The 72,089-nt window shown below is 32.9% G+C and overlaps 2 protein-coding genes across 2 annotated transcripts; both read left to right on the top strand.

Moving 5' to 3' along the window:
* The first annotated feature begins 29,735 nt into the window (after positions 1 to 29,735).
* On the top strand, positions 29,736 to 30,432 carry LOC139860501 (uncharacterized). The gene is made up of 2 exons (XM_071849256.1): positions 29,736 to 29,873; positions 29,998 to 30,432. Exons 1-2 carry the CDS (start codon positions 29,736 to 29,738, stop codon positions 30,430 to 30,432), a joined length of 573 nt encoding a protein of 190 aa, XP_071705357.1.
* Positions 30,433 to 41,033: 10,601 nt separating this feature from the next.
* LOC139857193 (cytochrome P450 86A22-like) lies at positions 41,034 to 43,422 on the top strand. The gene has a single exon (XM_071845929.1). The coding sequence runs from the start codon at positions 41,499 to 41,501 to the stop codon at positions 43,089 to 43,091; it is 1,593 nt and encodes a 530-aa protein (XP_071702030.1). The 5' UTR covers positions 41,034 to 41,498; the 3' UTR covers positions 43,092 to 43,422.
* The last annotated feature ends 28,667 nt before the right edge of the window (positions 43,423 to 72,089 follow it).

Below are 72,089 nucleotides of genomic sequence, written 5' to 3'. Positions count from 1 at the left end.
AGGTTGATTCCAAAATATATATAGTTTGAGTTGTGATTAATACTGAGATACGTATACACTGGGTCGTGGATTGATTCAAGATAATATTTATCGATTTATTTCTGTACATCTAACTGTGGACAACTAGTTGTAGGCTACTAACGAGGACAGCTGACTTAATAAACTTAAAACATCAAAATATATTAAAAGTGTTGTAAATATATTTTGAACATACTTTGATATATATGTATATATTGTTATAGGTTCGTGAATCAACCAGTGGCCAAGTCTTACTTCCCGACGAAGTAAAAATCTGTGAAAGTGAGTTATAGTCCCACTTTTAAAATCTAATATTTTTGGGATGAGAATACATGCAGGTTTTATAAATGGTTTACAAAATAGACACAAGTACGTGAAACTACATTCTATGGTTGAATTATCGAAATCGAATATGCCCCTTTTTATTAAGTCTGGTAATCTAAGAATTAGGGAACAGACACCCTAATTGACACGAATCCTAAAGATAGATCTATTGGGCTTAACAAACCCCATCCAAAGTACCGGATGCTTTAGTACTTCGAAATTTATATCATATCCGAAGGGTTTCCCGGAATGATGGGGATATTCTTATATATGCATCTTGTTAATGTCGGTTACCAGGTGTTCACCATATGAATGATTTTTATCTCTATGTATGGGATGTGTATTGAAATATGAAATCTTGTGGTCTATTGTTACGATTTGATATATATATATGTTAAACCTATAACTCACTAACATTTTTGTTGACGTTTAAAGCATGTTTATTCTTAGGTGAATACTAAGAGCTTTCGCTGTTGCATACTAAAATAAGGACAAGATTTGGAGTCCATGTTTGTATGATATTGTGTAAAAACTGCATTCAAGAAACTGATTTCGATGTAACATATTTGTATTGTAAACCATTATGTAATGGTCGTGTGTAAACAGGATATTTTAGATTATCATTATTTGATAATCTACGTAAAGCTTTTTAAACTTTTATTTATGAAATAAAGGTTATGGTTTGTTTTAAAAATGAATGCAGTCTTTGAAAAACGTCTCATATAGATGTCAAAACCTCGTAACGAAATCAATTAATATGGAACGTTTTTAATCAATAAGAACGGGACATTTCAGTTGGTATCAGAGCGTTGGTCTTAGAGAACCAGAAAATTTGCATTAGTGTGTCTTATCGAGTTTGTTAGGATGCATTAGTGAGTCTGGACTTCGACCGTGTTTTCTTTAAAAATGATTGCTTAATATTTTTATTGGAAACTATATATTATTAACATGTATATATTATGTGATATATTAATCTCTTAACATGTTTGATATTGTGTGATAGATGTCTACCTCTAGCACAAATCCCATTGACTCACCTAATAATAACGAAGAGTCGAATATATATTGGACTGATTCACAAGTTCCCGAAGAAGAACCGGAAGAAGAATCAGAACCGGAAGAAGAATCAGAACCGAAAGAGGAGGAACCGGAGGAGGAAATAGAACCGGTGGGGAAAATAATAAAACGGTTAAGTAAAAGAAAATCCTCAACCAACCGACCAAGGTTAATTATGGTCAATGGTGTTTCCGCCAAGGAAGCAAAATATTGGGAGGATTACCAATTCTCCGATGAATCGGATTCCGACGAGAATTCCGATGATGTTATAGAAATTACCCCAACTAAATTTAAAAAGGCAAAAGAAAATAATAAGGGAAAGGGCATAAAAATAGAGAAATCTAATTCCAACCCCGATGAACTTTATATGTATCGTCAACCCCCGAAGCCCTTAAGTTTTAACAATGACCCGGGAACCTCTAAACCACCAGGTTTTTCTAAACCATTGTGGAAAATGACAGCTCGTATTAGGGGAACATCATATATCCCTAGAAACTTGGCAAAACGAACCAAAACCGAAGAAGAAGAAATAAGCGAGTCGGAATAAGATTGTTGTATTCGTGTGGTGTAATATATGTAATATAGTGTGCTTATGCTTTATGATATATGTAAAAATTGCTTGTATTAATAAGTATTTTTTTTATGAATCTAACTCTTGTCTATTTTACAGTATAAAAACACAAAATGGATAGACAACCCAATATTTTAAGAGACCTACCCGGAGACATGATTGATGAAATCTTGTCTAGAGTCGGTCAAAATTCTTCGGCACAACTATTTACGGCAAAATCAGTTTGTAAGACATTCGAAGAACGTTCCAAGAATGTCTTGGTTTATAAGAGACTTTCGTTTGAAAGATGGGGGATATCACATTGGGAAACCCATAAGTTACGATGTGTTTACTTTGATGCATATATTGCGGGGAACCCAAATGCTATTTTACGCAACGGGTTAAGAAATTATTTTGACTCAATGTATCCGAATATAGGACTTCATGATTTAGAAAAAGCGGCTAACATGAAACATAAAGAAGCATGCTATGCTTACGGGTTAGTAATGTTCGCTTCTCACCAAAGTGAGAAAAAGAACATCGGGCTACAACTATTAAACAAAACGTTCCCACAAGTGACGGAGTCAGTAATTGGGGTAAGAAATGAGGTTTTTAGGTTATTACGAGACTGTTGGTCATTACGTAACCCTCGTCCCTTTGACGACGTTACAACACGGTGTCTTATCAACGGCCATAACGGTTATGTTCCACAAGACCAAGGATGGGAAGTAGTCCTAGTAAAACCAGAATGCATGACTTGTTTCTAGACGTATGAATTACGTGTCTTTATTGCCTTTGCTGAACGACTTGTGTACTAGCTAGGATTATCTTCATAACTATATTGTATCAAAGTTATTGTGTGCTATATTTCATGCTTTATGTAAAATAAGCGGTATTGTAAGTTTGTAAAATATTGTATAAAAGTTTGAACGTGAAATATTATTATAATCAGTTTTTCATATAGAATTGTAGTAGTTGAATTGTATATTAGCTACAAAGTATGAACTTAACGGGTAGGTACTACCTGAATTTAAACTTATAAAACGCTAATATGAAGAAAAAGCTTTTATAAATGAGTTCATATTATGCTACGAAATACTATTAACTACTCTTAATATTCTGTATGATTAAATTGTTCCATTTGACTATTTTGAAGGAAATGGCACCGACTACTCGACACACCGTGAATATGAATGAAGAGGAATTCCGTACTTTTCTAGCTTCAAACATAGCCGCAGTACAGGCTGCGCTACATACCAACAATAACCTTGGATCTAGCAGTACAGGAAATCGTGTAGGATGCACCTACAAAGAATTCACTGCCTGCAAACCTTTGGAATTTGATGGAACCGAAGGACCGATCGGATTGAAACGGTGGACCGAGAAGGTCGAATCGGTGTTTGCCATAAGTAAGTGTACTGAAGAGGACAAAGTGAAGTACGTTACGCATACCTTCACAGGTTCTGCGTTAACATGGTGGAATACAGCAAGTGGGACAAGATGATGCTTACGCACTACCGTGGTCAGCATTCAAGCACTTGATGAACGAGAAGTACCGTCCCAGAACCGAGGTCAATAAGCTCAAGACAAAACTTAGAGGGTTACGAACCCAAGGATTTGATATTACCACGTACGAAAGACGATTCACAGAATTGTGCCTATTGTGTCCGGGAGCGTTCGAAGATGAGGAAGAGAAGATCGACGCGTTTGTGAAAGGATTACCGGAAAGAATCCAAGAAGATATAAGTTCACACGAGCCCGCCTCCATACAACAGGCATGTAGAATGGCTCACAAACTAGTGAACCAGATTGAGGAAAGAATTAAAGAACAGACGGCTGAAGAGGCCAATGTGAAGCAAGTCAAAAGAAAGTGGGAGGAAAACGGTGATAAGAATCACCAATATAACAACAATAGCAATTACAATAATAATCGCAACAATTATCCCAACAATCGCAACATCAATCGCAACTACAACAAACGGCCCAACAACAACAACAACAACAATAACAACAACAACAACAACAGCAACTACAACAATCATCCCAACAACAATAACAACCGCAACAACAACAATAATCAGAAGCAGCTATGCCAAAGGTGTGAAAAGTATCACTCGGGGTTCTGCACTAAATTTTTCAACAAGTGTAAAAGAAATGGTCATAGCGCGGCGAAGTGTGAGGTCTATGGACCAGGGGTTAACAGAACGAAAGGAACAAATGGTGTTGGAACGAGTAATGGCGGAGCAAGCAGTGTCGGAGCAAGTTATGCCAATGTAGTTTGTTATAAATGTGGAAAACCGGGCCACATTATTAGAAATTGCCCGAACCAGGAGAACACGAATGGACAAGGCCGCGGAAGAGTTTTCAATATTAATGCAGCAGAGGCACAGGAAGACCCGAAGCTTGTTACGGGTACGTTTCTTATTGACAATAAATCTGCTTACGTTTTATTTGATTCGGGTGCGGATAGAAGCTATATGAGTAGAGATTTTTGTGCTAAATTAAGTTGTCCATTGACGCCGTTGGATAGTAAATTTTTACTCGAATTAGCAAACGGTAAATTAATTTCAGCAGATAATATATGCCGGAATCGAGAAATTAAACTGGGTAGCGAAATATTTAAGATTGATTTGATACCAGTAGAGTTAGGGAGTTTTGATGTAATAGTTGGCATGGACTGGCTGAAGAAGGTGAAAGCAGAGATCGTATGTTATAAAAATGCAATTCGCATTGTATGAGAAGAAGGAGAACCCTTAATGGTGTACGGAGAAAAGGGCAACACGAAGCTACATCTTATTAGTAATTTAAAGGCACAAAAACTAATAAGAAAAGGTTGCTATGCTGTTCTAGCACACGTCGAGAAAGTACAAACTGAAGAAAAGAGCATCAATGATGGTCCCGTCGCAAAAGAATTTCCCGATGTATTTCCGAAAGAATTACCGGGATTACCCCCACATCGATCCGTTGAATTTCAAATAGATCTTGTACCAGGAGCTGCACCAATAGCTCGTGCTCCTTATAGACTCGCACCCAGCGAGATGAAAGAACTGCAAAGCCAACTGCAAGAACTATTAGAACGTAGTTTCATTCGACCAAGCACATCACCATGGGGAGCTCCTGTTTTGTTTGTCAAGAAGAAGGATGGTACATTTAGGTTGTGTATTGACTACATAGAGTTGAACAAACTTACCATCAAAAACCGTTATCCACTGCCGAGAATTGACGACTTATTTGATCAACTACAAGGCTCGTCGGTTTATTCGAAGATCGATTTACGTCCTGGATATCATCAAATGCGAGTAAAGGAGGATGATATTCCAAAAACTGCTTTTAGGACGCGTTACGGTCATTACGAGTTTATGGTCATGCCGTTTGGATTGACTAACGCACCAGCTGTGTTCATGGACCTTATGAACCGAGTGTGTGGGCCATATCTTGACAAGTTTGTCATTCTTTTCATCGATGACATACTTATTTACTCAAAGAATGATCAAGAGCACGAAGAACATTTGAGAAAAGTGCTAGAAGTATTGAGGAAAGAAAAACTGTATGCTAAGTTTTCAAAGTGTGCATTTTGGTTGGAAGAAGTTCAATTCCTCGGTCACATAGTGAACAAAGAAGGTATCCAGGTGGACCCGGCAAAGATCAAAACCGTTGAAAAGTGGGAAACCCCAAAAACTTCGAAGCATATACATTAATTTTTAGGATTGGCTGGTTACTACAGAAGATTCATCCAAGATTTCTCCAAAATAGCAAAACCCTTGACTGCATTAACGCATAAAGGGAAGAAATTTGAATGGAAGGATGAACAAGAGAAGGCGTTTCAATTATTGAAGAAAAAGCTAACTACGACACCTATATTGTCATTGCCTGAAGGGAATGATGATTTTGTGATTTATTGTGACGCATCAAAGTAAGGTCTCGGTTGTGTATTAATGCAACGGACGAAGGTGATTGCTTATGCGTCTAGACAATTGAAGATTCACGAGCAAAATTATACGACGCATGATTTGGAATTAGGCGCGGTTGTTTTTGCATTAATGACTTGGAGGCACTACTTATATGGGGTCAAAAGTATTATATATACCGACCACAAAAGTCTTCAACACATATTTAATCAGAAACAACTGAATATGAGGCAGCGTAGGTGGATTGAATTGTTGAATGATTACGACTTTGAGATTCGTTACCACCCGGGGAAGGCAAATGTAGTAGCCGACGCCTTGAGCAGAAAGGACAGAGAACCCATTCGAGTAAAATCTATGAATATAATGATTCACAATAACCTTACTACTCAAATAAAGGAGGCGCAACAAGGAGTTTTAAAAAAGGGAAATTTAAAGGATGAAATACCCAAAGGATTGGAGAAGCATCTTAATATTCGGGAAGACGGAACCCGGTATAGGGCTGAAAGTATTTGGGTACCAAAATTTGGAGATATGAGAGAAATGGTACTTAGAGAAGCTCATAAAACTAGATACTCAATACATCCTGGAATGGGGAAGATGTACAAGGATCTCAAGAAACATTTTTGGTGGCCGGGTATGAAAGCCGATGTTGCTAAATACGTAGGAGAATGTTTGACGTGTTCTAAGGTCAAAGCTAAGCATCAGAAACCATCAGGTCTACTTCAATAACCCGAAATCCCGGAATGGAAATGGGAAAACATTACCATGGATTTCATTAATAAATTGCCAAGGACTGCAAGTGGTTATGATACTATTTGGGTAATAGTTGATCGTCTCATCAAGTCAGCACACTTCCTGCCAATAAGAGAAGATGACAAGATGGAGAAGTTAGCACAACTGTATTTGAAGGAAGTCGTCTCCAGACATGGAATACCAATCTCTATTATCTCTGATAGGGATGGCAGATTTATTTCAAGATTCTGGCAGACATTACAGCAAGCATTGGGAACTCGTCTAGACATGAGTACTGCCTATCATCCACAAACTGATGGGCAGAGTGAAAGGACGATACAAACGCTTGAAGACATGCTACGAACTTGTGTTATTGATTTTGAAAACAGTTGGGATCGACATCTACCGTTAGCAGAATTTTCCTACAACAACAGCTACCATTCAAGCATTGAGATGGCGCCATTTGAAGCACTTTATGGTAGAAAGTGCAGGTCTCCGATTTGTTGGAGTGAAGTAGGGGATAGACAGATTACTGGTCCGGAGATAATACAAGAAACTACCGAGAAAATCATCCAAATTCAACAAAGATTGAAAACCGCCCAGAGTCGACAAAAGAGCTACGCTGACATTAAAAGAAAAGATATAGAATTTGAAATTGGAGAGATGGTCATGCTTAAAGTTGCACCTTGGAAAGGCGTTGTTCGATTTGGTAAACGAGGGAAATTAAATCCAAGGTATATTGGACCATTCAAGATTATAGATCGTGTCGGACCAGTAGCTTACCAACTGGAGCTACCTCAATAACTCGCGGCTGTACATAACACTTTTCACGTCTCAAATTTGAAGAAATGTTTTGCTAAAGAAGATCTCACTATTTCATTGGACGAAATCCAAATCAATGAAAAACTTCAATTCATTGAAGAACCCGTCAAAATAATGAATCGTGAGGTTAAGAGACTTAAACAAAACAAGATACCGATTGTTAAGGTTCGATGGAATGCTCGTAGAGGACCCGAGTTCACCTGGGAGCGTGAAGATCAGATGAAGAAGAAATACCCGCATTTATTTCCAGAAGATACGTCAACACCTCCAACTGCTTAAAATTTCGGGACGAAATTTATTTAACGGGTAGGTACTATAGTGACCCGAACTTTTCCATGTTTATATATATATTAAATGAAATTGTTATTTACATGATTAAGTGTTTCCAACATGTTAAGCAATCAAACTTGTTAAGACTTGATTAATTGAAATAGGTTTCATATAGACAATTGACCACCCAAGTTGACCGGTGATTCACGAAAGTTAAAACTTGTAAAAACTATACGATGACATATATATGGTTATATATATAGTTAACATGATTTTATTATAAGTATGTATCTCATTAGGTATTTTAACAATGAGTTATATACATAAAAATGAGACTATTAATTTAAGAAACTCGAAAACGATATATATAACGATTATCATTATAACAACGTCTTACTAGGTACATATGAATCATATTAAGATATTGATACACTTGGTTAATTATGTTAAATGATAAGTAAATATATTATTAAGTGTATTAACAATGAAATACATATGTAAAAATAAGACTACTAACTTAATGATTTCGAAACGAGACATATATGTAACGATTATCGTTGTAACGACATTTAACTGTATATATCATACTAAGATATATTATATATCATAATATCATGATAATATAACAATTTAACATCTCATTTGTTATAATAAACAATGGGTTAACAACATTCAACAAGATCGTTAACCTAAAGGTTTCAAAACAACATTTACATGTAACGACTAACGATGACTTAACGACTCAGTTAAAATGTATATACATGTAGTGTTTTAATATGTATTCATACACTTTTGAAAGACTTCAAGACACTTATGAAAATACTTCTACTTAACAAAAATGCTTACAATTACATCCTCGTTCAGTTTCATCAACAATTCTACTCGTATGCACCCGTATTCGTACTTGTACAATACACAGCTTTTAGATGTATGTACTATTGGTATATACACTCCAATGATCAGCTCTTAGCAGCCAATGTGAGTCACCTAACACATGTGGGAACCATCATTTGGCAACTAGCATGAAATATCTCATAAAATTACAAAAATATGAGTAATCATTCATGACTTATTTACATGAAAACAAAATTACATATCCTTTATATCTAATCCATACACCAACGACCAAAAACACCTAAAAACACTTTCATTCTTCAATTTTATTCATCTAATTGATCTCTCTCAAGTTCTATCTTCAAGTTCTAAGTGTTCTTCATAAATTCCAAAAGTTCTAGTTTCATAAAATCAAGAATACTTCCAAGATTGCAAGTTTACTTCCAAGTTTTCTAAATCCATTCCAAGTAATCATCCAAGATCAAGAAACCTTTGTTACTTACAGTAGGTTATCTTTCTAATACAAGGTAATAATCATATTCAAACTTTAATTCAATTTCTATAACTATAACAATCTTATTTCGAGTGGAAATCTTACTTGAAATTGTTTTCGTGTCATGATTCTGCTTCAAGAACTTTCAAGCCATCCAAGGATCCTTTGAAGCTAGATCTATTTTTCTCATTTCCAGTAGGTTTATCCAAGGAACTTGAGGTAGTAATGATGTTCATAACATCATTCGATTCATACATATAAAGCTATCTTATTCGAAGGTTTAAACTTGTAATCACTAGAACATAGTTTAGTTAATTCTAAACTTGTTCGCAAATAAAAGTTAATCCTTCTAACTTGACTTTTAAAATCAACTAAACACATGTTCTATATCTATATGATATGCTAACTTAATGATTTAAAACCTAAAAACACGAAAAACACCGTAAAATCGGATTTACGCCGTCGTAGTAACACCGCGGGCTGTTTTGGGTTAGTTAATTAAAAACTATGATAAACTTTGATTTAAAAGTTGTTATTCTGGGAAAATGATTTTTATTATGAAAATGAAACTATATCCAAAAATTATGGTTAAACTCAAAGTGGAAGTATGTTTTCTAAAATGGTCATCTAGACGTCGTTCATTCGACTGAAATGACTACCTTTACAAAAACGACTTGTAAATTATTTTTTTGACTATAAACCTATACTTTTTCTGTTTAGATCCATAAAATAGAGTTCAATATGAAACCATAGCAATTTGATTCACTCAAAACGGATTTAAAATGAAGAAGTTATGGGTAAAAAAAGATTGAATAATTTTTCTCATTTTAACTACGTGAAAATTGGTAACAAATATATTCCAACCATAACTTAATCAACTTGTATTGTATATTATGTAATCTTGAGATACCATAGACACGTATACAATGTTTTAACCTATCATGTCGACACATCTATATATATTTCGGAACAACCATAGACACTCTATATGTGAATGTTGGAGTTAGCTATACAGGGTTGAGGTTGATTCCAAAATATATATAGTTTGAGTTGTGATCAATACTGAGATACGTATACACGGGGTCGTGGATTGATTCAAGATAATATTTATCGATTTATTTATGTACATCTAACTGTGGACAACTAGTTGTAGGCTACTAACGAGGACAGCTGACTTAATAAACTTAAAACATCAAAATATACTAAAAGTGTTGTAAATATATTTTGAACATACTTTGATATATGTATATATTGTTATAGGTTCGTGAATCAACCAGTGGCCAAGTCTTACTTCCCGATGAAGTAAAAATCTGTGAAAGTTAGTTATAGTCCCACTTTTAAAATCTAATATTTTTGGGATGAGAATACATGCAGGTTTTATAAATGATTTACAAAATAGACACACGTACGTGAAACTACATTCTATGGTTGAATTATCGAAATCGAATATGCCCTTTTTATTAAGTCTGGTAATCTAAGAATTAGGGAACAGACACCCTAATTGACGCGAATCCTAAAGATAGATCTATTGGGCCTAACAAACCTCATCCAAAGTACCGGATGCTTTAGTACTTCGAAATTTATATCATATCCGAAGGGTGTCCCGGAATGATGGGGATATTCTTATATATGCATCTTGTTAATTGTCGGTTACCAGGTGTTCACCATATGAATGATTTTTATCTCTATGTATGGGATGTGTATTGAAATATGAAATCTTGTGGTCTATTGTTACGATTTGATATATATAGGTTAAACCTATAACTCACCAACATTTTTGTTGACGTTTAAAGCAAGTTTATTCTCCGGTGAATACTAAGAGCTTCCGCTGTTGCATACTAAAATAAGGACAAGATTTGGAGTCCATGTTTGTATGATATTGTGTAAAAACTGCATTCAAGAAACTGATTTCGATGTAACATATTTGTATCGTAAACCATTATGTAATGGTCGTGTGTAAACAGGATATTTTAGATTATCATTATTTGATAATCTACGTAAAGCTTTTTAAACCTTTATTTATGAAATAAAGGTTATGGTTTGTTTTAAAAATGAATGCAGTCTTTGAAAAACGTCTCATATAGAGGTCAAAACCTCGCAACGAAATCAATTAATATGGAACGTTTTTAATCAATAAGAACGGGACATTTCATGAAATGTCCCGTTCATATTGATTATAAACGTTCCATATTAATTGATTTCGTTGCGAGGTTTTGACCTCTATATGAGACGTTTTTCAAAGACTGCATTCATTTTTAAAACAACCATAACCTTTATTTTATCAATAAAGGTTTTAAAAACATTACGTAGATTATCAAATAATGATAATCTAAAATATACTGTTTACACACGACCATTACATAATGGTTTACAATAGAAATATATTACATCGACATATGTTTCTTGAATGCAGTTTTTACACAATATCATACAAACATGGACTCCAAATCTTGTCCTTATTTTAGTATGCAACAGCGGAAGCTCTTAGTATTCACCTGAGAATAAACATGCTTTAAAAGTCAACAAAAATGTTGGTGAGTTATAGGTTTAACCTATATATATCAAATCGTAACAATAGACCACAAGATTTCATATTTCAATACACATCCCATACATAGAGATAAAAATCATTCATATGGTGAACACCTGGTAACCGACATTAACAAGATGCATATATAAGAATATCCCCATCATTCCGGGACACCCTTCGGATATGATATAAATTTTGAAGTACTAAAGCATCCGGTACTTTGGATGGGGTTTGTTAGGCCCAATAGATCTATCTTTAGGATTCGCGTCAATTAGGGTGTCTGTTCCCTAATTCTTAGATTACCAGACTTAATAAAAAGGGGCATATTCGATTTCGATAATTCAATCATAGAATGTAGTTTCACGTACTTGTGTCTATTTTGTAAATCATTTATAAAACCTGCATGTATTCTCATCCCAAAAATATTAGATTTTAAAAGTGGGACTATAACTCACTTTCACAGATATTTCCTTCCTCGGAAATAAGACTTGGCCACGGATCGATTCACGAACCTATACAAATATGTACATATATATTAAAGTATGATCAAAATATAATTACAACCATTTTTATTATGTTTTAAAGATTTGAGTGTATTAAGTCAGCTGTCCTCGTTAGTAACCTACAACTAGTTGTCCACAGTTAGATGTACAGAAATAAATCGATATATATTATCTTGAATCAATCCACGACCTAGTGTATACACGCCTAGGGCTAAATCACAACTCAAAGTATATATATTTTTGGAATCAACCTCAACCCTGTATAGCTAACTCCAGCATTACTGCATATAGAGTGTCTATGGTTGTTCCAAATAATATATATACATGGGTCGATATGATATGTCAAAACATTTGCATACGTGTCTATGGTATCCCAAGATTACATAATATATTAGAATACATGTATAATACAATATAAGTTAGCTAGGATATGATTTGTATAGATTTGTTAAACATTTCCCGTAGCTAAAAAGATCAAAAATATCCAATCTTGTTTTACCCATAACTTCTTCATTTTAAATCCGTTTTGAGTGAATCAAATTGCTATGCTTTCATATTGAACTATAATTTAAGAATCCAAACAGAGAAAGTATAGGTTTATAGTTGGAAATTTAAGTTACATGTCAATTACTAAAGAGGTAGTCATTTCCGTCGAAAGAACGATATCTTGATGACCATTTTGAAAAACATACTATCACTTTGAGTTTAACCAAGATTTTTGGATATAGTTTCATGTTCATATGAAAAATCATTTTCCCAGAAGAACAACTTTTAAATCAAAGTTTATCATAGTTTTTAATTATCCAAACCAAAACAGCCCCCGGTTTCACTACGACGGCGTATATCCGATTTTATGGTGTTCATCGTGTTTCCAGGTTTTAAATCATTAAGTTAGAATATCATATAGATATAAAACATGTGTTTAGTTGATTTTAAAAGTCAAGTTAGAAGGATTAACTTTTGTTTGCGAACAAGTTTAGAATTAACTAAACTATGTTCTAGTGATTACAAGTTTAAACCTTCGAATAAGATAGCTTCATATGTATGAATTGAATGATGTTATGAACATCATTACTACCTCAAGTTTTCTGGATAAAACTACTGGAAATGAGAAAAATGGATCTAGCTTCAAAGGATCCTTGGATGGCTTGAAAGTTCTTGAAGCAGAATCATGACACGAAAACAGTTCAAGTAAGATTTTCACTCGAAATAAGATTGTTATAGTTGTAGAAATTGAATCAAAGTTTGAATATGAATATTACCTTGAATTAGAAAGATAACCTACTGTAAATAACAAAGGTTCCTTGATCTTAGATGATTACTTGGAATGGATTAGAAAGCTTGGAAGTAGACTTGCAAACTTGGAAGTATTCTTAATTTTTATGAAACTATACTTATGGAATTTATGAAGAACACTTAGAACTTGAAGATGTAACTTGAGAGAGATCAATTACATGAAGAAAATTTAAGAATGAAAGTGTTTGTAGGTATTTTTGGTCGTTGGTATATGGATTAGATATAAAGGATATGTAATTTTGTTTTCATGTAAATAAGTCATGAATGATTACTAATATTTTTGTAATTTTATGAGATATTTATTGCTAGTTGCCAAATGATGGTTCCCACATGTGTTAGGTGACTCACATGGGCTGCTAAAAGCTGATCATTGGAGTGTATATACCAATAGTACATACATCTAAAAGCTGTGTATTGTACGAGTACGAATACTGGTGCATACGAGTAGAATTGTTGATGAAACTGAACGAGGATGTAATTGTAAGCATTTTTGTTAAGTAGAAGTGCTTTGATATGTGTATTGAAGTCTTTCAAAAGTGTAAGAATACATATCAAAATACAACATGTATATACATTCTAATGGAGTCGTTAAGTCTTCGTTAGTCGTTACATGTAAGTGTTGTTTTGAAACCTTTAAGTTAACGATCTCAATTAATGTTGTTAACCCAATGTTTATTATATCAAATGAGATGTTAAATTATTATATTATCATGATATTATGATGTATGAATATCTCTTAATATGATATACATTAAAATATCGTTACAACGATAATCGTTACATATAAGTCTCGTTTCGTAATTCTTGAGTTAGTAGTCTTGTTTTTACATATGTAGTTCATTGTTAACACACTTAATGATATATTTAAATATCATTTTATCATGTTAAATATAGTGTATCAATATCTTAATATGATACATATATATTTAGTAGACGTTATCATAACGATAATCGTTATATATATCATTTCGAGTTTCTTAACTTAGTAATCTCATTTCTTATGTATATCACACATTGTTAATATACTTAGTGAGATACTTACTCATCATAATCTCATGTCAATCATATATATATGTCTATATATACCACAACATGTAGTTTTTACAATTTTGTAACGTTTGTGAATCGCCGGTCAACTTGGGTGATCAATTGTCTATATGAAACTTATTTCATTTAATCAAATCTTAACAAGTTTGATTGCTTAACACGTTGGAAACATTTAGTCATGTAAATATCAATCTCAATTAATATATATAAACATGAAAAAGTTCGGGTCACTACAGATCACAATGCACATGCTGCCAAACTCAGCTCTGATACCAACTTGTGACACCGCTATTTTTTTTTTTAAAACGTGGCGGAAGCATTATACTATTTAAATACGATATAAACATTAACTATTGCTAAGACAACCAGTGTCACGTGTCATTACAAAATACATGTTAATACGGAGAAGACGTAGTTACAATCTGTTTTCAAAAGAACACAGTTTAAACTATAAAAGATCACATCAGAGTTAATCCTGTCAAACATAACATCACCATGCCCATCTTCTCCCAAAAGCACTATCTACAAAAGCTAATAACCTGCAGGGAGGAGATGGAGGGGAATTAGCACGTAGCTAAGTGAGTACGACTAACTACAGGCCATAGCATACATAAGCGTTATACTAATCATGTCACAATAATCTAACACACAAACATCACCCAAGTGCCCTCTACAGAGACTCTGGCGGCTCGGCCAAACCATTAACCACCAGCTGATCGGACTGGGGCTTACCAGAAGTTCCTCTACCACCGTATGTATATACATAATCCACACGCGATGGACGCGTCATTCACATATATATACACCACGGCTGTCTAGGCTACCACAGAGGAACCCAACCCGCAGGTTGATCTCTCCTACCGAGGCTACCACACAATAGGGACGCACCGGGCTCCAGCAGACAAGCATCAACTAACATGCAGTCATCACAAGTACTAACTAACCACAACAATAAGTATATCTAACAAGCATGGCAATCATAATATAACATGCTTCTATATATTATATTCTCCAGTTAGTCCCACTCACCAAATACCAGCAAACGAGAAGGTATTCAGCTATCTAATCACTGAACCTTCTCTTTCTCCTTTTCTCCTGAGAAAAACATATCCACAAGTTAGTTTCTGTTCGTTAACATCAAATATCACAATATATAAATTTTTGTATCAAAAACTGTCCGCTAATTTTTTTTTTCTTAACACTCAAAATTTACATCCTGAACATCAAAATACAAACGGGCAGCATAACGGCTAAAAATCAACACTTAGGTAAAATATTCTGCCCTGGACACTCAGTCGGTCGACTGTAGACACAACCGGTCGACTGACCTTCCCTGTCGGTCGATTCATTTGGTATTACATCAATCGGCCGAAGGTAAATCTCAGTCGGTCGGTTCACTCAACAGTCGGTCGGTTATCTTCGTCAATCGGCCGGTTCAACCCTCAGTCCGTCGACTGACGACCGACAGTCGGCCGACTGTGTTCTTCTTCATCAGAAACTGAACAAAGGCTACGGACTTCACGATGAAATCCTCAAATCTCGATCTAGAGCTCGTTTTAAACACCAAAATCGACCACAACTTGTTCACTACATGCTATAGACTCAAAACCCACAACAATTTGATCATAACAACACTTAAATCACTTGTTTTGACACAAATTTACACTTTTATGAAAACTAACACAAAAACTCCATTTTCTTGAAGATTAAAGCATGAAAAGCTATGAATCTTACCTTGTTAGAATCAGTAAATCACAAAGAACACAAAAGATGTAAATGATTCGAGCTCTAAAACAAGGATTAGAAATTAGAGTTTGATAGGTGGAGAAGATGAAGAACGGGTGTGGTTTGGGAAGAGTCTGAAAAATGCAAGAAAGTGGACAGCACTAGCCATCTAAAGTGGGTTAAAATCCCACACTGTGCAACACACGGGTATTTATCAGTTATCTGATATCTTTCGTACAACATTTGGCAACCCAAACGAAGTCTAAATTAAATAAACAAACCTGTTCTGTGACCCTTGTCACAAACTGGTCCTAACCACATCATTAAATAATAATAACTATTAAATAAAAAATAAAAGCATATAGTAACACAATACTAACTTAAGGGCAATCTAGTAATCTTACATCTAGGCCCGATTGAGGATGTTACACATTAGCACTGCTCCATTTACCGAGAAAAATAGTATCATCCGCGTATTGGAGGTGTGATAGATGAATCTTATTACTCACGATTTCAACACCCTTGAAAGTCCCTTCTCGGTAGCCGCTTTAGAAAGAATATTTAACCCTTCACCCGCTAAAATAAAAAGAAAAGGCGACAAGGGATCCCCTTGCCTTATTCCCCTCCCAAGTGAGAATTCACTTGTCGGGGAGCCATTTACTAAGACCGAGACTGTCTCGGATTTTAAGCAAGAAAGTATCCACATCCTCCATTTAGATCCGAACCCCATACATTTCATGACCTCCAAAAGAAAATCCCAGTTTAGACAGTCAAACGCCTTCTCGAAATCGATCTTGAACAAGATACTCTTCATCTTCTTTGCCCTTAAGAAATCTATGCTTTCATTAACAACGAGAGCGCCGTCCAAAATAAACCTACCCTTAATAAAGGCGCTTTGTTCCGAACCCACAAGAGACGGGATTACCCTTCTTAGCCTATTCGAAAGAATCTTAGCAATTACTTTATAGTAGCTGCCAATTAAACTGATGGGTCGATAATCACCTAAGGTAAGCGGATCCGACTTCTTAGGTATAAGTGTAACAAAAGACGCGTTGCACCCCTTCGAGAATTCTCCCGTTTCCCAAAACCATTGTATGGCACTGATGAGATCCGCCTTAATTAACTCCCAATATTTTTTATAGAATCGCGTGTTGAAGCCATCGGGGCCCGGGGCCTTCGTGCTTCCACAATCGAAAACGGCAGATTTGATCTCGGCTTCATCGAAAGGTAATTCAAGAGTAAGGCTGCTGTCGGCTGTTAATGAAGGATAATTTAGGTCCTCCATACTTGGTCTCAAGGTGATCGGTTCTTTAAACATTTTTTTGTAGTGGTCAAAAATTGCAGCTTTAATATCCACAGGCGAATCATTCCATACCCCGTTTATTGTTAACCCTCGAATATTCCTATTATTGTTGTTCCTCCGAATAATATTATGAAAATATTTTGAGTTTTCATCACCATCCACACTCCACTTAACTCGTGTAATAGTGATTTTTGCTAAACGATTATCTGTTTTGTACTACTATTTTTCTTTTCTTTTCTTTACATTACATCACAAATTCACAATATATAAATGATAGTTGAGAGAAAATTAATAATCAATTTAATTTAATATTTATACAGAAAGGAGTCAAGAACCCATCAATAGCACTACACTATGTGCTTGTGCTAGTGCTCTACGCTCCGAAAATGCCGCACAACAGGCGTGTAGTCTTAGTACATTGATTTATTATTTTATATTTTTTCTGAATCATAGATTGTGTGAAGAAAAAATGACTTGTTAAATATCATGTTTTTAAGCAAGAAATAATTGTGTCGTTGGTCCCTCTATTTTACTCTAAAAAGCTAACAGCGTCCATCAAGTTTTTTTTTTGCTAACAGCATCCTTCCATTATCTCATTTAAGCATACTGAGTCCCTCCGTCAATCATCCGTTAAATATGTCTGTCAAATCATAACATGTGCATTGCATGTGAGGGTAAAATCGTCTTTTACTATCTTTATCTGAATCATTTATTATTTTTTTTAAATCTCATTTATCTTTCCTTTTTTCTTTTTCTTCTTTTAAATAAAATCTAATTCTAATTTGCCTTTCCTTTTCTTTATTATAATTAATAATTAATTAATAATTTGTTATAAAATATCTAGATTGGATGTTAATTTTATTATTATTATATTTCTTGCATAGTAATATTTTATGCTATAAATAGACATGTATGGTAGCAATTTAAGGTGTACCATTTTCTCTTGAAATATCAATATCAATATTTCTTCTCTCTTTTTTCTCTCTTTTTTCTCTCTTTGTTCTTATAACTATTAAAGGTAGTTATAAGCCTACTGAATTATAACACGTTATCAGCACGAAGAGCTTAGTGTAATCAAAGGATATCTCAAACGATCACGAGTCACTGATCAAGGTATGAAATTATTAATAATTTTCAGACTCGAATATATCAAACTTTGGACTACTAACATTTTTGAACTACTAATTTTTATTAAGTTCTTAGTGCATTTGTATTGTTCTGATCCGTTACAAGATGATGAACACATCAATCTTGCAAGGATTTAATATTTTTGGATTTTATGTGTTTGAGTATCTGACTTTTGTTAACAGAAAATAAAAGGGAACAAACACAACAATTAGGGGTATAGAAGTTTTATTGATAAATCCTCTCTTTAATTACATACGGATAAACAGAAAGTAATTAATGGCTTTTTAGACTTCTCTCTTGAGACTACATATATATGAAAAGTAATCTAGAGGTCTCCCTTTCTTTCATCTACCTTTTACATATTTATATTGCAAACATATATGAAGCGAAATTCTCCATAACCCCCTTATATTTGGATCATGGGCTAAGTGACCATCATGTGATCATGGGTGTATATAAATGATACACTACCCACGTTTTTTTTTTGTTGTTGAAAGAATACCTTTTGACACTCTCTTTTTGCTTTTGTCTCTCGGATTCGGTTAGGATTCAACCGGATCATGTTCTTATTATATGGTTGGCTCTGCCACCTAAATTATATATCGTCGACACTGTCGCCTAACTATCATTTATGTTTACTAACTTTTATTAACTTCACTAACATTTATATTTATGTTATTTAAGTTATATATGGCCGGTTATACCGCCTGAATTATATTTATGTAATCTAACTTTTATTAACTTCACTAACATTTATATTTATGTTATTTAAGTTATATATGGCCGGTTATACCGCCTGAATTATATTTTTGTAATTTAAATCTTATTAACTTCACTAACATTTATATTTATGTTATTTAAGTTATATATGGTCGGTTATACTGCCTGAATTATAACACTAAGACAATTATTTTGAAGCGAATGAACTAATTTTTTAGTTATTATGAGAAGAAAGAAAACATTTAAAATAAACTTCAACCCATCACATTTTTTAATTTTAAGTTTCCACATGTATACGTTTATTGTTACGGAGTATTTTATTATCTATTGTGAAAAAGATCAATTAAGTCATTGAAGGGTAATGTAGGAAATACAAAGTTGTTATGGAATTATGTGACATGTTCAATGTTTATTGTTATTGTTAAGCATATCTAAAGAGTATAATTGTTGATTGCGACATTAGGCCACGTATTACATGAAGCCAAATGCGTCACTAAATTAAAAGAGCATAACAGGTTTTTATTAATACACTAATAGGATGGCAAAAAGACCCGTACCCGATGGGGAAACCCGAAACCCGATATTTTTGGGCAGGGTCCGGGCCGGGTTTGCGGGTACGTTGGCCGGGTATGGGGATGAGTTTAAAATTTTATCCGGGTTCGGATTTGGGGATGGTTTTTAATATAAACCCGATTACCCGGACCGTATACCCGAAAAACCTGAATTCGTATACCCGACACATTTAAATTGACAAAAACAAATTTTGCTCATTATTCATAACCACTAGCCTACTACAATCTATCTTTTTTACTTGCCATTTTTACTTAACAAACACAATTTTGTAATTATCACTGTAACTTGTTTTCAAAAACATGTGTTTCGGCAGGGACATGTTAGCCCTGTATTGACATTTGTCAACCCATCCAGCGGTCCCCAGTAGCCCACTGGAGCCTGACGAAACACCATCACCCATTACCCCACAGCATGCCAGGCCCGAGAACGAACCTGCATTGTTATTGTTTTCAATCTTCGCATGCGTGGGACGAAGGGATCATTTGAGCCCGGTAAGAATGGTTTTTGATCCAATTATTTGAAAAATCCTCACCTAGTGGGAATCGAACCCTCACCTCCCCTAAGGGAGAGTGAGTCATTCACCAACTAGGCTATTGGCCCTTCTTAATTATCACCGTAACTTCTAATTAAGTATTCATTAAGTACTAATGTGTAGGTCACTGGTAGAAGTCTATGTATGCTCTTGACTCTTAGTAGTAGTATGTAACTACAGTATAATATTAACTACTACCCTAACAATTGACTTTGTTCAAATACGAGTTACTAATAACTAAATAGTAGTTTAGTAAAATATAAATGGATCAATTGTTCAAATATATCGAGATTTATTTTAAATGAAGACTCGGATACCCGTTCAAAATACGTTTGCCGGATAGTTAGTAAGTACATGGGACCTGAAAACCCGCAGGGAAACCCGAAACCCGATAGTTAGTAAATAAATGGGGACCCGCCGGGTACGGGACCGGGTTTGGGACTGGGTTTCTTAATCGGGTTTGGGACTGGGATTACCAATACCCGGCCCAAACCCGGCCCGATGCCATCCCTATTAAGGCACTTTGAGATTTTTACATGTGTTCGCAAACTCAATTGTTTAGGGCATAAATCACATTCGTATCCAATAAAATACAAAATTTAATGCTAAATTTGGTAATGGTTCTAGTAGTTCAAGTACCACTGTAACTCAACAAATGGTCTTCTACATCAACATTCAACGCCATATGTATTCACGCAGCGCATATGATAAAAAGCGCATATAATAAAAAGGCGCATATGATGAAAAGCACAGCGCATATGATTAAAAGGCACATATGATGAAAAGCACAGCGCATACGATGAAAAGCGCATATGATAAAAAACGCATATGATGAAAAGCGCAGCGCATATGATGAAAAGTGCATATGATGAAAAGCACAGCGCATATGATTAAAAGCGCATATGGTGAAAAAAATGTATGATGAAAAGCGCATATGGTGATTAATGAAAAAGCACATATGGTGAATAATGAAAAGGCACATATGGTGATTAATGAAAAGCACATATGGTGATTAATGAAAAGTATATTGTGAAAAGGAATCACAAATATTTCTTGAAAGAATTCAAGGTTATATATGGAACAATTCATACAATATGCGGACCATTTTGATATTTCATGGTTCTAATAGACGCATCTAGCGGATGGTCTCATGTTTATGTGTTATCAAGCCGTAATATGACATTTACAAAGTTTCTTGCACAAATTATTAAATTGAGAACACATTATCATGATTACACCATTAAAAGGATGAGACTTAATAATGCTGGTGAGTTAACATCTCAAGCATTTAATGATTATTATATGTCTACAGGGATTGTTGTTGAACATCTAGTTGCTCATGTGCATACACTAAATTGGTTTAGCTGAATCAATAGATAAACGCTTGCAGCTAATAACTAGACAATTGATAATGAGTACAAAACTCTCAATATTTATATGTGGACATGTAAATTTACATGATGCGACATTAATTCGCATTATACCATGTGGAAGTCATAAATATTTTCACTTACTACTTGATTTTGGCCAAGAGCCAAATATTTTCCACCTTAGAACATTGGTTGTGCAGTGTATGTTCCAATTGTATCACCACAACACAATAAAATGGTTTTTCAAAGAAAGATAGTAATATATTTTGGATATAAAACATCTTCAATCATAAGATATACTGAACCCATGATGGGTGATGTTTTTACAGCACGTTTTGCTGATTGTCATTTTAATAAAACATTGTTCCCTAGATTAGGGGGTGAAGTAAAAAAAAAAATGATGCTTCATGATGTGAACATCAATTAAGGTATATTGAACTCGCACAAAAGAATGTGAAACGAAAGTTCAAAATTAATGCATATGCAAGAACTTGCAAATTAATTACTTTATGCATTTACAGATATAAAAAAAAGTGACTAAATCATATATACCAGCGATAAATGCTCCAGCTCGAACTGAAATTCCAAAAGCTGGCAATAATGTCACTGTTGAGTCTTTGCCACGCATCAAACGTGGAAGATCAATTGGTTCCGAAGATAAAAATCCTCGAAAAAGAAAATCAGCTGATAATAAGGTAAAAGAAAGTGTTCAAGAAGAACCACAAATCAATATTCCTTCTGCAGAGGATATTGATAATTGTAAATACTAAAATTGCGATAAATTATGCAATATTATGGAACCGAAATAAAATTAAAATCTCTATGAGATATTTTCATAATGTTACAATGACATCATGAATAAAGATGATGATCTGGAACTAAAATCTGTCATTGAATATACAAAATGGACATGATTGAGCTCAATGGAAAGGAGCAATACGAGCTAAATTAGAATCGCTCGATAAAAGAAAAGTTTTCGGATCAATCGTTATCACTTTTAAAGATGTGAAACGTATGGGATACAAATGAATTTTTATCCGAAAAGAAATGTGCAAATGAAGTTACAAGGCAAAACTAGACTTGTAACTCAATATTTCCCACAAAGACCAAAAATGAATTAGGAGGAAAACTTATCCTCCTGTAATGGATACAATTACTTATTAGATACTTAATTAACCTGGTAGTTATTTAAATGCATCTCATGAATGTTGTTACTACTTATCTGTATGGATCACTTAATAGTGATATATATAAATATAACTAAAGGGTTAAGGTATCATAAGCATCTAATGTAAAACCCAAGGGAATATATTCCATTAAATCACAAAGATTTCTAGATGGGTTTATACAAACGGGACATATGTGGTATAACCAATTAAATGACTACTTGATAAAAAAAAAAGGGTATACATATAAACTTATTTTGCACGTATGTTTTATAAAAACAATGTTCGGATATGTGATCGTAGTTGTTTATGTCAATGTTCTTAACATCATATGAACAAATAAAGAGATCTATGAAACCATTCAACTTCTAAAGAATTATTTTGAAATGAATGATCTTGAAAAAACCAAGTATTACCTTAGATTGCAAATTGAGCATATGCCTAATGGTTTACTTGTACTTCAAACAACTTATACCGAAAAGATTTTAAAACATTTTTTTTTTAAAGACAAACTTATTGTTGTTAGATCACTCCATATTGACACTGATCTATTTCATCCCTGCGAAGATCATGAAAATCTTAACAGATCGGAAGTTCCATATTTTAGTGCAATTGAGGTTCTTATGTATCTTATAGATTGTACAAGACCTGACATTTCTCTTGCAGTTAATTTGTTGGCAAAATTCAGCTCAAATGACAATGAAGCGGGATCAAACACATATTTTGATACCCTTGAGAAACTGCTGATTTAAAATTATTTTATTCTAACGTTTCAAAACAAGATTTGGTTGATTATGTATATGCAGGTCATTCATCAAATCCTCTTAAAGATAAATCTCAAACTCGATATGTATTCCTAAATGGAGATACCACAAAATCATGGCGTTCTTAAAACAAACACTTGTTGCAACATCATCAAATCATGACAAAGTGATTGCATTATATGAAACTACTCGAAAATGTGTTTGGTTGAGATCAATGACACAAATCATTATTGATTCTTGTGGACTAGAACGCTATAAAAGACTAACAACTATCTTCACCAATAACTATATATGAAGATAATGCAGCTTGCATAATACAAATGAAAGAAAAGTATCAAAAGTGACAGAACAAAATATAAATGTTGATGAGGCGCCAAAACCATAGACGATCTTAACGGTCATAAGTTTGATGGAAAAGAATGGTATGTTGGTAAGGCTCGGAAAAGACTACAAGGGAATAGGAATTGAAACAAGGGTTTGAGCAAACCATGAAGGAGACTGTAAACAAATCACAGGGGCTAAACTTGTACATAAAAGATTTAGATGATATAGTTTCATATGAAAACCTCAGATTCTTCTCATATACTCAAGATCTCGTAAAAGACAACCAGATTAAAATGAGATACGTTCAATCAACAACTCTGCTGATCTTTATACCAAAGCACTGCCAACTGCTATTTTCAGAACACACGTTTATAATATTGACATGAGGCATGTTCAGAAGATGTAACAACTCAGGCGTTGCCTACTTGAGGGGGAGTCAACTCTATGCTGCACTCTTTTTCCCTTAGCTAAAGTTTTATCCCAATGGGTTTTCTTTAGCAAGGTTTTTAACGAGGCAGTACTAGTTATTCTCTAATAAAATTGTCATCCAAGGGAGAATGTTATAAAATATCTAGATTGGATGTTAATTTTATTATTATTATATTTCTTGCATAGTAATATTTTATGCTATAAATAGACATGTATGGTAGCAATTTAAGGTGTACCATTTTCTCTTGAAATATCAATATCAATATTTCTTCTCTCTTTTTTTTTCTCTTTTTTCTCTCTTTGTTCTTATAACTATTAAAGGTAGTTATAAGCCTACTGAATTATAACATAATTATAATTATAATTTATTTTTCTTGTTCACATTCTAATTTATCTTCCTTCTTCACCCTTTTTCAATTGTTTGCACTATACCTGCTCCACAATTATTCAAGATTTACAAAACCAACAATTATTCAAGATTTGGCAAGCTTCATGTAAATAAATAAAGAAATTTACAAAACTCACATAAACAAATTTATATCCATCAGCACCTGCAAAAACGTAACTTGATTCGAAACTCCGATGGTGGCTTCGTTAAGACCGCAACAACTCTCAGGTTAGATCTGAAATTCGAAACCTCTAGATGAAGATCTTGAAGATCCAGTGTGCCTTTGATTTAAAAAAAATCGATCTTGCATTTCTTGATTATTAGAACGGTTTCTCTTATTGAATTCTGATTAATCTTTTCCTCCTTAGTAATCGGCTTGTTTTTAGCTTCAGATCCACCATTACTGTGACATGCGTTTCTATTTCTGTTGTTAGATTTTTTTTGCTTTCTCTTTGGTTTGTTCAGGAACCTTATTAATAGCACCTTCTCTGTTTATCTTTTGATTTAAATCGATATTGGTATACTTGGCTTAGGTTTAATTTTTGTTTTAGCCAACTGATAAAACGATGATGAAATATATCAAACGAAACATCTAATTTAAATGTATGGATAGCTACTAGATTTGATTACCTTGAGTGCAAATCAGGTGAAAGTATGTATTTAACCTTCAATTATTTTGAGTGGTTAGATTTGAAACTCTTTATTGGTAAGTAATAAAGGGGAATAAACCTTTCTTCATCTCACTGGCTTCCATGTCTATTTGCTCCAGATTTATTCTCGAGAGATTTATTACGGAGTATTATAATCATCGGTTTTGTTTGTCGTCATTTGATCAGATCTCAAGTTTGTTTTGGAAGAAAAAGCTAAACATTTTGGAAGAATATTACAAATCAAAAATATAAATTATAATTGCGTCAATGGTCCTCATTCGAGAGAAAAAGACGATTTTACCCTCAGCACATGTCATGATTTGACGGACATTTTTAACGGATAGTTGACGGAGCGACTCAGTATGCTTAAATGGGATAATGGAAGGATGCTGTTAGCCAAAAAAAAAACTTAAGGGACGCTGTTAGTTTTTTGAAGTAAAATAAAGGGACCAACGGCACAATTATTTCTTTTAGCAATTTAGCATTAGTGGTTTCCATTTGCATATTACTGAGTTTCGAGGATTGATGGTATTAGTTAAACAACACTGAAATCTTTATATATTTTTTAGAAAACTTAAGCTTAGCCTGAAAAAATTTCGATCCTTAATTGATACGCATAATATAACATAAATGAAAATAAATGATAATCATCTTCTATATCTATTTGATTCTTCCTAATGTCGATATACATATACTAAACCAGGTCTTAATCGAATCTGCAATCTAGCTGTGAAGAATTCATAATGCTTTAGGTGAAATGACTTAATTACATTGCTTCAACAATATGTTCGATTGAATCTTAATTACTTAATTACTCAAATAAATTGAAAGTCAATTCATGGAAAATGAAGTTTGGCAAGTTTTATAGAGTTTGGATGCTATGTGGCCTACTTGAAATGCTATAATTCAGCTGGTGTTTAATGGGGATTGGGGTCTATATTTGTTGGGTTGCTAATGTGAGAAGATGTTTAGTTTTTCAATTTATTTGCATGTATGCTTTGTACTGTGTTTCGATTTGGTTGTTCTAGTGATGGTTGTAACATGTGGGCATGTATGTTGTGTATGTCCAGTGTGCAAGCCCAGTTTGAACTCTTCATGTAATCTTCAATTTTTCACAATTTCGTGAAAAATTTATATCAATTTATTTTCTTGTTTTTTGCCAAAAAAAAAAAAAACAAAAAAAAAAAAAAAAAAAAGTTATAAAATGGGTGAGTATATTTTTGTCTACAATGATGTTGACATTTTATTATGGCCCCCACTATACATTAATACATTAAATATAGTTAAGCAAAAGGGCAAACATACATGATCATGAACTATATATATACATAGATATATAAAAATGTGTGTAACCATTTAAAGGAGACATGCATATGCGGCACTTAAAACATTATTCTAAATAAACTACTACAGAGTACTATTTTGTAGTAATTATTTTAGAGAGTGTTTCTCTATTTGAAATACTCTAAGTTGTATACTTCGGTTTCTTGTCAAAGAAAAAATTAATCAAATTACGTAACAATAGTTAGTACTCTTAAATAAATTTGAAGCAAATATTATTAATCACGTGAAGATATGATAGACGATTGTTCCAAAATTTTGAATACTCAAGATTTGAACCATATAGTTAAACAAATGGATCTTTCATATAATAATACTCTGTAATAGAATATAATTTGATACTTTGTAACTATTTAGCTAATCTCATCGTTGATTTAGGCGTTGTATGACCCGAGTATCTATCGTTTATATACATCAATCGTTTATATACATCAATGGCGGTTGATGGTGATCGTTTGTAATGTCCTTCAAACTCTCAGCTAATATAGACAATGGAATGGTGGACCAATTACAAATGCGAGCTCAAGAAAGAGGTACCCTCCATATTTTGTATGCCTACTTGTTACCGCTAATATGTCACTAGTCTTGCACTCTCTTCACATTGGCTCACTCATCAACAATAATCTTACATCAAATATTTATATGCATTAGATGTCTGGCTTTCGGGACCAAGAAAAGCCCTATAGTGCCCTCAAGCAGGCCCCTAAGGCCTGGTTTCAGCGCTTTGCGGGTTACGCTGAGCAATCAAGTTTCATCCCTTTTCATTTATTGACATGGATATAACATGACTTATTTACTGCTCCATATTGAGATATTTGTTCTAACAACATCCTCTAGGTACTCTTCTAATGGGTCATTAAATCTCCTCATCATGAATATTCAACGTTGAACTATTTTTTGAGGTTTCTGTCTCCCGCGCCTCTACTAGAGTGCTTCTCTATCTCTACAGTAGTAGTATGCTATAGAGATTCTTGAGATATGTTACAGTGTAACCTTTGCAGGACTCGCATTGACATCGATTCGAACGCAATGCAACACTTCTCTCATGAGTCATGGTTAGTTCGGACGCAACGCAAGCTGCCATATCAGTGGCAGAGCTTGAACAAATGTTTTGGGGAGCGAAATTATCAAAGAGTATACGGGTAAATGAATAATGCTTCTCTTGTTCAGATTATCCTAAAAAGTTACTCAAATGTACACGGCATAATCACGTAATTCAATGACCAATTCCGACAACTTTTCATGGCACCTCAAAATCAAAATATGTTGCTATTAAGGTTTAAACCCAAGAATATATTTTTTAGTGTGTAAGAAATACTCCGTAATAGATAATGTAATAAATTCTACAAGGTTTCATCTTTTTGGCCATAATTTTTTTGCATACTTCAATTTAGTTGAAGCACAAACGTTCGTAAGTCAAAGGGCTACAAATTTTACTACTTCCTCAAATTTTAGGGGACGACGACCCCTCCTTACCCTCATAAAGATCCAACCTGGCCCCCATCGATCTGCTCATAGATCTACGCTTGTCTATTGTAGTGACACATCTAGGTAGAGAGTCGGGGGTTCCCGTGACACCACCAATTTAGATATTTTTTTTTTTTTTTTTTTTACAATATTCTCTTCAAAATGTACAAGGCACTACTAAAGTCAACTATAAGATATATATATTTGTGCATTTGTGATTTTTTTTTATGATAAACAACCACCAAATATGAATCCCTCTGAGTTGGGACTCTAGTTTCTCCACCGGTGTATGGCGTATTACTCAACAAAAATGTATTGTCATGGTCGGTACAGAGACAACTCACACCATCTAAATCCAATGCAAAGAGCGAATGTTACGTGGTGTCGTTAATGCGGTTGCTGAACCCTTTTAGTTATGTAATTGTTTACGTGGGCTTCTCCGTTGTTCACAACCACTCCCGTGTATTCTCACATATGAGCGTTTCTTATCTTTCGTTTAATCAAGTTCAGCACCAACAAAACGAAACACATTGATATTAACATCTATTGTGTAGAGACATTGTTATTATGTGTCGTGTTCGTGTTCTTTATGGTTTCCTCACGATAACAATATGCTAACATCTTCAGGAAGGATTTCCATCGACACTATTTGAAGAGTTTTGCTCCATTTTAACCGTACGATCCTCTTTCACTCGATATGCAGAGGATGTTAGTATAATTTTATTACTTTGCATTATTATTATTATTATTATTATTATTATTATTATTATTATTATTATTATTATTATTATTATTATTATTATTATTATTATTATTATTTCTACTTTTATGACTATTATGATTAATATTCTTTTAACATCATATATATATACTTATATATATATATATATATATATATATATATATATATATATATATATATTAAAAAAAAAAGACAATTTGGTATCTACTATTCGCTTTACTTTTAATAATTTGTATATGCCAAATGGGACTGGTTTTGCATTTATAACTTTAATCTCAAAGGTTTCTAATCCAACTTTGGTTAAAGATTATAGACCAATTTCTCTCATCGGGGTGTTCTACAAAATAGTTGTTAAAATATTAGCAACTAGATTATCTTCTGTTATTGTTAAAGTTATCAGTTTTGAGCAATCTACTTTCATTCATAATCGTCAAATATTAGATGGTCCCGTGATTCTTAGTGAAATTATCAATTGGTACAAGCAGAATGCTTAGAAGTTGATGATTCTAAAGGTTAACTTCGAAAAAGCATATGATTCTGTTAGTTAGCAATATCTAGATCATATGTTATGCAAATTGGGTTTTGGCATTGGGTGGAAAATTGGATATCAATGTGTTTATCTTGTTCACGCACTTCGGTATTGGTTAATGAAAGTCCGACTAAAGAATTTGATCTTAAAAGTGACTTCGTCAAGGTGATCCTTTGAGCTCTTTTTTTTTGTTTGATCATTATGGAAGGGCTTCATTTGAATATTAAAAAGGTGGTTGAATTAAATGTCATCAAAGGTGCTCATATTGGTGGGAATAGTACTCAAATCTCACATTTAGTTTATGCCGATGATGCTCTTATTGTTTTAGAGTGGGACCAAGTGAAGATGGATAATATTATTAGAATATTTAACATTTTTTTCACTTTGGTTTAAAGATAAACATTTCTAAATCAAACGTTTATGGAATTAATGTTAGTGAATATGATTTTCATGATATGGCTAGTCTATCAGGGTGCTCTCCGGGATCTATTCTTTCACTTATCTTGATATTCCTTTGGGTTCTAATATGAATTTGATTGCTAATTGGAATCCATTGATAAAAAAGTTCAAAAAAGGACTTTCAATGTGGCAAACCAGAATGTTATCTTATGGAGGGAGATTAACATTCATTAAATCGATTCTTGGAAGTATAGGTATCTATTACTTATCGAAAAAGACAATGTCATGGGTCAATTGGGATTCAATTTCTTCTTTAGATAAAGGGGATTTGAGCATTGGTAGTCTTGAAGCTTTCAACTTGGCTCTAATGTTTAAATGGATCTGGAGTTTCTACACTCAACTAAATTATCTTCGGAGAAAAGTGATTTTATCTATCTATGGTCCTACAGCTACTCTAGACAATGTTCGAGAATATACAAATGGGATTTGGATTAATTAGGTTAATGCATTCATCAACAGCCAACAAACAAATAAAATACCTTCTAATCCAAATGCATGTAAAGTCAATAATGGTCTCTTTACCCTTTTCTGGATTGACAATTGGTTAAATGGAGTACCGCTTATGCACCAATTCAATTGATTGTCTCACTTGGCAGAAGACGAGTATTGTATTGTGAAAGAGAAATTTTTAGACGGCAATTAGAAATGGTTTTGGAACAGAAGCTGTATTGGTGGTCGAAACGAGGAAAGTTTATCTAATTTGATGATATTGATATCACATATTCAGTTCACGGAATATGAAGATCCGTATACTTGGGCAATTGGTAACACAAATTAGTACAATTTATGCAATACAAGAAAGCTTATTGATAATTGTTCTCTCCTTACTGATAATTGCAAAACGAGATGGGTGAAAGAAATACCTATTAAGATTAACATACTGATGTGGAGAATTGCAAGAGGCAGACTTCCTAATCGATCAAACCTTGCTCGAAGAGGTATCGCTATCCAGAATTTAAGGTGCCCAATTTGTAACAGAGACGAAGAATCATCAAATTATTTATTCTTCACTTGTTAGTTAGCGCATGATCTATGGCGACGATTAAGAATCTGGTTTGATTTGGGTATATCTAATTTTAATAATTGGAATGAATGGACAGCCTGGTTTGATAATTGGGTTGGGCCCAAAACTTTACAGATACGGGCTTATTGCATTATAGCTGCTTATTTTTTGGTCATTTAGCGGTTTCGTAACGACGTTGTTTTTCAAGACGAGGGGATAAAGAAGGCCGTACTGTTTAATCTACTGTAATTCGTTCTATTTCGTATTTTTGCCTATTTAATAGAAGTAAAGATAAAGCTATTTGGTACAATTAGCTAAGAAAGCCGTTGTAGACTGTTTTGTTTGTTTATCTTTTGCCTTCTAGTATCTTACTAGAGGCGTAATATATTTTGCATTTGCCGTTAAAAAAAACAGAGCGGGTTTTAAAGATGTATGTAGTTACTCATGACATTTTTCTGGAACAACAACAAAATTTTATTAAAGAAAACCTAGCCAGAAGCTAGAACATGAACAATAAGAAAATTACAAAGGATGAGTAATCTAAGTGTTTCAGTTAAGAGCAAATTTACTTCAGGTTTTACTCATGACATGCATGATGATATATACAACACGTATAATATATATTTCGTATTATATTTTCAAGTGTCATTGTATTATGGAAAACTTGTGTAACAACACATAATCTGTGGCACATATATATTTAGTCATTATGAGACTAACAAAGTAGTTGAATTAGTGAAAATGCATATCGTGGGTGAGTGGGTTTGGGGCTGGGAGGTGGGGTTGGAAAGAAAATATATATTATCAAAATTTCTCTCTATATATATTTACTTATCATTTATTTATTATTTGTCATTGATATTTTTTAAATTCAATCTTAAAGAAGTTCACAAACTATAATTTTTTTTAGAACGAAAAACTTTTATTAAAAACAAAAATTAACGAATTTATCTATAAATCTTGAAGAGTTCACAATTTATAATTTGAAAAAGTAACAAATTTATGTATAAAGACTAATACATAAAACTAATTTTATTACGTATCAGCTTCGAAAGAGAGAAATTATTTTCTTATGAAGATTGAATCAATAATTTAGATTTATGATTGTTGTTAATCTTGTTGCATTTAAATTAAATTTCAAACTAATATGATTCCAACAACATCTGGTGGCATTTATTGCCAATTGATTTTCAGATTTTTTTAGTCCATTTCTTTTTTGATAAATACATTTTTATTATTTACATATCATAAAAGTATACAAACAAGACAAAATTGTGCCTGGAGTCCCTTTAGTTTGTTCAAAAAAGTTATCTAAGTCCAAAACTATTTTTTAGCATTCGGAGTCCTCGTAGTATACCAATGTTGTGTGGCTAGTCCATTCCGTTAAAAATGCGTGTTAGTTAACGGCTTGTGCATAACACGTGAGGGCTAAATGGTCATTCTATCTGTATTCCATATAATTGTTATATTCTCTGATTTTATAAAAACTCTTTGGCATAAAAGCTACCGAAATCATTTGTACGCTCCTTTTCTTCAAAACCAATTGATATTTACGTGATCTTGTTTTTGATCTTTTGGGGTCATTTAGTCATTTTGATATTTTTTCTTTTTTAAAATGCACTTGTTAATACAGTTTCGACCAATCTACATATTGGCCCAAATTGACCCGTACACAAAAGTATATATTTTTCCTGCTTCGTGTGCTCTAAAGTTGTTATGTTTCTTTTTTCTAAGAGAACTTATATTGTTTTATCTTTTAAGTCTATTGAGAACAACAATAAACAAATTGAAGCAAGGGAGGAACATAACTCCTACTCCTAGATTGATGTTAATTAGACGGGGTCAAGAAGATGTCACACTATTTGAAAACTATTTGAAGAACATTATGTTAATTGAAGTTGATACTCAACTGTAAAGGGTTTTGTTTCATTTAGAGGAGATCGATCAGAGTGTTCTAGAATACATGAAACGCAAGAGTTATGACTAATTTTAGTGAGTTGATTTTTAGAATGAATTATATAGAGAACACCCATACAATCGAATATAACAATTATATGAAATATGGATAGAGTGACCATTTAGTCCTTACATGCTATACACATGTTAATTAACATGGGTTTATAATGGATTGGACTCTCACGCAACGTTAGTATACTATGAGGACTCCCCTGAAAAAGTAGTTTTGGACTTGGGTTGCTTTTTAAACAAACCACAGGGACTTTTGTGATGCCCCGTACAAAATTAACGTGTACGGATCATCAACAACAGGTCAATTATAAGGTTACAATATTATATGCTGTTTTAAAACAAGTTTGCATTCATGGAAAGATAGCGTTTTACAAAAGATAGCATGCTTCTACGAATAGAAAGCGTTAACACAAGTACGTGACACGGAGGTCATTACAAAGTCATGGTTCAAATGTAACATAAGTTTTGAATGCAAAGTAAAAAGTTCCATGTTTGAGACATCTCTAAATAAGCAGCGGAAATCTAACACCGAGAGTCTAGTACAGCGGAAGCAACATACGTCTAAGCACCTGAGAAATAACATGCTTAAAAAGTCAACGCGAATGTTGGTGAGCTATAGTTTAATTGTAACAGTAATGTAATGTAGGCCACGAGATTTCGTATTCAAAACAGTATGAAAAGTATATGCTTAACCGTGGGCACTTGGTAACTAACTTAACGTATATATCACCCCCTAAAAGTACACTTGGCAAGTGCGTATGTTTACGAAGTATTAAACACCCGTTAAATGCTAGCGCGACTAGCCCGAGTGGGGATGTCAAACCCTATGGATCCATATCTAATATTCGCGTTCACCGGTTCAAAACCAATGACTAAACGTTACCGAGCTAAGGGGAAAGTTTATGCCGTTATATAACCCACACATATAAAAAGTTTAAGTACTCGTGCCTAGTAAGTAAAACATAAAAAGCGCATGTATTCTCAGTCCCAAAAATAGTTGTAGTAAAAAGGGAGCTATAACTCACAGTGAAAGTGCGGTAAAATCGGTACGAATAAGTAAGCGAGTAAGTCGGTCCGAAAGGTCGTCAACCTAAGTCAAAGGTTACTAATTCAGTAAATCGTCCCAAAAGGGTTTAAAAGTACGTAAGTTAAGTCTTAAGTATCATCATCATGAACATCATACGTACAAAGTAAAGTAAGTTTTCAATCAAGAATAGAGACCGAAACAAAGGCTGACTTCGTTCAGCTGCTACGACCTCTATACAAACTAAAATGACGTGAGACCAGTGGCCAAGGCTCCGTATATGAGTCCTCTAACGGCTGACCAATTTTCAGAACCTAACTCGTCTTCGTTTGACCGTGGCGACGGTTTAAGTGCGAGTAGGTCAGAAATTTCAGCACAACGTTACAAGGGCGTAGTGACTTTCGGAAGGCTATAAATCCTAAACCGTATATCGGATTGATAGTGCTCCAAATGAACATATATTTAGTAGCAATATCCTCCCAATATGTAAATTATTTAGTTGTAATTGTCCTATTTTAAGTTGTAATCGTTTATATTAAATAAGTGCGAAGACAAAAGGCGAAAACGACGATTTGAAGACGCAAATGACCAAAAAGCTCAAATGTACAAGATACAATCCAAGTGGTTCAATTTATTGATGAGAAACGTCTAAAAATGACAAGATTACAAGTTGCGGAACGCAAAGTACACGATATAAAATAATACGCATGGACGTTCGAAAATCCGGAACCGGGACATGAGTCAACTCTCAACGCTCGACGCAACGGACTAAATATTACAAGTCAACTATGCACATAAATATAATATAATATTTAAATAATTCTTAAAATTATTTATATATTATATTTATTTATATATTATGTCGGCAAAGCTAAGATCCAAATTGATGTGAGCTGGAAAATCAAACTCTACGACTCGCGGAGTTTGAAGGCCAAAAACTCCATGACTCGCGGAGTTTGAAAAATCAGAAATCCCTATAAAAGGTCATGCATTCTGCCGAGTTTAATAATAATAATAATACTCTGTAATAAATAATAAATAAATATAAAATATATATATATATATATATATATATATATATATATATATATATATATATATATATATATATAGTATAGGGTAGTTTTATATTAGATTAGTTCGGGTTATGTAAAGGTTATTTTACGAGTTTTTGAAGTCGAAATTCTGTCCGTGTAACACTACGCGATAAATACTCAATGTAAGTTATGTTCTCCTTTTTAAATTAATGTCTCGTAACTAAGTTATTATTATGCTTATTTAATACCGAAGTAATCATGATGCTGGGCTAAAAATATTAAAATTGGGTAATTGAGCTTTGTACCATAATTGGGGTTTGGATAAAAGAACGACACTTGTGGAAATTAGACTATGGGCTATTAATGGGTTTTATATTAACTAAACAATACCTTGTTAATTTAATATACAAACTTATAATTTGACGTATTTATATATAACCACATACGCTTGACTGGGTACGGTGGGCGGGATATCTATAAATACCAATAATTATTCATTTTACCGGACACGGAACTGGATTAATAGTTAATAGACTTGTTGAAACAGGGGTGAATTACATTCAAGGGTAATTGGTGTAATTGTTAACAAAGTAGTAAAACCTTGGTTTACACGCAGTCGATAACCTGGTGTATTCATTAAACAAAGTATTAAAACCTTGTTACAATTCGAATCCCCAATTAGTTGGAATATTTGACTTCGGGAATAAGAATAATTTGACGAAGGCTTTCGCTCTTTATATTTATGACTGATGGACTATTATGGACAAATCCGTATGGACATATTAAATAATCCAGGACAAAGAACAATTAACCCATGGGAATAAACTAAAATCAACACGTCAACCATCATGGTTACGGAAGTTTAAATAAGCATAATATATTTTATTTCATATTTCCTCGTACTTTTATTTATTGTCATTTTAATTATTGTTATTTATTTTCTATTGTTAGTTAAATATCTTCATTTACTTTACGCTTCGCTTAAAATATAAAATCGACAAACCGGTCATTAAACGGTAAAACCCCCTTTTATATATTATTAATATAATATATTTTGTACGAATATAATTGTTTAAAATATAGTGTGAAATAAGCCAGCTCCCTGTGGAACGAACCGGACTTACTAAAAACTACACTACTCTACGATTAGGTACACTGCCTATAGTGTTGTAGCAAGGTTTAGGTATATCCCATTTGTAAATAAATAATTAAAACTTGTGTAATAATTTGTAACGTATTTCGTAGTAAAATATAGTACTATCACGTACCCCCACGCTACCACATCACGGATTTAGGCGAGGCCTAAACGAAAAGTCATCTAATCAAACTGAAATATCTGAAAATCAACTTTTCCAGAAGCCCAAGAGCTTGATCAGACCGTGAAAAACAGAAAGCAAGTGCTCCGGTGGGTTTCTCGGTGTTTGATGCTCATCACGGTTCTCATCCTTGATGTGTATAAGCCTCAAGTGTACAACTCTTGATATTTTATGTGATGACCCGAAAATTTCTGACCAAATTTAAACTTAATCTTTGTATGATTAACATTTCCGACACGATAAACAAAGTCTGTAATATTGAGTCACGACAGTTTTGGAACTATATTCATATAATCAATTATTCTTTGACTGTTCCCTATGATTCACGAACAATATATATATAACTTAATGTGCATATATATATATATGATTTCAAGTTATTTAGTAAACGATAGTAACATTCGTTTGTTAATTCGATTGATATTTAGATAAGTGAACTAAAACGTTTAAAATAAACAAGTAAAACACTAATTTGCTACAGTGTTTTCAAATTGCCACATTACTCAAAATGCTACAGTGTTTTCGAAAATCACTATTTGCTACAGTGAAATTGACTTTACTACAGTGAATTGCTACAGTAAAAATTGACTTTGCTACAGTAAAACACTATTTTAAAATGTATTTTAACAAATAGCGAGACGATGATTTATAGAAGTAAATGAACAAAACACTCAAATGTATAAGTTATAATTTGAGTGATATAATTTAGGGATAATTTAGGGCTATATTTTGACAAATGTATGTGACACGAAACGTAAAATGCAAGTTTTCTCAGCGTACAAAAGGACATTTGAAAAACCGGAACCGGGACATAAGTTGAGTGATGACGTACGACTTATCGGAACTAAAATTACAAATCAACTATGCATGTGAATTTAATATAATATATAATTAATTATTTAAATTATATATTTATTTATTCATGTCGACAAACAAAAAATAAAAGAAATGTGAGCTGTAATTGGAGGCCATGCGATCGCATGGCCATATAGAAGAAACCTCATGCGATCGCATGGGGATAGATTTCAGCTCTGATTGCTATAAATTGCTCGTTTTGCTCGATGATAATCACACACAAACACACACACAGATATTTATTTTTACTCCGTATTTATTTATTTATTTATTATTATTATTATTATTATTATTATTATTATTATTATTAATAAGATTATTATTAATCTTATTATTTTTATTATTAGTATTATTATTTTTATGATACAAAAATAAAAATGTACCTAAAATATTACGACGGAGTGCTGTCCAAGTAACTTTCAAAATGGTTTCCAAGCGAGCTAGAGCTAAGGAAATTATGGGTTATTGCCAAGAAAATTATGGGTAATGTTCGGGGGTATTTTTGTGAATCAAACCTCGTGTTTATCATCTCCGATGCATCTACGTGCTTTCCTACAATATTGTATATCAATATTAAATAGTGAGTTCATTTGATCCCTTTTTATACATATTTTCGGGCTGAGAATACATGCGCAGTTTTATAAACTGTTTTACTAAATGGATACAAATACTAAAACTGATTTTGTGTGAGTTTCATATGATCCCTTTTACTCTCTACATTTTTGGGCTGAGAATACATGCAAATCCTTTATTAACTAATTTACAATATTTATATGCGTGAGTTTCATTTGCTCCCTTTTTAATTGCTTTTGCAATCTATATTTTTGGGCTGAGAATACATGCACTTTATTTTAAACGCAATGGATACAAGTACATACTAAATTCTACACCGAGTTTGAACCGAAAATCCCTTAGCTTTGGTAACTAGTAACTGTCGGTTATAAGAACTGGTGGGCGCGAGTAGTTATATATGGATCCATAGGGCTTGATATCCCCGTCCGAGCTAGAGCACTAGCCTTTTAACGGACGTATGCTATTTGAGAAGCGTACACGTTGGTTTGCGTGTATTATTAAGATGATTATACAAAGGGTATAAAATATATATACGTTAAGTATAGTTACCAGGGTGCTCAATCTTGTAGAATATTTTGATAAACGTTTCTGGATGAAACAACTGAAATCTTGTGATCCACCTTTATATACAGATTATACGAAACATTAAAACTATGAACTCACCAACCTTTGTGTTGACACTTGTTAGCATGTTTATTCTCAGGTTTCCTAGAAGTCTTCCGCTGTTTGCTTATATGTTAGACAAGCTATGTGCATGGAGTCATACATGGCATATTTTTCAAGGAAACGTTGCATTCACCAAATCATCACCATGTATCTTATTTTGACTGCATTGTCAACGGAAGTACTATTGTAAACTATTATTTACAGTGATTGTATATATGTAGAAATTATCAGATGTCGAAAACCTTTGATTTAAATATTCATTATGGTGTGCCTTTTTAAAAGAATGCAATGTTTACAAAACGTATCATATAGAGGTCAAATACCTCGCAATGAAATCAATGAATGACGTATTGTCCATATGGATTTGGAGCGATCGTCACATTTTAGCATCACTTTAACCAAGGTTTAACCATCAACACACAAAGTTAAGACTAAGAAATAAAACACAACTCATGTGAGAGTTTGAGCAAGGTGATGAACCAAAGTTACATCAATTTCTTAGTTTTAACACAAGTACAATTACTATTAAGCTATAAACTTTGAATCAAACTAAATAAGCAAGACCTTAAGCTATAGAACTTAGATCTTAGCTAATATTAAAGACCTTAGACTACAAAGTCTAGATATCATGTTCTTGGTGAAACCCTAAGTCATAACACTTAGACTTTCAACTTTTACACAACCATAAGTTATGAAACTTAGATCTTGTAAAGTAACATGAACACAAGCTAATGAACTTTTGTTTAAACAAAGTAGAAGACCATAAGTTACACAACTTAGATCAAACACAAAAATGAAACCCTAAGCTAGAGAGCTTGGATTCCTAACAATAATTATGAGATCTCAAGCTAGTAAGCTTGTATCTTTTGTTTTATGCAAACACAAGTCACAAATCTAAGCTACAACAAACTAAAGAAGATCATAAGTTAGTAAACTTTTGATCTTAACCAACTTTTTGTAGAAACATCAAGCTAGTAAGCTTGTATTTCAAACTTTCTTGAAGATCCATAAAGTAAAGTGTTGGATCAACAAGTTACATGAAGATCATAAACATGAGTTTTGATCTTTTAACACAATTAAAGAGATCTTAAGTTTTAAAACTTAGATCTAACATAAGTAAAGAAGATTAAAAGCTAAAAAGCTTTAATCCTCCATGTTCTTGCACTTTCTTCAAATTAAAGTTTAAAGTCACAAGATATATAATGATTCAAGTTACAAAACATGAATCTTGAATTATGATGATGATGATTCACGAAAATGATGAAGAAAAAGAAGATCAAGAACACTTACAAGTTCTTTAAATATTTGAGAGAAAACTAGAGAGAGATTTGAGAGAAAATGTGTGTGTGTTTGAATGGAATGAAATGAGAATGAAATGAGGTTTTAAAAAAATAAAGTGATGGTGAGGTGGTGATGGTTGGCCGACGGTTTGGGAGCAAGGGGGACCATTTTGGCCTCATGTGGTGTGGCATGGTGTGGTCCATGGTAGTGGTACAAAGTGGTGTTGGTTTGTTGGGTGGTTTGAGACATAATGCAAGTATTAGTACACAAGCATGCATGATACTTGTCTCATTAATTACATGGGCTAATTATTAATTACATGGGCTAATTAACCCATTAAGTGGTCCATTAAGTTGAGTAGGTTGGGCCATGGAAGTCCATTAAGGTGTTAAGTCCATTAAGGTAACTAGTAAGCATTAGTAAGCACTAAGCATGATTAAGGAACCATAAAGCCAAGTAATTGTCATAAATACTAACAATTATGTTTACGCAGTCATAATATTCCAATTATGACAAAAGTTTAACGTGTACCAAGTATGTAGCTCGTTTTAAACAATAAGTGACACTAATGGTCGTAAATGCATTCAAGGATCATGTTAAACAACTAAGTACTTAAAAACACGTTGTAAGACATTAACGAAAGTAATTAACATAATTAATGATCCCAACAAATAATCTAGCTCAATACGCACAAATACGCAGTTTCGTGAAAGTAATAAATATAATTAAAAGTCGAAAAAGTCGGGTCGTTACAACTTTCAGTGCAATTTTGTCTACAAACATATAGTGTAACCATTTATCTTTTATAAAGAGTTATAAAAGAAAGATTTTCATATTCCAGTTAACCAGAAAAGTCAAGTACTTCTACTCAGATGTACTATCTTGTGACCTTTTCGACCTTTTTCATCATCACTTTAGATGTATTGCTAATGGGGTTTGAACCCGACTTTTTGTAAAATTATCATGACGTCAACGACGAGTGGATGTTGTGATGAAATATTATGAGAGTATTACTAACTAGTAAGATAGTCCAAAAGGTATCTCATAAGATATAGTCAAAGAGGTATCTATACAAGTAATACATATAGTCCTGTTTAATTACCATTATCATGTAATATCCTATCAATACAACTATTTATGAACTTTATTTTATATCTATGAATATGAATATGAATATATATAAGTAAATGTATCATGGCCTCATGGGTACATGTATATGGTTTATGCTACACACTAATGTATATATATATATATATATATATATATATATATATATATATATATAGAGTTTGTGGGAAGGAAGTTTTGGCTACCTCATTAATAGCCTCCTTCCTTTTTGATATCATATCTTGTTCCCTTGTTCCTTATATAAATCACTCTTCTTCAACATCTAACTTTAAATTATTACCCAACTCTTTTAATCTAAGCTACCCTCTTCCTTCAACCTTCCAACATCACCACTCGAATCTTCGGTAAGCATAAATATTCAATTTATTATTTGTTTAAATCTATATGCTCAATTATAATAATGAAAATAAGTATGTACGTAGGAACAATGTCAAAGTATTATTGAACTGTCCGTGACAATTCAAGTATCATTGAGTTGTTTGCGACAGTTCAATAATACAGACGGAAAAACGTTTTAAAGGAACATTTGTTTGTGTAAATTTTGACAAAAATTTAAAGGTTAGTACTTAAGTGATGTTTGTATGTGTTTTTAGGTGGTGGTTTTGATAAGGTGTCTGTGAGAGGACTGTTGAAGTGTTGTGTTGCTTAGATCAAATGGACTCATCTACTTGGTGGTTGATTTTGTCACTAATTTTTACGTACATGATGTGGTTCAATTCAATCAAACGGTCATTAACAGGTCCACGTGTATGGCCGGTATTGGGTAGTTTACCGGGTTTAATACAAAACGCTAATCGTATGCATGATTGGATTGCAGACAATCTTCAAACGTGTGGAGGCACGTACCAAACTTGTATATCTGCTATCCCATTTTTAGCACGAAAACAGGGTCTCGTGACTGTCACGTGCGATCCCAAAAACCTCGAACATATATTAAAGGCCAAATTTGACAATTACCCCAAGGGTCCTAATTGGCAAGCTGTGTTTCATGATTTACTTGGAGAAGGGATTTTTAACTCGGATGGTGACACGTGGCTGTTCCAGCGTAAGACTGCCGCGTTGGAATTTACAACTCGGACACTTCGACAAGCCATGGCTCGATGGGTGAGCCGTGCCATTAAGCTTAGATTCGTCCCGATTCTGAATACGGCTCAGCTCGAGGGCAAGCCAGTTGATCTACAAGATCTCTTGCTTCGGCTCACTTTCGACAACATTTGCGGCTTGGCTTTCGGAAAAGATCCGCAAACTTTGTCTCCTGGTTTACCCGAAAATGGCTTCGCGTCGGCTTTTGACCGAGCCACCGAAGCCACATTACAACGCTTTATTTTACCGGAGAGCATATGGAAGATGAAGAAATGGCTTGGGCTTGGGATGGAAGTCGAGCTGAGCCAAAGCTTAGAGCACGTGGACAAGTATTTGACAGCTGTCATCAAGACACGTAAGCTAGAATTGCTTAATAAGACGGATGGTGGGCCTCCACATGATGACTTGTTAACTCGGTTCATGAAGAAAAAAGAGTGTTATTCAGACAAGTTCTTACAACACGTGGCACTTAACTTCATCTTAGCTGGACGTGACACGTCATCAGTCGCGCTGAGTTGGTTTTTCTACTTGGTAATTAAAAACCCTAACGTAGAATTGAAAATTCTAACTGAGCTTTGTACAGTTCTGTCCGAGTCACGTGGCATTGACACGTGCAAATGGTTAGAAGACCCTCTGGTCTTTGAAGAAGTTGATAAACTCACATATCTTAAAGCGGCGTTATCCGAAACGCTCCGGTTATTCCCATCGGTACCGGAGGACTCGAAACACGTTGTCGCCGATGATGTCCTACCGGACGGCACATTTGTTCCGGCCGGTTCGTCGATCACTTATTCGATTTACTCAACCGGCCGGATGAAATTCATCTGGGGTGATGACGTGGTAGAATTTCGACCGGAGAGATGGTTATCCGACGACGGAAAAAAGTTCGAGGTTAAGGATCAATTCCGGTTCGTATCGTTCAATGCCGGCCCGAGAATTTGCTTAGGGAAAGATCTGGCGTACTTACAAATGAAGTCGATTGTGGCGGCGGTTTTGCTCCGGCACCGGCTTACGGTGGTTACCGGCCACCGTGTTGAACAAAAAATGTCATTAACGTTGTTTATGAAGTATGGGCTTCTGGTGGACCTACATTCAAGAGACTTGGCACCCATATTGGCAAATATTGGTAGCACGGGGATGGCACGTGATGGGGGAGTGTATTAATTACTGCTTAATTGTGTATAGTTGGAAATATATTACATTTACATATATATGTGAATCAAAGTATACTATGGTTATAGTTTAAGGTATATAACAGACGGTTTATGGCCACACGATTAAAAGGATATAAGTGAAGAGGTTATGAATAGGTGGACTGTGACTGTTACCTGAATGCCAGTAAGAAAAATGGCAATTTAGATTGTGACTATACCAAGTGTGTCACAAGTTATCACTTCTTTTTTTTTTATCTTTCTTTTTGGGAATAAATAATCCACACATGTAATGAATATTATATTATATATTTTATATATATACATGTTTGCTTTTTGTTTTTTGTTTAGGTTATAATTCTTTTGTAATTTAACATAAACAAAGGTACGTGGCATATTTATGTTGGTGATTTAACGAGTCAAAAGTTTCATGCTATGCTTATTTAGTATTTAAGATATTAGATTAAATAATAACGAAATGAAAACCTTATAGTAGACGAAAGTGAGTCTAGCTCAATAGATATATCAACTAGTGAATAAACATCACCTATATGTGAGCGAGTAGATTAGACTAGATTATAACGTATTGATTTTAATTATCAAACTAAATTATTATTGATTACAACTTTAACTTGGGACCAGGCAATGGAACTTGAGGTAATGAGGTTTGAGAGGTACGAAGAGTGGTCTCATATTGTAATCTTAGGTGGTTTACTTGTTCTATGTGTTGCACGTTAAAAGTTGTTTTGCTGGCACTTAAAATGTGTCGCAGTTTTGGTATGATTCATGGTAGTCATTTTGGTTGTGGTCAAGTTGTATGGCGGGTTTGATTGATTGTGTTCATGTTATATGGTCATTTTGGTAAGATGTAAACTTTGAAAGCAAATTGAATGATCACTTTGGTTTGATGTAAGGTTTGAGTTTTATCGTCTTTTGTAGGGTCATGTTGGAAACTTGGAATCAAGAAGATAGTTAAATTGAAATTTAGCTTTTGGGTAGTTGTAGTTTAACATGATCATTTTGACCGTAATTCTTAACATCTTAGTTAATTATTCATATAGATATAGGTATAGATATAGATTTTGTCATTTCTCAATAACACATTACAGATATTTATAAAATAAATGAAATACGGAGTATCAAATAAATTATACTCCGTAAATTATATCATTAAAATGGAAATATGTAGGTGAGTTTTAGGTTTGTTAATAGTTAGTACCTACTATAGAGGCCATTTATTGAGTTTGATAAATGCTCCTACAATAAATTGTTCATGTGCTTGCCAACTTTTATAGATGCTAAAAGAAAACTTTTTTGCGCAAAAATGATCTACTTGTTTATTATACTCATATTATTTTTTGATTTTTCGTTTAATAAATGAATATATATCAATGGCAAATCAAGAAAATTAATTAATTTAGTCACCAATTAGGGGGAAAAAGTGAAACTCACTCCACGTTAGCTTATTTAGTTAATCGTCAAAATAAAGTGGTATCGATTGTCGAATCTAGGAATCGTAAGCACGAATATCACTAGTTAAAAGCTCAAAAAAATACATTATTCAATAGTGTCACGTAAAAAAATTTATAGTATTCAACAATGTCACTTGTTAAAAGTTCAAAAAAAAAATTCATTAGATTTTGTATTTCATTATATCATGTACTACCACTGCTACTAATGTACATCCACCCCCGGTGGTATCAGTCTTAAAAAATTCACTCTGTATATTTTATTAATTAATCATGATATGTTTGTTTGCCTTTTGAATGAATCATTTTAAATTTAAAGCGTTTATTTGTAATATCCGAATAACACATAATTTTGAATCATTCAACAATCTCTGCTGATCCATTTAGAGTTTTGTACACTTATTAAATCATTATATTATTTTATATATTTATTTATAAGGTTAATACATTAATTTTACATTATTAATAAAGTTCATGCAAAAGCATCAAACATGTTACCGTTCAAAATTAAATTCATTTAGGACATTTGAATAATTCGAATTTTAAAGTAATTCATATTATATCATTCTATTCTAACAACTACACCCAAAGTCAAGTGAGTCGTGGCTTGATACAACTCACTTGACTTGGAGTATATATATATATATATAACAAAACTATATATTATTTGAAAGGGATAAATAGTGGTTTTTCTCCGATCTCTTTGTGTCAATCTATCGATTATCACCTTTCTTACAAGCAACTACATATAAAACATGCACACTACGAGACTTTTTTAGTTTCTTGTATGCTTCAACCTTGATTAAATTAATATAATAAACTACTAGTATGTGTAATTTCTTAAAATTGTTTTTATTTTGTAATATAAAACTCAAGATTTCATTAATAAATTTAATAGATATCCTTTAGGGGATGACAATAATCATAATAGAAGGGGTCCTTGTGGTTTATCTCACATTTCAATAAGGGTTCTAAACAAATTTTTTTTTTTTTAAAATGATGGGTCTCCGTACTTTGCACTTGTTTCATTTGGGGTCCCTGTAACTAACAGCCGTTAATTTTTTTGATAGGTTTGATCATGTACCTGGCACGTGAAGGTATCTTCATCAATTTACCTTTATCCTCTTTCTTTCTTTATTCTTGTAACCCTAAATTCATTTAACACCTCTGTTCTTCATTTTCATCTTCAACTTAAAATTCACAAATTCTAATATTTAATCTAAACTTATTTCATCATTAAATTCATTAACTCGGATTCTTAATCACCCCCATATTTCATCAATAAAATAAATCCAATTTACAATCATGAAATTAAAAAGACAGTATACAAACACACCTTCGCGTCTCTTCTTTACATATTTGATTTCTAGTTTACAAATCCATGTATAATTTTCTGATCAAGTATATATTTTTCGATAGAAAAACGTCCATGATCACAATAAAATAGGAGTTTTTTTAGGAAAACCATCGGTTTGTAAACTGTTAATAACCCGTGGTCGAGATGATGATCTCGGGAGGGTAGTTAATGATTTGCCCGTCGGTTAATGAACGAGATCGATCACCGGCAAGGGAAAAAACCCTACGAGGATCCTAGGTAAAACCCCTAGTGTTGGTTGTTGTGTTCTGATCGAGAGACGATCGTGGAGAAGCAAAGATTCAACACCAGGATTAGAGGTCATATGCGGTGAGGGAGTGCCCTTGATGTAGGTTTTGACCCATATTTATAGACGAGAATCAGGGTTTAGGTGACTTGGGGGCCAAGTCAATGTACAAGCCCTAATTAGAAGAACCCTACGTCATCAATTTCCCTTCCATCATTTTCGGCGATCGGGTAACGATTAGCGGCCGAACACCACTTTTATTCCACAATTTTCGGTTCATCATGGTTATGTATTCAAATATGGAACTCGTCTTCATCATCGTCTCTAAAAATAAAGTAATGCATATATCTCATTTTTCATAATCATTCTGCCACTATTGCATCTCGGGCCATCTCCGTCCACGCTTCAACTGCATCTCCACAGTTGCGTCAGGCGATCGGAATCCTTAATTTTGCGTCAGGCGTTCAGAGGTGGCGGGTGGTTGTGCTACGGTGACGGTGCTTTTAGTTTTGAGTTCCACTACGACACCTATAAAGTCGTTTGATGGTAGTGGCTTCTGTTTGATTTTAAAATAGAAAATATGCAAATATAAAATAAAACACGAGGTATTTAACCTTCAAGTACAATCTGCTTGTTATTAATATTATCTTAGTTTTAGTTTTAGATTTAGGTTTTTTGATTTGGATGGATGAACCTAGTGTTGTTAATTTGGAGCTTTGATTTATGATTTTTAATTCGGTAGATAAATTTGGGGAGAATTTAGAGTTGACAGCAAATGAAAAAAAAAAAAAAGATAAGTGAGGATGAAGATGATGAAAAAAATCAAGAATAAAAGGAAGAATATACCCCTCATATGTCAGGCATATGTTATGTGTTAACGAACTTTTGTAAAGGCCGTTAGTTGTAGGGACTTCTAGTGAAACAAGTGCAACGTACGGTGACCCCTCGTATCAAAAAAAAAAAATGTTTAAGGGCCCCTAATGTAATATGGGATAAACCACAGGGACCCCTATTATAATTCTTTCATATAACATTTACATAGTACTATGTTTTCTTGGGCATAAAAAAAACAAATCTGTTATAATAATAATAATATAGATATGGATAGTCAATTTTGGTGTACACATATAGTCAATTTTGGTACATAAAGTATGTATTTTTATATTGAGATTTTAGGCTATAAATACTCATGAATGCAAGCATTAAACTTGTACCATTTCTCACACTTACAAAGTGTTTCTTTCTTTCTCTCCATTATCATCTTTGTTCTTACACTTCATTATTAGTATTCTTAATCAAGAATCAAACCACTAAAGGTAGTTATAAGCCTACTGAATTATAACACTCGAATCAAACCACTAAAGGTAGTTATAAGCCTACTGAATTATAAAACGTTATCAGCACGAAGTGCTCCGTATAATCAAGGTTTATCTAAGCAAGTACAAATCACTAATCAAGGTAATAATAATAATAAAAAAAATTTAACGATATCTTCTATTATTTATTAGTAAGGTAAATATTATTATCATCATAACTAACATTTATATTTATGTTATTTAAGTTATATATGGTCGGTTATACCGCCTGAATTATATTTCTGTAATCTAACTTTTATTAACTTCACTAACATTTATATTTATGTTATATATATGGTCGGTTATACCGCCTGAATTATATTTCTGTAATCTAACTCTTATTAACTTCACTAACATTTATATTTATGTTATCTAACAATTATGATTACTTATGCAATTAATCATTATTTATTTCATGCATACTAATGTTTATTCTTAAATTTATTATTTATGCATAATATGTTTATTCTATTAATCTTCGTATTTATACTAAATATATTTTATAGTAATCATATTTATACTAATAAAATTCTTTTATTAAAATTATTATTAATATAACGAGTACATAACAGTCGTTAACGTCAACTAACAACGTTACAACGGTCATATATACATAACGGTTGTTAACGTCAACTGACGACGTTACAACGACTATATTTTTTCAAATATAAAATAAACATCTCCTTTTTCACATTTTCACAAATCAATCTTCATTTTCTCAGATTACCACTCTCAAAAAGTTTTTGTAAAGATGATTCACATAAGGATGATTTTTCCTATTGTATTGGTCATATTAACTATCATCATTGTTGCTAATATACCACCGGGTGAACCTATATTCTATCATGCCCTTCTGGTTTTATTATTTGTAATCATATCATTATTCCGTTGTTTGCTACTTATGAATTTAAAATGATTCTAATTTCATGTTGTTAGAAATTGATTATGATTATAATTTATGTTGTTCATCTTTCTGAAAAATAGAAAATGTCAAACTTATCAAAGCTTGAGTTTGATACCCTAGACGTATTGGGAACAAACTACACATCATGGGTCATGGATGTAGATATAAATCTTGGATCATTGGGTATTCTAGAAACTTTAAAAGAAAACAATACTTCTTCTGATCAAGATAAATTAAAATCAATTGCTTTTATTCGCAAACATATTGATATCACCTTAAAACATATGTATCTTACTATCAAAGATCTACATGTTTTATAGGAAAGTATCAAGAGTAGATTCAATAATCAAAAGAAAATATTACTCCCAGCTACGAGGGAAGAATGGAGAAATCTAAGGTTCCAAGACTTTAAAAAGGTAAGTGAATACAGTTCGGCCATGTTCAAGATCCGTTCAAAGCTTCAATTCTGTGGTCAAGAAATAAGTGATGCTGATATGATGGAGAAAACTTTCTTCACAATGCATTCTGCAAACATTACTATACAAGAAAATTTAAGATTGTAGAATTACAAAACTTTTTCCAAACTTCAAACTTATCTCTTAGTTGCAGAAGTGAATAAAGAATTACTGATGAAGAATCAAGAGTCTCGTCCAACGGGTGCGCTAGCATTCCCTGAAGCTAATGCTATTAACAATAATAATAATAATAATAATAATAAAAAAGAAATGAACCTGGACGAGGACGTGGGCGAGGTCGTGGTCATATTGGCCAAAACCATCATCATGGAAATTACCATAACAATAATAAAAATCATAGCTATGTTCGAAATCACCCTTATGGTAATGGTCGTGGTGGTGGTCGTGGTCGTAATGGTTACGGTGGTCGTGATCGTGGACAAAGAAATAATAATCCACAAAATTATAAATTTCAACCACCATACAATCCCACAAATCATAATGTTGAAGGAAGCTCTTCAAAAAATATTGAAGATTCTTGTTATCGATGTGGTAAAATTGGCCATTGGTCTAAAAACTGTCGAACAAATCAATATTCTGTTAATCAATATCAGGAATCCCTAAAAGGAAAAGGAAAAGGAAAAGGAAAAGGAAAAAGAAAAGAGGCAAACCTTGTGGATGACCTTGATACAAAAATCACCGAGCCAACAAGTAACTACTTTAATGAATAAATTTCCTATTATATCTACTTTACTATATGTTTCCTTATTATGTACTTTCGTTTATAACATATTTTTAATGTAATATATTGATGAATTATTTACTCATTATTTGTTTATCATATTTTGAAGTTCATGATGTACACTACTGGAGGTCAAAATAAGTCAAATGGTGGGGATCTTTGTATTGCAGACAGTGGTGCCACACATACTATACTCAAATCTAAAAAATATTTCACTGATTTTAAAGCAACGGAAGGAACGGTACATACTATATCAGGTCCTGCAAATTTAATAAAAGAAATGGGAAAAGCAAAATTCATGTTACCAAATGGTACAAATTTTATGATAAAAATGCCTTATTTTCTCCCATGTCAAAGAGAAATTTGTTAAGCTTCTCTGACATATACCAAAATGGATATGATTATCAGTCAGTGACTACAGAAAATGATAAATATTTAAGTATCACTGACAAGAAGCATGTGATTGAAAAACTACCAAGACTTAGTTCTGGTTTACATTATACATATATAAATGTACCAGAAACACACATGGTAGTTAATGAAAAGGCATGTGATCCTGTAATGATCAATCTGTGGCATGAAAGATTAGGCCACCCAGGATCAACAATGATGAAAGAATAATTCAAAATACATATGGACATCTATTGACGGATCAAAAGATCCCTCATGATGCAATTATCCCATGTACATCATGCTCATTTGGAAAATTGATAATAAGACCATCACCTCTTAAGGTTGAAAAAGAATCACCAATGTTTCTTGAAAGAATTCAAGGTGATATATGTGGACCAATTCATCCACCATGTGGACCATTTAGATATTTCATGGTCCTAATAGACGCATCTAGTAGATAGTCTCATGTTTGTCTATTATCAAGTCGAAACATGGCATTTGCAAAATTTCTTGCTCAAATTATTAAATTGAGAGCACATTTCCCTGATTATACTATTAAAAAGGTGAGATTGGATAATGCTGGTGAGTTTACATCTCAAGCATTTAATGATTTTTGCATGTCTATTGGGATTGTTGTTGAACACCCTGTTGCTCATGTGCATACACAAAATGGTTTAGCCGAATCACTAATTAAACGATTGCAGTTAATAGCTAGACCATTGATAATGAGAACAAAACTTTCAGTATCTGTATAGGGTCATGCAATTTTACATGCTGCATTAATAATTCGCATTAGACCAAGTGCAAGTCATACATATTCTCCCTTGCAACTTGCTTTTGGCCATCAGCCAAATATTTCCCACCTTAGAACATTTGATTGTGCGGTTTATGTTCCTATCGCACCACCACAATGCACTAGAATGGGTCCTCAAAGAAGGATAGGAATATATGTTGGATATGAAACATCTTCAATCAAAAGATATATTGAACCCATAATGGGTGATGTTTTTACAGCACGTTTTGCTGATTGTCACTTTAATGAAACATTGTTCCCTAGATTAGGGGGAGAAATAAAAAATAAAGAAAATGATGTTTCATGGTGTGAACCTCAATTAATGTATCTTGATCCTCGCACAAAAGAATGCGAGACCGAAGCTCAAAAAATAATGCATATGCAAGAACTTGCGAATAAATTGCTTGATGCATTTACAGATACAAAAAGAGTGACTAAATCATATATACCAGCAGTAAATGCTCAGCTCGAATTGAAATTCCAAAAGCTGGCAATAATATCACTCTTGAGTCTTTGCCACGCCAAAAACGTGGGAGACCAATTGGTTCCAAAGATAAAAATTCTCGAAAAAGAAAATCAGCTGATAATGAGGTAAAAGAAAGTGTTCAAGAAGAACCACAAAACAATACTCCTTCTGCAGAGGAGATTGATGATGTCAATACGGAATTTTCAATCAATTATGCACATTCAAAAATATTATGGAACCGAAATGAAATGAAAAATCTTGATGAGATATTTTCATATAATGTTGCATATGACATCATGAATGATGATGAAGATCCAGAACCAAAATCTGTCATGGAATGTCAAAATAGACATGATTGGGATCATTGGAAAGGAGCAATACGAGCTGAATTTGAATCGCTAAATAAAAGAAAAGTTTTTGGATCTATCATTCTCACACCTAAAGATGTGAAACCTGTGGGATATAGATGGGTTTTTGTGCGAAAAAGAAATGAGAAAAATGAAGTTACAAGGTTTAAAGCTAGACTTGTAGCTCAAGGTTTTTTTTCAAAGACCAGGAATTGATTATGAGGAAACTTATTCTCCTGTTATGGATGCAATTACTTTTAGATACTTAATCAGTCTGGCAGTTTCTAAAAATTTAGAAATGTATCTCATGGATGTTGTGACTGCTTATCTATGTGGATCACTTGATAGTGATATATATATATGAAGATACCTGAAGGATTTAAGGTATCAGAAGCAACCAATGCAAAACCCAAAGAAATGTACTCACTCAAGTTACAAAGGTCTTTATATGGGTTGAAACAATCGGGTCGCATGTGGTATAAATGATTAAGTGATTACTTGATAAGCAAAGGGTATACCAATAATCTTATTTGCCCGTGTGTTTTCATTAAGAAAACAACATCCGGATATGTGATCATAGCTGTTTATGTTGATGATCTTAACATCATAGGTACAAATAAAGAGATCCATGAATCCATTCAACTTCTAAAGAAATAATTTGAAATGAAAGATCTCAGAAAAACCAAGTATTGCCTTGGTTTACAAATTGAGCATATGCCTAATGGTTTACTTGTACATCAAACAATATATACTTAAAAGATTTTGAAACGTTTCAATATGGACAAGGCAAAACCATTAAGTACTCCTATGGTTGTTAGATCACTCAATGTTGAAGCTGATCCATTTCATCCATGTGAAGATCATGAAGATATTCTTGGACAAGAAGTACCATATCTTAGTGCAATTGGACCTCTTATGTATCTTACAAATTGTACAAGACCTAACATTTCTTTTGCAGTTAATTAGTTGGCAAGGTTCAGCTCAGCTCCTACCAAAAGACACTGGAATGGGATCGAACACATATTTCGATACCTTCGAGGAACTATTGATTTAGGATTATTTTATTCTAACGAATCAAAACAAGATTTGGTTGGTTATGCAGATGCAGGTTATTTATCTGATCTACATAAAGCTAAATCTCAAACTGAATATGTATTCCTAAATGGAGGTACTGCAATATCATGGCGTTCTAAAAAATAAACACTTGTTGTTACATCATCAAATCATGCCGAAGTGATTGCATTACATGAAGCTACTCGAGAATATTTTTGGTTGAGATCAAAGAGACAATTCATTACTGATTCTTGTGGACTAGAACGCGTTAAAAATCCAATAACTATCTATGAAGATAATGCAGCTTGTATAGCACAGATAAAAGAAGGGTACATCAAAAGTGACCCAACAAAACACATACCTCCTAGATTCTTCTCATACACTCAAAATCTCATTAAAGACAACCAGATTGAAATGAGATATATGCAATCCAGCAAAAACTCTGCTGATCTTTTCACGAAAGCGCTTCCAACTGCTATTTTCAAAACACACGTTCATAACATTGGCATGAGACATGTTCAAAAGGTGTAACAGCTGAAGCGATGTCTACTTGAGGGAGTCAACTCCATGATGCACTCTTTTCCCCTTAGCTAAAGTTTTTTTCCCACTGGGTTTTCTTTAGCAAGGTTTTTAACGAGGCAGTAATTTATAGTTGATCTTCAACAAAACAAAATTGCTATCCAAGGGGGAGTGCTATAATAATAATAATAATAATAATAATAATAATAATAATAATAATAATAATAATAATAATAATAATAATAATAATAATAATAATATAGATATGGATAGTCAATTTTGGTGTATACATATAGTCAATTATGGTACATAAAGTATGTATTTTTATATTGAGATTTTAGGTTATAAATACTCACGAATGCAAGCATTAAACTTGCACCATTTCTCACACTTACAAAGTGTTTCTTTCTTTCTCTCCATTATCATCTTTGTTCTTACACTTCATTATTAGTATTCTTAATCAAGAATCAAACCACTAAAGGTAATTATAAGCCTACTGAATTATAACACTCGAATCAAACCACTAAAGGTAGTTATAAGCCTACTGAATTATAATAAAATCAAAATTATATTTGAAATGAGTCATATTATCTAATTGAGTTAGAATGGATCCATACCATGTGGCATGTGCGTTTGATTAACAAGATCATAGATCTATTTGATACTCTTAATTAACTGGACTCAAATACATACATCAATCCAATACAACACAATGACACACTCACCAAATAAACCATACAACAAATGATACAAACAATTTTTTTTATTTTTCATTTTTTTTAAGGCAAACACACACACACCCATACACGAATTTAAACATGAATATATACATGCCCACCACGGGATTCGAACTCCCAACCTATAGGTTGAAGGGGTCACCTCGATGCCGCTAGGCCAATGGCCCTTTGGTCAAATGATACAAACAATTTGTGATGCCTCGTACAAAACCATCGTGTACAAATCATCAACAACATGATCATTACAAGGTTAAGTACTACATGTTGTAATAAAAGAAGTTGCATTCACGATAAAAAGATGACATCATAACCGACGTCAATTGTTTTACACCAACAGTACGCTTCTACGAATAGCAAGCATGAATAAATGTATGTGACCCTTAGGTCGTTACAAAACATAGTTTCAAATGTATTAAAGTTTGAATGCAAGATAAATAGTTCATGCGGTGATAACACTAGAGCAGCGGGTGTCTACGGCAAGACTAGCACGACAGCGGAAGTAAATAACCTTAAGCACCTGAGAAAAACATGCTTAAAAACGTCAAAACAAAGGTTGGTGAGCTATAGTTTAAGTATAACAGTATGTAAGGTAGGCCACGAGATTTCAGTGCTACAAAGAGCGTTTCAAAATAGTATGATAAAGTATATGTTAACCGTGGGCACTTGGTAACTAACTTAACGTTTATACCCCCTGAAAGTACACTTGACAAGTGCGTATGTCTACGAAGTATTAAACACTCGTTAAATGCTAGCGCGACTAGCCCGAGTGGGGATGTCAAACCTTATGGATTCATATCTAAGATTCGCGTTCATGGTTCAAAAACCAATGATTAAACGTTACCGAGCTAAAGGGAATGTTTATGCCGTTGTATAACCCACACATATATAAGTTTAAGTACTCGTGCCTAGTATGTAAAACATAAAATCCGCATGTATTCTCAGTTCCCAAAATAAGTTAAAGTAAAAAGGGAATGCTATAACTCACAATGATAAAGTAGCGGTAAAGTATGACTCGGAAAGTAAGCAAGTAATGAAGGTTGTCCAAACGGGTCCTCAACCTAAGTCAAATAGTACTAAGTTAGTAAATCATCTGAATAGGTTTAAAAGTATGTAAATAAGGTCTTAAGGGTCATCATCATTCATCATCAAACAAAAGGCGTAAAGTAAGTTTCGTTTATGAAAGTAGTTTAAAACAAAGGCTGACTTCAGTCAGTCACCACGGCCTCTACCCTTACTGAAATAAGGTGAGACCAGTGTCCATGGCTCCATCTATGAGTCCTTTAAGTGTGGTGAATTTTACAGAAGCAAAATCATCTTCGATTAACCGTGGTGACAGTTTAAGTGCGAGTAGGTCAGAAATTTCTGCACAACATTAAAAGGACATAGTGACGATCGGAGGGCCATAAATCCTAAACCGTAACTCGGATGAAGACGAGTCTTAAATAAAAAGTTATCTACACGAACTGAGCTAACTGGAAATTGAGGTTCCAGTAGCCCAGGTGTACTGTTCTGTTACAGAAACAGCAAAACAGTAAGCAGAGGACAGGAAACAGAAAAATAGTGGGTTCCGGTGGGTTTGGTGCTTGATGTTCATCATGGTTCTCATCCTTGATGCCTATAGCTTCAAGTGTACAACTCATTGATGTGTTTATATCATCTTTACCAAGGTTTGACCATCATAACCCTTGTGTAAGTCTAAGACATGAAGCACAACTCACTTAAGTGTTGCAAGTGGTTTGATGAACCAAGGTTACATCAAAGTCTTGGTTTTAACACATACATGAAATATAAAAGTAGTATTGAACTATAAACTTGAAAGTAAGCTAAATAATCAAGATCATAAGTTGTAGAACATAGTTCTTAGTTTGATCTTGAAGATCCAACACTCAAAAGTCTAGATCAAGCATAAGTATACAAAGTTATATTTAAAGAAAACTTACTTACATGTTCTTGAACTTTTAAGTTAACTTTTAGTTCCAAGAGATATGAGATCAAGACTAACTTGTAATACTTGACCATTTAACAACAAACATGAATTTAAATGTACAAGAAATGAAGTAATAAACTAAATAAGTAAGTAACTAGTTCATTGTTGTTCATACTTTAAAGATTCAAACCAAAGTTTGATCTTTAAGAGAGTAAACTTTAAAGTTTACTAACATGACTTACAAGTTTGATTTGCAACACATGAACTCTAAATCTTTTAAAAAAAGTAAGGTAGAATCATAAACTAGTAAGTTTATATTCTTGAGTGTTCTTGAAATTACAAGATAAAAGAAGAATGAAACTAGTAAGTTTGATTCTTGAAACCAAGTAAGTAAGTAAATAACAACAAACTTCAAGTAACTTTAACAACAACAAAGCATAAGTAAACAACAAGCAATTGATGATGATGATTAAAAGGTGCTTGGTTCGGTTTTTACAAGAAGAAAAGAAGAGAAAAATTATCATGTAACTTACAATATTTGAGAGCAAAAGAGAAAAAAGGAAAGTTGCAAGTAAGAGTGTTTTTGAGAAGTGAAAGAGTATGAGAGAAAATATGAGTGAAGTAGTAAACAAAAAAATGAAACAAAACCTCTCCTTGATGCCTACAAAACCGACGGCCAAGGTAGTGGTGGGGAGGAGGAGTTTGTTCCTTGGTCACTAGCATGAAAAGCCTTACAAAAGTTGGTTAATGGAGGTATGTGCATGTGGATTATGTGTAAACTAGATTCCAAGTGCATAAACTAACTAGTTACATCTAAAATGATACTTACAAGTGTAAGACATGGGCTAACTAGTCCAACTAAGAAGTAGGGTGGGCTTATAAGCCCATGTTCAATCATAAAGCCCAAGTATGTATTATTTAACAAATTAATCCAAGTAAAAGTCCATTAACACTAATAAAGGCCCAAGTAATTAACTAATAACTTTAGTTAATTAAAATGATTAATAAAATTAATCATGAATGTAAATAATATTCTAAAAATATTATTCGTGAAAGTTTCTTGTGTCACAAAGACGTGTCGGGCATTCAAAAGTCATGTACGGTTAATCATGGCAACAAGTAAATGTAATACATACATTCGTTAAATCTCAAGTATTAATAATAAACATTATTAATTAAGGATGGAAAAACCAGGGTCGTTACACAATTAAAACATCAAATTCGTATCCTCGCATAGCAATAACTGATTCATCAAATAGAGATGTTATAGACTTTCAATTGTTGTCGATAACGTGTAACAATCTGATGAGCCCGAAACTGTTATAAGCCCAAAAAACTGCAATCATCATCGATCACACAGTACACCTACTCACAAAGTTAAGAGGAACACCTGGATTCGAAGACATTGAGATAAGCCTCAAATCACACCACTTAAACCAGACAAAATATGATCATCGCAAATAAACCATTAAACCAGACCGACCTCCTATCCGGCTATCCCTACCTACAACCGACAACCAAACAACTCCAAAGTCCCTAAAATGACATAGAACAAATTAAAAACCAAACGACTTCAATCATCGCAAACTATGTGACGACCCGGAAATTTCCGACAAAATTTAAACTTAATCTTATTATGATTTCGACACGATAAGCAAAGTCTGTATAGTTGTATCACAAAATTTTTGAACTGTTGTCATACATTAAATTTCCTTTCGACTGCTCTTGACGATTCACGAACCACTATTTGTAAATAGAAAGGTATACATTTATATATATATATATATATATATATATATATATATATATATATAAAATAATAAATTGAAATATTATATGATTTAATTGTTGGAGTTATTATTGTAAAATAAATTAATATATATAATAATTAGTAATTAAACATATCTATAAAAATAAATAGAGTATATTTAATATATATTGGTGGTTTCAAATTCATTTAGAGAACGATAGCAAAACCCATTTATAGTTCGAACGATGTTATACAAGTTAAAAAGAAAATTATGTGATTTTAAAATAAACGGTGACTCAAAAATGGGTTTTATAAATTATAGGCTTAGTAAAAATGTATTTAGGAACTATTTAATTAATTTTAAAACTTTTTATATTTTACTTGGGAGTGGGAGTGAATAATTAATGTAATTTTTTATTTAATAGTTAATGCTCAAACTTTATATCATAATGACCAAAATAAATAAATGGACTTAATTTAAAAATTTAGAATTTTTAGGAACACTTTTATATTTTAACTGTTTAGCAATGAACACAATATATTACCCTTGTAAACTGTCGGTACAAAGTGTCAAATGATCCGGCTGCTACACTGTTCGAAAATCATTGATTTAAATTACTGTTTGGCTTTTGTTTTTATCATCCACTATCTATCTTTTATGTGATATAAATATACATATACATATAAACCACATACACTTACATATGCACTATCATCATCCTCCTGATCAACCACCTCACCGTGCACCATTTTTATCACCACCATGGTCACGCCACTACCATCACAATCCACCATGGGTCACCATGAACAACCATCTATATCTCCTTGTCCTTCCTATTTCTTTGTTTGTCGAGCACCTCTTTCCTCATCCTTACGAAACCACCATGAACCACCATCACCTAACCACCGGTTACCACTCTCACCATCACCATATATCTTTTCTTGTTTCATACATGAATCAGTACCACTTGCAACCATCGAACCATCACGATCACCACAACCATCTATACCCGGCCACTACCGTGACCTTCCAGCATCACCAATATAATCGAGCCATCGACACCCACATGAACAACCATCATCGCCACCTAAAACCCATCACCCATACCGCCACCATACACCACCTTCATCACCTACAAACCCACGATTACCACTAGTATATTTTTGTTTCTGCTTACATTTATCCACAACCGTCACCCTTGATCAAACCATCATCATTTACGTGTTTTATGATTTCAACCACCACCACACCATGGTACACCCATGACCGTACACAACCACCACTTACATATCTCTCCTATCTCTTTCCCTTTTATTCTGCGTAACACAGCAACCTGTGCTGCAACTGCAATTCTGTGAACGAAGGAAGAAAGAGGATGATGATGATTATACTGTTACGTGATGATTATAACAGTGAAGGTGATGAACCATGTACAGGGATGATGGTGATGGTTACGCGAAATAGATGGTAACAACATGATGATTATGATGTTAATAATGATGATGCGTGATGTTAGATGATGATGATAACCGATGGTGTATGATGATGCGAGAATGATGCTGTATGAAGATATTTTTTTTCTTTTTATCCCCACTTGCAAATAAACCGATTTCCTATATAGTGCAGACATTTTATTTGTGGGCCGATATCCCCTTTTTCTTGTTGGGCTGCTTTTTGGGTTTTTAACAAGCTAGGTATTACTTGGGCCGTAATTATGGTTGGGCTGTGAACTTGTGTATCTTTTGGGCCAAATGATAATGATAATGGTTATATGAATATGATCATAAGAAGAAATAGAAACAGAAGTGTCGGGTTAATTAAATTTGCGTCTGGGATTTTATCAGAAAAGATGAAACGGATGAGTGGCTTAGGGTGTTGTCACATTAGCGGGAGGTCTCGGGTACGAGCCCTGTCTGAGGCATTCTTTTAGGGGAAAAAGCTTTTAAAGGTAGTTTCAAGTATTATTATTTTTATTGTTATTATTATTATTAATTGTTGTTATTATTAAGTTAATTATTATTATCACTAATATTAGTAATATGAATATTAGTATAATTAATCGTATTATCATTATTATTACTACTAGTATTATCATTAAGCATTATTATTATAGATATTACAACTATTATTATAAATATTTTATTATCATTAAAATTATTATCATTATTAGGATTATCATGATTTTTATCATAATTAGTATTATTTTTTATCATTTTTATTATTAACATACCAAATAAAGATTTTCTATATTAAAATATATTTATGACAAATATAACTATACTAATATTTTTGTAATAAATATTATTTAGTAACTTAAAGTATATGAAAATAAATATATCTAATTAAGTATTAATGAAACCTGTATATTATTAAAATAACATTTATATCACAAATAATATGAAAATTTGTTCGATTACAATTATATGTGTTAATCTATACATAAATGATATAGGTTCGTGAATCAAAGGCCAACCCTACATTGTTCAATGACGTCATATGTATTTTTACTACGAAATACAGTATTGTGAGTTTCATTTGCTCCCTTTTTAAATGCTTTTGCAATATATATTTTTGGGACTGAGAATACATGCGCTACTTTTATAAATGCTTTACGAAATAGACACAAGTAATCGAAACTACATTCTATGGTTGGATTATCGAATCGAATATCACCCCTTTAGCTTGGTAGCCTAAGAATTAGGGAACAGACACCCTAATTGACGCGAATCCTAAAGGTAGATCTACGGGCACTAACACCCCCCATACTGGAAAATGGTATGCTTTAATACTTCGAGTTTATATTATACAGATGGATTTCTGTTTTGAGGATATTCTATATGCATTATGTTAATGTCGGTTACCAGGTGTTCAATCCATATGAATGATTTTTAAACACTTGCGAGTGTATGATTATTGAATAAAGGAAATCTTGTGGTCTATTAAAATGATGGAAATGATTAATTATGATACACTAATGAACTCACCAACCTTTTGGTTGACACTTTAAAGCATGTTTATTCTCAGGTATGAAAGAAATCTTCCGATGTGCATTTGCTTATATTAGAGATATTACTTGGAGTCATTCATGACATATTTCAAAAGACGTTGCATTCGAGTCGTTGAGTTCATCAAGATTATTATTAAGTCAATTATAGTTGGATATATTATGAAATGGTATGCATGCCGTCAACTTTCGATATAATGAAAGATTGTCTTTTAAAAACGATTGCAATGTTTGTAAAATGTATCATATAGAGGTCAAGTACCTCGCGATGTAATCAAATGTAATGTATTCGTCCAGATGAATTAGGACGAGGCTTTACAGGTGGTATCAGAGCGGTGGTCTTAGCTAACCAGGTCTGCATTAGTGTGTCTAACTGATAGTCGTTAAGATACATTAGTGAGTCTGGACTTCGATCGTGTTTGCATATTAAAAAGTTTTGCTTATCATTCTTTGTCGGTTAATAAAATGCTTATCATCCTTAAGTCTAGACACGTCTTAATGCCTCTATTGCATAGATAGTGTATAGATAAATTCATATCTTAGCATATCTGTTATTGTTACCTTTGTCTAACAGCTTCCGTAGATTCCTCCGTAACTTATGGGATTTTAGTATTATATATGCATATGTAAATTATGTATTGCAGGGTACTAATCTACATCCTATAATCTATTTCTTATTGAAAATCCTTCATCTGATCGTACGAGATGAATCCCTCAACCAGTTCGAGTCCCTCAGATTCCGATAGCTATTCCGATAGTTATTCCGACAACTATTCTGACATGGATGTTCACCTAAGCTCCGGAAGCAGCGTCACCAGAATGAATCAGCCAATCAGCCATCCCCAATTTATCTGATGGGTTCGTAGTATACTTAATCATTGGAGATAAGAAGAAGGTGATCCTTTCCGTCAACCGAATTCACCTCTAGACAATGAACCTAAAGCACTTACCGGCGAACCTGTCTGAAACACCATTTTTTTTCTCATTTCCAGAGTATCTCGTCACGACTATATACTATACCAAATTCTAGATCTTATTTATCCGCTCGTTCGAACCGACAATCACCCCGGAGTAATAGAAGAAGTTAACGAAATTCGTGCCCGAGTTGTAGCCTTGGAAAACATGGTGCAAAACGTACCAGTTTCAGTAACATCACCGGCATCAACATTACCACTAACAACACAAGTTTCAACATCACATGCCCCAATATCTCATTCTGTACCTCGAGCATAATCATTGTTCTACGAATCATTCTACATTATTAATCTTCGTTCGACATGGCGATTATATAATATTTAATGTTTTAGAGATTATATACTCATGTTCTAACGGTAAATCAAATGAGATTAATATCATATTGACTCATTAAATCCATGATTACATCTGAAGAAAATGTATATGTATATATATTTTCATAAAGATTGTAATTGAAAATTCTTTTGTATAAACTGTTAATGATGAAAATATTTTAACAGGTAGGTAATACCCGAGGAATATTTAGATTTCACATTAATAAGTTACACAGTACATTCTTCGAATCTGATTCAACAGTCATTTACTATCCTACTTACATCCACAGATATTCGTATCCGTTCACCGCAGAATAACCATTTTCATTCAATTTCATAATTGAATTTTGACCTATCAGAATCCAACAAGTGGCATAATGAAGAAAATATTGGACAAAAATAAAATTTGTTAGAAACAAATAAATTAACTATGAGAAATTTTGTTAAGAATCCACGCTAACTGTTCCTAGCTAACTGATTGCATTTTATTTATCGCAATTTAATTATCGCAATTTATATTCTCGCAATTTTATTTATCGTCATTTAATTTTTGTTATTTATTTTACACACTTTAAATATCGGGACACGTATACAAGGTTTTGACATATCATATCGAAGCATCTATATATATTATTTGGAATAACCATAGACACTCTATATGCAGTAATGCTTGAGTTAGCTATACAGGGTTGAGGTTGATTCTATAATAATATATATACTTTGAGTTGTGATCGAGTCTGAGACATGTATACAATGGGTCACGAATACGTATTAATTAATTCGAATATTATATATTAAACTATATATGAATTGTTGAATCACTAACTGTAGACTATCAACTATGGACTACCAACATTGGACAATTAAAATGAATTAAAATATTGATTATAACATATGAAACTAAACAATTCTTCAAGTTTGCCACTTGAATTCATCTTAAACCTCATTTGTATCTTGACGATTATAATCTGCGATTCAAACCTTTCATAAATCTTGAAAACACTTCAATCGATAGGATGAACCAACCGCACTTCATCTACGGAAGAAGAGATTGATGCATATAGTTATGCACCTGAAAACACTCGAAACCTGTTTAAACGTTTAACACGTATCTGTGCTAGCTCCTTTGGCATTCCTACTACCGAAAATAACATTGCAATTTTTTTTTTTAAATTAGCCAATTTTGTCACAGCTCCAACAAATCAACTTCAATTTTTCATTCGAATAAGTCTTATTATAACTTTGATATATAAGTTTGTCTTTCGTCATTATTACCGGGAAACCGTTTATATTCCACCACATTAGCAGTAAACTTATCAGTAACTTCATTACTCACAGACTTAAACCTCTCCGAAGAACCATTATATTGTTCATTAAAACCTATTCATATACTCCTCCGTATCTTGTAACGAGAATTACCGTATCAATTACCGAGAATTAACAACCAGTATTTTGAATCTCGCAGCGGTTCTACATCAATAGTTATATGCATACATATAACATTTATCTTTTAGAATTATGATCTTCCATTCTGAAATTCTGAAAAGCACCTAGTCTGCGAATTAATACTCGGAATGTTGAAAAAGCTGAATGAAGTAACAGAAACCGTAGACAACCGTAAATGACTTTAATCATCGGAAGGAATAGTGTGTTGACAAAGCTCAGAAAAAGTTTGAAATTGAAAAATGGATTGAGCAAATCATGAAGGAGACTCTGAACAAATCACAAGGACTAAACTTGTACATAAAGAATCCAGATGATTCTGTTTCTGATGAAATATTTAGCGAATACCTTGTTCCGTAATTGTTCTAAATCATTGTGAATGAATTTCTTCATCACATTTTGATTGTAGAATTATAAGATATTATCGTATCTTTCATTATAAATATCCTCAATATTTCTGAAGATATCTTCATAAATATTCTTGTCCGATATTAACTATCTCTCCGCACTATCTGTGTTATATCATAAAAGAAAACTGCTTTAATTTCTAAAATCTCTGGAAACTTAGAGTTTAAATTATGAATGATTTTGAAGTAGTGTTGGAAATTGAAGCATGAGTTAGTATAATATAATGGCACTTGATCAACGTGATTATATTACAGTAAGTCATGCTGAGTTTCTAATGGGACTTGATGATTCACAGATCATAACATCATCATGTGCCATGTTACATAACTCTCTCATTCTGCTTAACTTTTGAACATATCAAGAAAGTATATTCTTGATGGTTCTATTCTCAGTGATTCAGGTAACCTGACAAATAAAATCGTGTGATTACGTTCTTTCTTTTTTAAGACATTTAGTTCATTAGAAAATTCTTACTTACGAATTCTGGACCATTACTCGCTTTACTAGAAGTCGAGAAGAGAATAAAAAGGCAAAGAGCTCCAAAATATAAGAGAAAATATAAATCCCAATAACAACATGGAGATTACAAACCGTAGATATTAATACGAATAGCAATATAAAGACACGGTAGAATTAGGAATAGTATCACCCCAAGGTAATAGTGGAAGTAGATTTTCCTGGTGGAAGATTGAAAAGAAGGATGACAGAAATAATAATTAGGAAAATATCAAGGATTAGAACTGGATTAAGCATTTTCACAATCTTTTGGATGTAAGAATTAAGAAAGAAAGTATAGGAATGGTGAGAATAATGGAACGAAAGAGTTTAATTTATAATGGAAAATATCAGACAGAGGAATCGAGGCAGATCACCGTATTTAACTACAGAGATTTTAATTTCCTTATTCACTGAAGAATTAAATCTTTTAGATTTCGAAGATTTTCTTTAATTCCTTGAATTCCGGAATTCAACCCTCTACATCAAAGGTTAAGACGCACCTTATTTCCTAAATTCAACCAAGACGACGTCAGAAGATAAGACAAATCTTTAATCTCTCATTTCACTATTTTGTGATAGCTTCACTCATACGCTTCAAGTAACCGAAACGTTTTATCTATATCACTCAATAATGATAAAACTCTATTTATCAACCTATATTCGTCACTAAAAATTTTTTATTGTTAGCCATGCCCACCTCACTCAAATTTCGGGACGAAATTTCTTTAACGGGTAGGTACTGTGATGACCCGGAAATTTTTGACAAAATTTAAACTTAATCTTATTATGATTTCGACACGATAAGCAAAGTCTGTATAGTTGTATCACAAAATTTTTTAACTGTTGTCATACATTAAATTTCCTTTCGACTGCTCTTCACAATTCACGAACCACTATTTGTAAATAGAAAGGTATATATATATATATATATATATATATATATATATATATATATATATATATATATATATATATATATATATATATAATAAATTGAAATATTAGATGATTTAATTGTTGGAGTTATTATTGTAAAATAAATTAATATATATAATAATTAGTAATTAAACATATCTATAAAAATAAATAGAGTATATTTAATATATATTGGTGGTTTCAAATTCATTTAGAGAACGATAGCAACACCCAGTTATAGTTCGAACGATGTTATACAAGTTAAAAAGAAACTTATGTGATTTTAAAATAAACGGTAACTCGAAAATGGGTTTTATAAATTATAGGCTTAGTAAAAATGTATTTAGGAACTATTTAATTAATTTTAAAACTTTTTATATTTTACTTGGGAGTGGGAGTGAATAATTAATGTAATTTTTTATTTAATAGTTAATGCTCAAACTTTATACCATAATGACCAAAATAAATAAATGGACTTAATTTAAAAATTTGGAATTTTTAGGAACACTTTTATATTTTAACTGTTTAGCAATGAACACGATATATTACCCTTGTAAACTGTGGATACAAAGTGTCAAATGATCCGGCTGCTACACTGTTCGAAAATCATTGATTTAAATTACTGTTTGGCTTTTGTTTTTATCATCCACTATCTATCTTTTATGTGATATAAATATACATATACATATAAACCACATACACTTACATATGCACTATCATCATCCTCTTGATCAACCACCTCACCGTGCACCATTTTTATCACCACCATGGTCACGCCACTACCATCACAATCCACCATGGGTCACCATGAACAACCATCTATATCTCCTTGTCCTTCCTATTTCTTTGTTTGTCGAGCACCTCTTTCTTCATCCTTACGAAACCACCATGAACCACCATCACCCTAACCACCAGTTACCACTCTCACCATCGCCATATATCTTTTCTTGTTTCATACATGAATCAGTACCACTTGCAACCATCGAACCATCATGATCACCACAACCATCTACACCCGGCCACTACTGTGACCTTCCACCATCACCAATATAATCGAGCCATCGACACCCACATGAACAACCATCATCACCACCTAAAACCCATCACCCATACTGCCACCATACGCCACCTTCATCACCTACAAACCCACGATTACCACTAGTATATTTCTGTTTCTGCTTACATTTATCCACAACCGTCACCCTTGATCAAACCACCATCATTTACGCATTTTATGATTTCAACCACCACCACACCATGGTACACCCATGACCGTACACAACCACCACTTACCTATCTCTCCTATCTCTTTCCCTTTTATTCTGCGTAACACAGCAACCTGTGCTGCAACTGCAATTCTGTGAACGAAGGAAGAAAGAGGATGATGATGATTATACTGTTACGTGATGATTATAACAGTGAAGGTGATGAATCATGTACAGGGATGATGGTGATGGTTACGCGAAATAGATGGTAACAACATGATGATTATGATGTTAATAATGATGATGTGTGATGTTAGATGATGATGATAACCGATGGTGTATGATGATGCGAGAATGATGATGTATGAAGATATTTTTTTTCTTTTTATCCCCACTTGCAAATAAACTGATTTCCTATATAGTGCGGACATTTTATTTGTGGGCCGATGTCCCCTTTTTCTTGTTGGGCTGATTTTTGGGTTTCTAACAAGCTAGGTATTACTTGGGCCGTAGTTATGGTTGGGCTGTGAACTTGTGTATCTTTTGGGCTAAACGATAATGATAATGGTTATATGAGTATGACCATAAGAAGAAATAGAAAACAGAAGTGTCGGGTTAATTAAATTTGCGTCTGGGATTTTATCAGAAAAGATGAAACGGACGAGTGGCTTAGGGTGTTGTCACATTAGCGGGAGGTCTCGGGTTCGAGCACTTTCTGAGGCATTCTTTTTAGGGAAAAAGCTTTTAAAGGTAGTTTCAAGTATTATTATTTTTATTTTTATTATTATTATTATTAATTGTTGTTATTATTAAGTTAATTATTATTATCACTAATATTAGTAATATGAATATTAGTATAATTAATCGTATTATCATTATTATTGCTACTAGTATTATCATTAAGCATTATTATTATAGATATTACAACTATTATTATAAATATTTTATTATCATTAAAATTATTATCATTATTAGGATTATCATGATTTTTATCATAATTAGTATTATTTTTTATCATTTTTATTATTAACATACCAAATAAAGATTTTCTATATTAAAATATATTTATGACAAATATAACTATACTAATATTTTTGTAATAAATATTATTTAGTAACTTAAAGTATATAAAAATAAATATATCTAATTAAGTATTAATGAAACCTGTAAATTATTAAAATAACATTTATATCACAAATAATATGAAAATTTGTTCGATTACAATTATATGTGTTAATCTATACATAAATGATATAGTTTCGTGAATCAAAGGCCAACCCTACATTGTTCAATGATGTCATATGTATTTTTACTACGAAATACAGTATTGTGAGTTTCATTTGCTCCCTTTTTAAATGCTTTTGTAATATATATTTTTGGGACTGAGTATACATGCGCTACTTTTATAAATGCTTTATGAAATAGACACAAGTAATCGAAACTACATTCTATGGTTGGATTATCGAATCAAATATCACCCCTTTAGCTTGGTAGCCTAAGAATTAGGGAACAAACACCCTAATTGACGCGAATCCTAAAGGTAGATCTACGGGCACTAACACCCCCCATACTGGAAAATGGTATGCTTTAGTACTTCGAGTTTATATTATACAGATGGATTTCTGTTTTGGGGATATTCTATATGCATTATGTTAATGTCGGTTACCAGGTGTTTAATCCATATGAATGATTTTTAAACATTTGCAAGTGTATGATTATTGAATAAAGGAAATCTTGTGGTCTATTAAAATGATGAAAATGATTGATTATGATAAACTAATGAACTCACCAACCTTTTGGTTGACACTTTAAAGCATGTTTATTCTCAGGTATGAAAGAATCTTCCGCTGTGCATTTGCTTATATTAGAGATATTACTTGGAGTCATTCATGACATATTTCAAAAGACGTTGCATTCGAGTCGTTGAGTTCATCAAGATTATTATTAAGTCAATTATAGTTGGATATATTATGAAATGGTATGCATGCCGTCAACTTTTGATAATGCTAAAAACGAACATATATTTCATAGCATTATTGTAGTGACCCGAACTTTTCCATGTTTATATATATATTAAATGAAATTTTTATTTACATGATTAAGTGTTTCCAACATGTTAAGCAATCAAACTTGTTAAGACTTGATTAACTGAAATAGGTTTCATATAGACAATTGACCACCCAAGTTGACCGGTGATTCACGAACGTTAAAACTTGTAAAAACTATACGATGACATATATATGGTTACATATATAGTTAACATGATTTTATTATAAGTATGTATCTCATTAGGTATTTTAACAATGAGTTATATACATAAAAATGAGACTATTAATTTAAGAAACTCGAAAACGATATATATAACGATTATCGTTATAACAACGTCTTACTAGGTACATATGAATCATATTAATATATTGATACACTTGGTTAATTATGTTAAATGATAAGTAAATATATTATTAAGTGTATTAACAATGAAATACATATGTAAAAATAAGACTACTAACTTAATGATTTCGAAACGAGACATATATGTAACGATTATCGTTGTAACGACATTTAATTGTATATATATCATACTAAGATATATTATATATCATAATATCATGATAATATAACAATTTAACATCTCATTTGTTGTAATAAACAATGGGTTAACAACATTCAACAAGATCGTTAACCTAAAGGTTTCAAAACAACATTTACATGTAACGACTAACGATGACTTAACGACTCAGTTAAAATGTATATACATGTAGTGTTTTAATATGTATTCATACACTTTTGAAAGACTTTAAGACACTTATCAAAATACTTCTACTTAACAAAAATGCTTACAATTACATCCTCGTTCAGTTTCATCAACAATTCTACTCGTATGCACCCGTATTCGTACTCGTACAATACACAGCTTTTAGATGTATGTACTATTGGTATATACACTCCAATGATCAGCTCTTAGCAGCCCATGTGAGTCACCTAACACATGTGGGAACCATCATTTGGCAACTAGCATAAAATATCTCATAAAATTACAAAAATATGAGTAATCATTCGTGACTTATTTACATGAAAACAAAATTACATATCCTTTATATCTAATCCATACACCAACGACCAAAAACACCTACAAACACTTTCATTCTTCAATTTTCTTCATCTAATTTATCTCTCTCAAGTTCTATCTTCAAGTTCTAAGTGTTCTTCATAAATTCTACAAGTTCTAGTTTCATAAAATCAAGAATACTTCCAAGTTTGCTAGCTTACTTCCAATCTTGTAGAGTGATCATCCAACCTCAAGAAATCTTTATTATTTATAGTAATATATCTTTCTAATACAATGTAATACTCATATTCAAACTTTGATTCAATTTCTATAACTATAACAATCTTATTTCGAGTGGAAATCTTACTTGAACATGTTTTTCGTGTCATGATTCTGCTTCAAGAACTTTCAAGCCATCCAAGGATCCTTTGAAGCTAGATCCATTTTTTTCATTTCCAGTAGCTTTATCCAGAAAACTTGAGGTAGTAATGATGTTCATAACATCATTCGATTCATACATATAAAGCTATCTTATTCGAAGGTTTAAACTTGTAATCACTAGAACATAGTTTAGTTAATTCTAAACTTGTTCGCAAACAAAAGTTAATCATTATAACTTGACTTTTAAAATCAACTAAACACATGTTCTATATCTATATGATATGCTAACTTAATAATTTAAAACCTGGAAACACGAAGAACACTGTAAAACCGGACATACGCCGTCGTAGTAACACCGCGGGCTGTTTTGAGTTAGTTAATTAAAAACTATGATAAACTTGGATTTAAAAGTTGCTCTTCTGGAAAAAATGATTTTTCTTATGAACATGAAACTATATCCAAAAATCATGGTTAAACTCAAAGTGGAAGTTTGTTTTCTAAAATGGTCATCTAGACGTCGTTCTTTCGACTGAAATGACTACCTTTATAAAAACGACTTGTAACTTATATTTCCGACTATAAACCTATAATTTTTCTGTTTTGATTCATAAAATAGAGTTCAATATGAAACCATAGCAATTTGATTCACTCAAAATGGATTTAAAATGAAGAAGTTATGGGTAAAACAAGATTGGATAATTTTTCTCATTTTAGCTACGTGAAAATTGGTAACAAATCTATTCCAACCATAACTTAATCAACTTGTATTGTATATTATGTGATCTTGAGATACCATAGACACGTATACAATGTTTCGACCTATCATGTCGACACATCTATATATATTTCGGAACAACCATAGACACTCTATATGTGAATGTTGGAGTTAGCTATACAGGGTTGAGGTTGATTCCAAAATATATATAGTTTGAGTTGTGATCAATACTGAGATATGTATACACTGGGTCGTGGATTGATTCAAGATAATATTTATCGATTTATTTCTGTACATCTAACTGTGGACAACTAGTTGTAGGTTACTAACGAGGACAGCTGACTTAATAAACTTAAAACATCAAAATATATTAAAAGTGTTGTAAATATATTTTGAACATACTTTGATATATATGTATATATTGTTATAGGTTCGTGAATCAACCAGTGGCCAAGTCTTACTTCCCGACGAAGTAAAAATCTGTGAAAGTGAGTTATAGTCCCACTTTTAAAATCTAATATTTTTGGGATGAGAATACATGCAGGTTTTATAAATGATTTACAAAATAGACACAAGTACGTGAAACTACATTCTATGGTTGAATTATCGAAATCGAATATGCCCCTTTTTATTAAGTCTGGTAATCTAAGAATTAGGGAACAGACACCCTAATTGACGCGAATCCTAAAGATAGATCTATTGGGCCTAACAAACCCCATCCAAAGTACCGGATGCTTTAGTACTTCAAAATTTATATCATATCCGAAGGGTGTCCCGGAATGATGGGGATATTCTTATATATGCATCTTGTTAATGTCGGTTACCAGGTGTTCACCATATGAATGATTTTTATCTCTATGTATGGGATGTATATTGAAATATGAAATCTTGTGGTCTATTGTTACGATTTGATATATATAGGTTAAACCTATAACTCACCAACATTTTTTGTTGACGTTTTAAGCATGTTTATTCTCAGGTGATTATTAAGAGCTTCCGCTGTCGCATACTTAAATAAGGACAAGATTTGGAGTCCATACTTGTATGATATTGTGTAAAAACTGCATTCAAGAAACATATTTCGTTGTAACATATTTGTATTGTAAACCATTATGTAATAGTCGTGTGTAATTAGGATATTTTAGATTATCATTATTTGATAATCTACGTAAAGCTTTTTAAACCTTTATTGATGAAATAAAGGTTATGGTTTGTTTTAAAATGAATGCAGTCTTCGAAAAACGTCTCATATAGAGGTCAAAACCTCGCAACGAAATCAATTAATATGGAACGTTTTTAATCAATAAGAACGGGACATTTCAGTTGGTATCCGAGCGTTGGTCTTAGAGAACCAGAATTTTGCATTAGTGTGTCTTATCGAGTTTGTTAGGATGCATTAGTGAGTCTGGACTTCGACCGTGTTTACTTGAAAAATGATTGCTTAACAAATTTTGTTGGAAACTATATATTTTTAACATGTGAATATTATGTGATATATTAATCTCTTAACGCGTTTGATATTATGTGATAGATGTCTACCTCTAGAACAAGTCCCATTGACTCACCTAATAATAATGAAGAGTCAAATGTAA

The sequence above is a fragment of the Rutidosis leptorrhynchoides genome, chromosome 7 (genome assembly GCF_046630445.1).
Source record: "Rutidosis leptorrhynchoides isolate AG116_Rl617_1_P2 chromosome 7, CSIRO_AGI_Rlap_v1, whole genome shotgun sequence".
Classification (NCBI taxonomy): Eukaryota; Viridiplantae; Streptophyta; class Magnoliopsida; order Asterales; family Asteraceae; genus Rutidosis; species Rutidosis leptorrhynchoides.
This window is presented reverse-complemented; position numbering and strand designations above follow the sequence as displayed.

Excerpts from the sequence above, each read along its gene's own strand:
- LOC139860501 (XM_071849256.1), top strand. The coding sequence starts at position 29,736 with ATGGAAGGGCTTCATTTGAATATTAAAAAGGTGGTTGAATTAAATGTC. Across the intron at positions 29,874-29,997 it reads TTGTTTTAGAGTGGGACCAA|TCTATCAGGGTGCTCTCCGG; the intron begins GTGAAGATGGAT and ends TGATATGGCTAG.
- LOC139857193 (XM_071845929.1), top strand. The coding sequence starts at position 41,499 with ATGGACTCATCTACTTGGTGGTTGATTTTGTCACTAATTTTTACGTAC.